The sequence below is a fragment of the Cupressus sempervirens genome, chromosome 11 (assembly GCF_028749045.1).
Source record: "Cupressus sempervirens isolate cs-2001-9-10 chromosome 11, ASM2874904v1, whole genome shotgun sequence".
NCBI lineage: Eukaryota > Viridiplantae > Streptophyta > Pinopsida > Cupressales > Cupressaceae > Cupressus > Cupressus sempervirens.
The window spans coordinates 795,943,486-796,015,574 of NC_143128.1; the positions used below are offsets into that span (position 1 = coordinate 795,943,486).

Sequence of the window (72,089 nt, forward strand, 5' to 3'; positions counted from 1 at the left end):
TACTTCTCCTTACTCATTTAACTTATTTTTGAATATCCATTTTCTACCAATAACATTCTTATCCTTATGTCTAGGTACAAGAGACTAGGTATTATTACTTTTTATTTCCTCAATTTATTAGTTCATTCCCTCTATCCAACCTTCATTTTCTAAATAATCTTTTACAAATCTAGGTTCAAATTCACTAAGCAACCATGTACCTTTAATCTGTTCCTTGTTAGTATGTCATCTATCTCTCCTCTAGTTATTTTTTTAGGTGCATGATGTCTTCAAACATATTTTTCAATTCTTGGTTCTTTCTTTCTTATTTCTAAACTTGGTTCACTTGGTTCTCCATGACCCAAACTCCTCTGTCTGATATAGCTATAAATTGGGTTGCACTATTTGTCACTCGAGTTCCTTTGTCTGATTTGGTTGTAACTTAGGTTGTATTTTCTATGAATTAGGTTCTTTTGACTTATCTAGATGAAACTTAGGTTGTAATGTTTGTGATTTAGGTTTCTTTGTCTAATTTGGTTGCAACTCATGTTGTACTATCTATGACTCAGTAGGTGAATTTTGTTGCTCAACTCCAACTAACTATGAGATAGGTAAATTCTCAAGTTCCTCCTTGTAGTAGAAAAACTTTCTATAGTCCCTAGGTTCATTGTTTCTCTGTTCTTCACTTCTTTCTATAAACTCATCAATATTCACATGTGCACTTTCTATAACTTTGTGAGTAGAAAGATTCAAACATTAATATGCTTTACTCTTATTGGATTAACCTAGGAATATACCTTCATCACTTTAAATTGCATTGAGTTATCCTTTCCTTACATCTTTCAAGATAGAGCATTTTCTTCCAAAGACTTTGAGATAAAAAACATTGGCCTTCTACCCATACCATAATTCATAAGGTGTTTATTTTTCCTTTCTTTAGTTGAACTTGGTTAGTGTATGAACTAATGTGCTGATTTCTTGTCTCTAGTATTTTGGTGCAACATTTTTCTCAATCATTAGCATTCTTTCACATTACATGATGGAGCTATTCCTTCTTTCTCCTATACTATTTTGATTTGGTTTCCTAGGAGCTGATATCTACCTTTTGATTCCTCTTTCATTGCAGAATTCATTGAATTAATTTGAGATGAATTCACCTCCTCTACCTAATCTCTAGTGTTTCACATTCTTTCCTATTTCCTTTTCAATTCTAGCCAAATTCCATTTGAACTTTTGAAAAGCATCAGATTTATCTATTAGAAACATTACAATCATCAACAAATAGAATGAAATACATGTCTCCATAGTAGCTTTCTATACCTATTGGTCCACAAAGATCTGTATGAACTAGTTCCAAAACTTCTTCAGAATTGAAAGACTTACTTTGAAAACTTCTTTTACTCATATTTCCAATTTGACATTGTTTACACATAGCCATCTTAGGTTTCTTCAGATTTGGTATGCCTCTTACTCTTTTGGTCTTGCTTATGGTAACGAAGTTATGAAAGTTGACATGACAAATCCCTTTATGCCATAGAAAAATTCCTCTATTTGAGCTAATAAACATGTATTTTTAGTGAGATCAAGGTAAAAGAAATTACCTTTTGTCTAATTGCCAGTCCCAACTAGGTTTTCTTTTCCATCCAATATCTTAGCTTTGTCATTCATGAATTCTACCTTATATCCTACATTTTTTAGTTGTGCCACACTAAGTAGATATTTTCTTAGTCCTTCAACCCACTAGGCATTTTTCACATTTGATTCCTTCAGTTAATGCTATGAGTCATTTTTCTTTTAAATAATATGGTTCATTATTTCCAAATTTAACACTTCCCACCATCATCATGTTCTAAATGTTCAAACTTAGTTCTATCACTAGTCATGTGATAAGAACAACCACTATCTATGATCCATGTATCATTTTTGTTAACATGAGAAATAAGTGTCATCTTTTCATTTTCATCATTATTAGATTCATCCTTAATAGCAATATAGACTACTTCTTCATTATCAGAATCTTTAGCAATGTAACAAGATTTCTTACCTTTGTCTTTGTAGTCCTTATAGTTCTTAAAGTCTTTCTTTCTTTTGAACCTATCATTTCTTCTTTCATCATTATCTTCTTTGTTTGGATATCTTGTAGTAATATTACTATAAATATTTAGAATAACTAAGAGGGGGTGGTTACTTAGTTACTCAAGGCATATATGTACCACTTGAAAATTAAACATTAAACACATCATTGTTCTTCTTATCCTACATATCCTATTGTCGCTTGGTCTCTACTATAAAATTGTCATAAAATTTGACTTGCATTGCATAATGAAAACATCATCCATTATAAAATATTCATAAGACATTCATCATATTTTGACACTAGGATTTTACATGAAAACCCAATTTGGAAAAAACCACTAGCAACATGTCACTCCTTTTCACTCTTTTGAAATGAGCTCTATTAGGAAACAACTCTATTAAAGGTTACAATACAAATTGTTAAATGTGACCTAGTTAGAGGATTTAATCACCCTGTTAGGAGTGGCCTTGTCAGAGGACTTTGATCATAAAATTTAAGATAATAATGAGAGCCACCAAGGGAAGATACCTGAGCTAGTCCCTATACATTTTTATGCACAAGCTCTAATTTCTCCTTTTTATTTTCCTTCCCAATCTTCACAAAACTCACTCTCTTTTGTTTTCCATACACACAAATTTCACAAAAATCCATATTAACACATTTTAGACTTGGTAGAAATTTTTTTGAATAAAGTTTCATACCTTTTTAACTCATGTGCCCAAGTTTGTTGTGCCACAATGCTGTATCAGAATTTACAATACTTATTTGTTCTCCCTATTCAACTGCAACAATTGGTCCTAAACATTCATTTTCTCTGAAACAATTAAAGTAGAAGGAACAATATGATCTATACAAAGATATAAGGTTCCTACTTTCACACCTTTTTCTACTACAAGGGAACCTTTTGAAACATTCCAATTTTGATCATTAAAAGTAACTAGATAACCCTCATCACCGAGTTGCCCTGCTGAAATTAAATTCCTACTTAGCCTTGGAACATGTCTTTCCTCATGTAGTAGCCAATGATTCCCATTCTACAACTTAATCTTAACTTTTCCCTTCCCAAAAATCTAATAGGGTTCATTATCTCTCAAATAAACAAGCCCAAAATCCCCCTAGACATAATCAATGAAATAACTTCTACGAGGTGTAGCATGAAATGAAGCACAAAAATCTAAAACCCATGAATCATAAATACTTTCTAAAGATAGAAGCAAAGCATCCTCTTTAGATTTGTTACTTATCATATTTTCCTCTTTGTCTCCATCTAGTGTATCTCCTTCATTTTCCTTTTGAGTCCAACAATCTTCCTTTTTATGCCCTGGTTTCCCATAGTACCAATAGTCGTCTGGTCCTCTCATTTGAGACCACCTTCCTTTTGACTTTCCTTTTGATTTCTGACAATTTCTAGAATTATTTCTATTGGTGCAAATAAGTATTTACTTATTACAATTACTTAAGTTTACTTAGGTTAATGCATTATTTAATTATTTTCCATTATTTTATTATTTATTTTAGGTGAGACACTTAGGAGTTTGTGTACTCTCATGAGTTATGCAACTCTAATTATGCACATGGTGTCTACAACATAGGGGTTTGCTTCAATCACTAAGTTGTCATGTTGACAACATGGTTATCCACACTCCTCATTTAGCAACGTTGTCTACACCACTAATTTGCATGCTACACCATTCTAGGCTTATCCTCACATCATCGCACTTAACTCTATGCTTAATGGAGGATAACCCATATTTGGTGGACATGTGCCTGGTTGTATGACTTATCATGATGCTAACTTCTATGCATTCTAGAAGCTCTCTTAAGGCATTTATATACAGGCACTCCTAGTGTACTCTTAAGTTGGCATATTGAATGAATATCACCATTCTGATCATACTCTTTCTATTTTGGTCTACTGTGTGCTTGTGTTGAGTTCTTTAGTTCTTGGGTGACTTTTGGCCTAAGAAAAATTCTCACATGGTATTAGAGCTGAGGGAGATTCTCTACACATATCCATTCAAGACCATTCATGCTTCAACACCTCGACATGAATTTGGAGGATCCACAAAAATTGGGAGTGTTTGGTGCCAGATCTGACCTTGCTATTGCATCCAGAGCATCAATTTGGTGAAGACCAACTATAAATTTACCTATACTGGGTGAAAGTTGATCATGAGGCAGATTTTTTTGCAAATCAGAACCTAGAGGCCCCGATTTTCAGATCGAGTATGGTCATTTTCAAATTTGTTTAATTATTCTTTTGGATCTGATTTAATTATTTCTTTGTAATTCTACTATAATTTTTTGAAATTGTTTTTTGAATCCAAGGATTTAGGCATAGAATTTTTTTTTAGCCAAACTAGGTAGTGACACCCTAGCTTGGCTCTATATTTTTGGTGGATTATTATTTAATCACATGGATTTATCCAAATATGTGCATGGGCCATACTATGCACTCTGTTACAAAATCCACCGAACAAATCTAGCAGCTGGCCCGAGCCCCTAAACCTGTGGACTCTTTCACAATGGTGGGAGGCTTTTGACATTAAGCAAGTGGGAGTTTCTTTTAAAAATAGCATAGTCTACACTTACCCACTACATGTGGGATAATACTTTTACATTCTAGCAAATCATAAATAGGCGGCAACCTATAGTATAAGTTCCAGCAATGGTTATAACATTGGGTCCTACGCATATTGAATTCCAACATCATTACAAGGACAGTCCGGTGTAATAACCCTCTCGCAATAGAATTAGAATATTCTAGCACTGAACAAAATTCCTGGTGTCACTATTAAAAATTGGCATAAAAATCAAAGATGTAGCATCACTGCAACACACCATGCATCATTTTTTCATTCACCCATACTTGTCCTTGTCAAAGCCTACGACAGTGCCTACATGGAAGACAAATCAGTAAATCTATATGCTGAGTCAGTAGGCATGTGGATTATTTGTATGATGCATATAATGATGACATCATCCCATGGCAAGAGGGAATTGATGTCATCAAGTTTGCTAGCCTAAATTTGACACCTTTTTGTACATCATTTTAGGGAAAATTAAAACTGCTACGATGACTATATGACCATCAAATTTAACCCCATCTTTTGCTAGTGTAACCCCTCTTTAGATTGATTTTTCATTTTTTAGTCTGACATCAAGAGGCCATAACTCAAACATTCATACTCCAAATCAAGTGCAAAATTTTTTGTCATTAGGTAGAATTTTTAAAGTTTTTTAGTGGTGTAGCTCTTTTCTAGTTTTGGTGGACAGATTGTTAAAAATTTGCATTTTTTGGTGATTGTACTACATAATCTTACATTTTACAACTTCAAATGCTCCATATGAGCACATTTGGAGTCAAAAATAGGTTCTATTTTTTTTAAAAGTGTGTTATTTTTCATCTACTTTCTAGATCTACTATCATATTATAGTTTTGTGTGGACAAAAGTGTCACTTTCAGTAATAGGGCCTTACTTTACTTTGTAATGCTTCAAAATTGTAGCATATTATAAAGTTCTAGATTTGTAATCCTTATAGAGGTTGTAATAAGAAAAATTAGAAGTCCAAAAAGGAAAAAATTAGCAAGTGGCTCATTGTAATCGCACTACTAATAAAGTGCCCAAAGCATCTATTTTGGGGGGGTTTCTTGATTTAGTGAAAAGGGGGGGTGTTCTTGGTGTTGTGTTCTCTCTTTTATGCACTTTTCTTTCATTTTCTACATTATGGGAAACTTTAAGTTTCCTAAATTAACTCCTCATAACTATGCTTCATGGTCCATCAAAATATGGTATCACTTAATGCATAATAGAGTTTCACAATATGTAGATGGTACTCTTCCTAAACCAGCAGGTGATAATGTATCAGCAAGTGAAATTTCAGCTTGGGTAGCAATGGATAGGAAAGCCCTAGGTGATATATGTTTGGAGGTTGATGATAAGATCATGTATCAAATCAAGAAGTGTTCTACATCTAAGGAAGATTGGGATACCCTCCAAAACCTTTATGGTAAAGTGTCTGAAGAGGATGTGTTCAAAATTAAAGATGAGCTTGTCTCCTTAGATCCTAAGTCATATGATTCAATACAGGATTTCTTCATCAAGGTTAATGAACTAAGGACAAAGCTTGCTAATTGTGGGAGTTCTATCAAAGATGACAGATCGATCTATCTCATACATAACAAGCTAACATTAGAGTATTCCACATTTGTGTCTTCTTTTAACACCTCAAAGACTGTCTTAGGGTCTACCTACAAGAAAGTCACTTTTGATGAATATTCTAAACATTTGAATGATGAAGAAAAGAAGTTTAAATCAATAGGGATTCTAAAATCACCTTAGTCTAAAGCATTGGTGGCAAATAATGAGGGTTCTCAAAATTTAGTTGGATAGTCTTCAAATAAAGGAAAGGGTAAGAAGAAATGGAAAAGAAAATTAGAGGATACAGAAAAGACAACACCACAATCCAATCAACAAGGTAAGTCCTCAAATTCAAATAAGAAGGGGGACAACAATAAGGAGAAAAAGAAGTGTGCTTATTACAACAAATTGGGTCTTGAAGAGCATCAGTGTTATCTTAAAAAGATTGATGAATTGACCAACATCATGAAGAGACATAATGTTCCATTGCCTAATGCTTACAAGGAGATTCAAAAGGCAAAGGGCAATCACTCATGGCAAATTCAAACTCTTCAAAGGAATGGATATTTGACTTAGGTGCCTCATATCACACGAGTTTTTCAAAGGAGGATTTTTCTTCAATGAAGTAATCCAAGGTACCATAGATCTTTATGGGAGATGATAAAAAAATGGAAGTTGAAGGGAAAGGAAATGTGGAGATGGAAAATGGAGAGTTTCAAAATGTTCTCTATGTTCCAAACCTAAGTTTAAATCTCCTATCAATCTACCAAATATCTCACCTTGGAGATGGACATAGAGTTGAGTTCCTTCCAGATTTAGTAAAGGTGCACAGTCTTAAAGATGACTCATTGGTTGCAGTGGGGAATGTGAATCATAACAAAAGGTTATGCTCTTTCTCTCATTTTGTGCCCAAGTATCCTTTAAAGGCATTGTTATCTCAATCAAATTCAAAAATTCAATTATGGCATGAGTGGTATGGTCATCTTGACTTCCACTGCATTCAACAGCTTTGCACATATAGAATGGTCAAAGGTCTACCTCAAATCAACTTTTCTAAGGGTGAATGTTGAACAGATTCAATGGATATGCATCCAGAGAGGAAGTTACAAAGAGGGAAGTCTTCAAGAGTAGCAAGTGTTCTATAGCTAGTTCACATGGTATTACTAGGTCCTTTTGCATTTAGCCAGGGTCACTACATACTTACCTTTTTTGATGACTTTTCAAGATATACTTGGGTCTATTTTCTTCATAATAAGAATGAAGTGTTCAACACATTTCTAGCCTTCAAGACTCATGTAGAATAGAAATCTAGAAAGGCCATCAAAGTACTATGAATGGACAATGGAAGCATGTATGTGAGCAAAAGACTCACAGACCTTTGTAGATATGAGGGCATTGATCTTTAGACTCCACTAGCATTCAGTTTGCATAAGACAGATGTTGTAGCTTTGAGGATCTAAACTCTTAAGTCTATGGCAAGTTGCATGATACAAGCCAAGTCTCTAGATCCATCACTTGAAGTCAAAGCAATCTCCAGTGCCACTCACATTCTTAATTGTTCTCCTCATCCAGCCATAGATGGAAAAAAATCTTTTGAGGCATGGTGTAGAAGAAAACCTATTGTGACACACTTCAAAGTCTTTAGTTGTCTTGCATGGGCAAATAGATCTTCCAGGGGATGCAAGGCACAGTCATCTTGGCCTTGTACTTTCATTGGTTATCAAGATAGTGTGAAGGCATACAAACTTCTAGATCTTGAGACACATCAAATTTTTGTGGAGAAGGATGTATACTTTGAGGAAAGTTCACCCAGCTTGTCCTCTTCTCCTCTCCACACATCATACAATGTGGAAACCAATAGTGACACCAGTAATAGTGCTTTAATAGATTTAGACATGTGGGGTTCTATTGATAATTGTAGTGAGTGGCCACTTCATCAATACAGTTTGCATGCATACATAGCCATAGTGATAGGTCTAGAATAGCAAGGTACATCTAGTTCTCTAGGTACAGGTTCAATGAAAGATTTGGGAGATAATATTGATGATCTGCCTCTTCTTCTTGATGAAGCAACACCTACTTTAGTTGTTATGAGGGCTCCATCTGAACCTCTTGTTCATTCTCTACATGATCGATCGTCACAAGTTGAAGTGATTGTGGATATGATCAGCAATTGTAGCAGGCTTCTTCATCAGTTACAGAGATAGACAATTCTTTGGGATAGGTTCTTCAGCTAGTTAAGTAGGTTTTAGAGACATCACTTTTCTATGGGATTCTTTCCATGCATAATGAAAGTGTCTCATTTGTACCTTTGGCATTATTTCTTCCTAAGGGGAGGAACACCATTCTATAGTCTTGGATCAGCTTCTTCATCAGAGTAGTCACTAGTCGGCATTCTTCTTTTGAGAGGGGGGGGGGGGGGGGGAGCCTATCCTATCTCTTTTCCTCTTCTCATCATTCTCTTATGTATATACTAGATGTATGTCATAATGGGGGGGGTTTTGATTACTCCATCCATCCATGCATCCCTAATTATCTCTCTTTTTGGGGGAGAATTTTTACCATGTGGTTTTCCCTCTTTCTCCACTTTATGAGAGGTAGCATATCAGTCTGTGGGTACCTAACATGGCCTAGTAGCTAGGTCCCATCCTACATATCATCCTAGATTTTGTAAGCTTAAGGGCATTCCCCTAAGTTGCACTTAAGGGGGGGTGTTGGTGTAAATAAATATTTACTTATTAAACTTACTTAAGTCTACTTAGTTTAATGTATTATTTAATTATTTTGCATTATTTTATTATTTATTTTAGGTGAGACACTTAGGAGTTTGTGTACTCTCATGAGTTATGTAACTTTAATTATGCACATGGTGTCTACAACATAGGACTATGCTTCATTCACTGAGTTGTCATGTTGAAAACATAGTTATTTGCACTCCTCATTTAGCACATGTTGTCTATACCACTAATTTGTGCACCATTCTAGGCTTATCCTCACATCATCACACTTAATTTTGTGCTTAATGGAGAATAACCCACATCTAGTGGACATGTGCCTAGTTGTATGACTTATCATGATGCTAACTTCTATGCATTCTAGAAGCTCTCTTGAGGCCTTTATATACAAGCACTCCTAGTGTACTCTAAAGCTGGCATATTGAATGAATATAGTCATTTTGATCATACTCTCTCTATTTTGGTATATTATGTGCTTTTGTTGAGCTTTTTAGTTCTTGGGTGAATTTGGGCCTAAGCCAAATTTTTTACAATTTCCTCTTTTAGTCATTCTTCCTCTGCTTTGTGCATTCAAAGCACTTCCTGGTGTAGATCCACCTAAGGTTTTCCTATGAGTTTCCATAATACTCAAAAAAAAACCAATCACATCATCATATTTTAGGGTACTAGATCTAGGAACAGAATTACTCATAACCATTACCAAGCCATTCCAACTTTCAGGAAAAGAACACAAAATCAAGAGAGCCCTAATTTCTTCATCAAAATTGATAACCATAGAAGATAACTAACTAGTAATGGTATTAAACTCATTTAAATGATCTACAACAAATCCACCTTCTGCCATTTTTATATTAAATAAATGCTTCATGAGAAATACCTTGTTTGAAGCAGAGGGCTTTTTATACAATTTTGCTAGGGTTTGCATCAACTCTTTTGTTATCTTCACTTTTGTAATATTAAATGCCATCAATGGTACTAGGCATAATTGAATGCTTCCAAGTGCCTTTTTTCTAAAAGATCCCAGTCGTCATTTGACATAGATCCCTAATTCTTGGTTTTTCCTTCCAACGACTTCCATAAATCCTTCTGATAAAGATAGTCTTCCATTTGCATCTTCCATAACTGAAAGTTCTACTCATTAAACCTATCAACCCTCAGCTTACCCTCATCTGCCATCACTCCCACTCAATTGTGAGACTTTCCTATAGAGGATAATTGAAAAATAGCCTCGCTCTAATACCACTTGTTAGGATTAAACTACAGATAGAAATAACAATTACATGAAAACATAAACAATATCAAAAAATAATAGATCACACAAAAACGAACATAAGACACCAAGATTTAACATGGTTCACCCAATCCCTAGGCTATATCCACCAAACAACAAGTTTGATATTATTACAATCTAGTGATTACAACCTAATTACAATTTGTAATCCCTTATAGCTCAATACTATAACAAGAACCAATTTTCACATCAACCTTGTTTTGTATGACTTCCTTCACACAAAAACTTGCACACACATTGGTTGGGGTTGGACTAGGCACAAAATGTTTGGTGTTGTATTACCTTAAATAGGTAATCTATGTTTTACTATTTTCTACATCCATTATAGATCTTAGGGTTTACAATTAGATTCAACTCAATTCAATGTATCTGTACATATTCTTGATCATCCTCTACAAACTTCTCTAGAATCCTTATGTTAGGTCTTTACCTAATCATTACCTTGAATTTAAAGATCCAACTCATCAATCTTACCTTCAACATATTTTACATCTCCCAAGAAATCAACTAAGTAAGATTGATCTTACAATTTCTTAGAATTTGGTCTTTTACTATCACTCAAAAATCATTGAATTCTAACACTCTATCAATACTAAAATACTCAATCATTATTTATGCATTCTAGCTCAGGATCAATTGACTTTCTTAGTTGATGTCAATACTTGATCAACACTAGATTTTCTTGGCATTAAATATGGCTTGATTAACACTAGCTTTACTCAATATTCCTTAATATTTTACTCTTTTTCTAGGGTAGGCTTATCTTCCTTGACATAAAAAATTACTTTTCTTTATCAAAGTCTATCTAAACAAATGACCATTGTAACTCCTTTTCATAACCTCAACCTTTACTCTAGGTGCTATAGTTATGAGTAACTTTCAAATCCTCTTCATCAATCAAATAGATATGATATTTAGATTAGGTAGAAATATGTCTCATCCATAGATTTGACATCAATGAAAAAATAACAACTGTTCCAATTATAATTTTCCAACAATGACCAACCTCTTCACATGAGAAACAAATCAATGGAACTTTGCCCATAAATTTACCTTTCCCTTTTGACAATCTTTTTGTAAGTAGGGCTTTGATGACTTCGAGGTCTTCATCTATATCATCTTCTTCTTCACTATCAACCTATTTTCCTTTTGAGTTTCCTCATTTCTACCAAGAGTTAGTTTGGCTTTGAATGCAAATTCAAAGTTGCTAGGATTAGGAGCATAGTTATCAAAATTATTCAATTCAAAATTAGTCAATCTTCCCACAAGTTCATCTAAGGTTATATCATTCTTTGGATTTCATCTCATCTCTTGAATTGTTGAAACTCTAATTACATAAATAGGAAGAAGAGTTCTTAGTACCTTGATGACCATTGTTTCATCAGTTATATCTCCTCTTGCAACTCTGATTGCACTCACAATTTCTTTGAGTCTTTCACTATATTGGACAATGATCTCACCTTCTTTTATTTTCATTTGATCAAAATTGCCTCTCAAGCTTTCTACCTTGGCTCTTTGCACATTTTTATCACCTACATAGACTTTTTGAAGTTTTTCCCACATTTCATATGTTGTTGGACAATCTTTGACTTCATAAAATTTAGAATAGTTAAGAGAGGAAATTATATCAATCAACATTATATTGTGATCCTTTGCCTCTTTCATCGGTTCCACAATAATAGGTATAAGTGGTGACACATATCTATTTTCTAGGTAGAACAAACTATAATCTCCAATTCTTAATAGGTGTAGCTTCATCAATTCTTTCCATGCTGAAAAGTTTTCTCTATTAAACTTGGGAATCTCCCTTCTATATGACATCTTGATCTTTAAATTAGGTCTTTGAAACCTTTTGTAATGCCCAGCCTGGAGATCCTTGGAACAAGGATGAAATACAAGCCAATATTTTCTTTAAAAGTATGAGTTCACATGATAACATCATACATGGATCACATAAATCACAATGGAAGACTTAACCACCATCCCGACAACAAATGAATCTCCAAATGCCACTACTCAAACTAGCATACACACAACTAGAAGATAAAAACCAAATGATAACCAAAAAAAAAAAAAGATCTATTAGAGCATGGCAATTTAAGTAACCCCAAAAGGTACTAGAATCACCAAAAATTGATCCTCGAAAACTAGCAAAGATGCCCCCTATTTTCTGCATGAGGACTGCAGACTAACAGGTTTTCGTGTGAAGATGTGTAGCATGCCCCATGAGGAAGTGCACCATGTAGTGCAATAATGTGCTTGGCTAAATAGCCAAAGAACCTAACACTGGTGTTGGGTTTTGTGCAAGAAAGTTCCAAGCCATGCGAAGGAACCTAATATACCACACAAGACCTTGCATCCTCGTGCAAGGTTGCACGATTTAGCACAAAATCCCAAAACAATACGCCAAAACCAAAAAGGTAATACAACTAAGGGATAAAGTTTCTCCACATCGGGGAGTACCAGATCCACAATTTGAGGCATAAACACTCAAACACACTATTGAAAGATAGAAACAATATCTAACCATCTAATAAGCAGTGAAGAGAAAGTACATAAGGTAACATTGCAGTGCACTTAAAACAACATTGCAATAATTGAAAACAACATTGAAATGTGTAGAACAATCAAACTAAGTATGTGGTTCCTCCCAACCATAATAGCATAATAAGACCATTGTAGGCTCAAGCCATCCCCTGTGCATAACATCCCAAGCTACTGATCAGATCGTTAGTACTATCATATAAGGGATGCCACTATTAAACATGCTGCAACATAAGCATAAGGAAATCTAACATTCTAGAAGTAAAGCATAAGATAATCCTAAAAATATGAGTAACATCAACTGTCATATGCTACTCATCATAAAAAGGAAATGTGACAAAAACTCACATCATCTAAAATGATAGACAAGTATTCCAATGAAAACATACTCTAGAACTTGAAGTGCCAAGTGAAAACATCTAGCAACGGTCACACTAGGACAATAGGACATCTCTATACACTAGTCCCTAGTAGTGTTATAGGTAGCTTGGCCTCCCAACCACGTGGAACCTATAGGCCCACACCCACTATGCTGATGGAGATAATGATCCAACCATAAACACACACAAAGAAACATCCATGGCTAACACACACGCTAGATAGTAATGATGATAGAATCCAAGACCATGCCACAATACAAGTACAATAGGTCCTAGTTTGAAAATCTATGGGTAACTATGTAGAGACTCTAATGGAGAGTTGGTAACTCAAAATTACCCAAGTTGTAGCACACAAACAATCATTCCCCTCGGTACACCCTTGGGAGGCTAACATGCTGAAATAATAACCATTCCTTGGCACCACCCTTGAGAGGCTGACCAAATTTCTTATCTTCTTTAATTATCTATCAATTAATTAAGTTATCACTTATTAGAAACTTCTACATGTACAACATGTCATGGATACCACACAAGTTATGAGAGAAGCCCCTCCACCACCTTACCCTACATACCAATGCTCATCACATGATGAGTGCCCGTAGGCATGGATATTCCTAACTTAATCCCACATGAACTTAACTCAACTAAAATACAATAGGATTTTGGGCCTCGCAAGTCACCCAAAAAATGCACGTGCATGTGCTCGTGTGTGCTGCACCACCATCACGAAGATCAAACATAAGGGCTGGATGAGAACATAAATAGAAAGAACACTCAACTGAATAACAACTCAAGAGGATGGATGTGGCATGTATCCAAATGTAACATCAAAGTGTAATAAAATTCTGATCAATATCTCAACTGATAATCTAGGTCCATGACCAAACTCATGCCAAGAAAACCTGAGAAAATAGGGCAGCACACAAAATGAGGTAAAAACTCCCAAAATTGGAAAACTTCAAAATTAAAACCCATTTGTTCTTTGGGTACAAAAACTCCAAAAATCCAATACTATATGGGTTTAGATGCCATAGGAAAAAATGACTAGCATAATGGTGCAAAACCCCAAAACCCCATCCCAAAAATCAGGAAAAACTTCATAACCGTCCAACTAGGTAGAACCAACAAACAAAAATGAAGGGGAACACTAGTTCTTAGCCTCCTAACAAATTTCTACAAGAAAGAGAAGCTGAAATGAAGCAAAAATAATAAAACAAGAAAGCCCTACCTAACAACAAAAAGGGCAGAAATTGAAATCCGCACAATAAAATAAAACACTTGCCAAAGCTGCCAGAAATCATGACAAAGCACAAACTACCTAAGCTAGATCCAACAAGATCGAACTCACAAAGATCCCATGCTTGTAGCTCTCAGAACAAATAGAAACGTGATCCTCCAAAGAGGATTGTCAAAAAGGCTCTCAAATTTCTATTTTCAAACAGTGAGAAGTGAATAATAAAATCCCTTTTTCAATACTTATTCACTTTTCGAGTGAATAGTTGATTAGGGAAAATAGCTAGTTAGACTGGCTAGACTTTGAATCACCCCAAACAAAAATAGGTTATTCCTCATAATGGGAATTCACCTAAGGAAAAGCTACCAAAAATTAAATTTGAGAAGATTTAAAGCTCGAAAACCTAAAATCATAGAAATCACTAAACAACTTTTGCGACAATGTGAACCTCTAAATGCACAAACATGCTCACTAGTCTAATCACATAATGCAGATGAGTTCAGATTTAATAATCAGCAAAAGCTTTAATTTAAATAGTTGGTTAAGAGCTCAAAGTTGGGTCACAATTTTGCGGAAGTCAAATCCGTAGAATTGGACCTCTTAGAAACGGGTACTCAATTTTCTTAGAATCGGGTACCTATTTCTAAATCACACTTTAGGCACCTGAGCCGTGATTCAAAAATTTGGTACCCAATTTTTGAAAAGAAGATCGGGTGCCCGAACTACATAAAAATTGGGCACCCAATTTTGAACAAATTGGGTGCCTGATTTTTAAAATATTGGGTATCTGATTTCAAAAAATTACAAATACCCCTTTTTTGGCATTTTGAGTGTCATTTTTAACATCTAGAAAATGGAAGCCTGATTTTAAAGCAATACAGGAGCCCAATTTTGACCTCTACTAATTGCCCCCTACTGTTATTTTTTGACATACCAAGTTTTTTTTTTTTGGCTACTATTTTACTGAGTTATTTTTAGTTTTATGTTTTAAATACCATCAATTTATTATTATTATTTTTTTCAGTTTTAATATACATAAAATTGTAAATTTTCATTGTTAATGAGTATTATCTTTAGATTATTGTATCTATTAATTTAAATAATAGTTTCATAGATGTTCATTTAAAAAAAATTATTTTAGATGTTTTGAAATGTATTTAATATGTAAATTACAATGTTGAATTATTAGATTATAGATGTAAATTCATTGTTTAAACATGTAATTACAAATAAATATTGATTTCAATTAACTAGTGATTAATTATAGATTAGTTTGTAAACCATATAATAAAGAAAGTAAAACTAACTATATTCATACGTCTTTAACCTTGACCTAACCATATAACTGTATAATAAAACCCTAAACATATAACTAAGTATTTAATCATGTAACACCCCACAAAGGGATCCAAACACAAAACTTAGTATTTAATGATTTTACTTATTGTATTGTACATTGTTTCATGGATCAAAAATGGATGATGTAAACTATTTTATAAATATATATTATTTCAACCTTTCATACCCTGTGACATGTACAGTGGATGATTGTGCATTCTGAATTAATTTTCCAAGTGGCATTTGGAACAAATGTATATTATTTAAATGGATTGAACTTGTAGTTATTATTTCATGTCTATGTGTTATTTGTTTTACTTCTAGTACTTATAATTATTTAAAAATGAAATGTAAATGTGCTCATTAAGGAATCATTAAGGAATGTAATCTCTTATGTTTTTTATGTAAATTATTGTACATGTTATTGCTTGCTTAGTAAAACTTTAGGTTAGTTCTTTGGATCCCTTGGCTGGGCATTACATAATGTACCCCCTTACTTTACATCAAGGTTATTATTATGGTTAGGGTTAAGGTTCAAGTATTAGGCATAGGATTTACACTAATAGTTTTGGATTAAGGGAAAACATTTAGGAATAACTATAATCTCAATTTTAACCAAAACTCTAATCATAACCCTTACTGTCATCCTAACCATAATCTTAATTTGCTAAAACCTACACCCTAATATAAATAATTAACTAAGTATCCTAAGAACAAGTACTAATTATAAATGTCAAACCATAATCCTAACCTTAAATGATAAACTATTATCCTAAATGCTTAACGCTTATCTTAAATATTAATATTCCTAATCCTAACCCTCTCCCTAAATCCTAACCCTTATATAATCTCTAACTTTTATTAAAATACTAACCCTATGTTGGATACAATTGTTAATTGTGTATTGTCATTGATGGCAACACAACATGTCATAGCAAAAATGAAATTTGAAAACAAGTCTTTCACTTATATGGCAACACAACATGTCAATATAACAATTCTCCCTCTTACAGTAATCTCTTTCTGTGAAGAAATTGCATAGAAAACTCTTTTGAACAAATTTCAGAGAGATATGACAGTAATAAACTCTCCCTCTTTGACAACACATGCCAAAGACAACTCAAACTCAAATGAATTTCAGTGTACCTTTAGTACTAATTCATATGCAATGTTTTCTGATTATGCTGCATCAACTGATAGATCTTCAATTTAGTATGAGTTGATGCATCACTAAAACTTTATTTTAGTGAACTTCAGATAGGGGGGTGACCCCTAACTTACCTCTTAGATACAAGAATGCATCCTTAGGTAATGGTTTTGTGAATATGTCAGCAATTTGGTCCTTTGTATGAATATATTCCAATCTAATCTCCTTATCTTGCACCAATTCTCTGACAAAATGATATTTTATTGCAATATGCTTAGTTTTGAAATGCATCACTGGATTCTTAGATATGTTGATTGCACTTGTATTATCACAGAACATAACAATTGGTTCTTTGATTTCCATCTTCATGCCTTCCAACAACTATTTAAACCAAACAATGTTAGAACAATTTACTGCTGCAACAACATACTTTGCCCCTGCTGTTGATTGACATGTACAATTCTGCTTTTTGCTTGTCCAAGAAACCAACTTTTTTCCAAGAAAGAATGCACCTCCACTTGTACTTTTCCTGTCATCAAGGTTTCCTGCCCAATCAGCATCAGTAAATACTTTTAAATCCAAATTTCGTCCAAACTTATACCATAAACCATACTCTTCAGTTCCTTTCAAATATCTCATTATTCTTTTGATTGCCATCAAGTGGTTTTCTCTTGGTTTTGCTGAAAATCTTGCTACAATACCAACAGCAAGGGCAATATCTAGTCTAGTATGAACTACATACTGCAACTTTTCAATCATAGATCTATACAATGTTTGATCTACTTCTTTTGATTCATCTTCCCTGGTAAGTTTTAATCCAGTACACATAGGAGTCCCAACTGGTTTACAATATTCCATTCCAAATTTTTTCAATATCTCCTTGATGTACTTTGATTGAGTAATGTAGATACCATTTTTATTCTGTTGAATTTGAAGACCAACAAAGAATTTGATCTCACCAAACATAGACATTTCAAATTTCTTGTTCATTTGTTCTAAGAATTCTTTACACAGATCATCATTCCCTATGAAAACAGTATCATCTACAAATATTTCTGCCAAGACAATCTTATTATCTGGTCCTTCTTTAATATACAAGCTACCATTATCATTAGTTCTTTGAAAACCAATCTGAATAAGATATTTATGCAATCTTTCATACCATGCTCTAGGGGCTTGTTTCAGACCGTACAATGCCTTGTGTAATTTGCAGACCATGTTCTTCTTATTTGGAGTAACAAAACCTTCGGGTTGTTCAATGTAAACCTCTTCATCTAGTATACCATTGAGGAATGCTGATTTGACATCCATCTGATAAACTTTGAATCCCTTGTGAGCAACATATGCTAGTAAGGTTCTGACTCCTTCCAATCTTGCAACAAGAGAAAAAGTTTCTCCATAGTCTATTCCTTCTTCTTGAGCATATCATTTGCATACTAGTCTAGCTTTGTTTCTTGATACCTTACCATCTTCATCCAACTTGTTTCTAAATACCCACTTAGTTCCAATCACATTTTTGTCTTTAGGTCTGGGTACAAGAGTCCATGTCTTATTTTTCTCTATTTGCTTTATTTCTTCATTCATAGCTTCAATCTAGCTATCATTTTCCAATGCATCTTTGATATTCTTAAGTTCAAAATCAGCAAGTAAACAAGTACCTTTCAACTTATTTCTTGTCATGGTTCCTTCAGATTTATCTCCAATGATTTGATCTGTTGAATGATGTCTCTTGACATACTTAGCTAATATAGGTTCCTTGCCTTTTGAATGGATTTCATTATTATCTTTTTGCATTTCAACTTTAGGCTCTGTCTATTCTGGCTTGGTAGATATTTGCTCGGTAGATGTTTTCTCGGTAAATACTTGCTTGGTAGATACTGAATTTAACTCGGTTTGTTGTGGCTTGCTTTGAACTTCCTGTAACTCAGTTACAGATGACTTGGGAGTAGAAGTTTCCTGATTCTCTGATGTAACTGGTACTGTATCAGGTTCACTGAAGACAAACCTTTTATAATCTTCTGGTTCCCTTTTTCTTTCTTCTTCAGTCCTTTCTGTAAACTCATCAACTTTCACATGTGCACTTTCTATGACTTTGTGAGTAGACAAGTTCAAACATCTATATGCCTTACTTGTGCATGAGTATCCAAAGAATATACCTTCATCACCTTTTACATCAAATTTTCCTTTTCTAGATTCTTTCAAAATATAACATGTACTTCCAAATACTTTAAGATAACTTACATTAGGTTTATAGCCATACCATAACTCATAGGGGGTTTTGAATGAGTCTTTCTTCAGCTGTACCCGATCCAAGGTATAGATTGTAGTGTTGATTGCTTCCTTCCAGTATTTGATAGCAATGCTCTTTTCAATCACTAAAGTTCTTGCACAATCCATGATGGATCTGTTTCTTCTTTCAGCTATTCCATTTTGCTGGGGTGTTCCAGAGGCTGATACTTGTCTTTTGATTCCTCTTTCAATGTAAAAGTTATTGAATTCATGTGAAATGAATTCTCCACCTCTGTCTAACCTCAAGCATTTTAATCTTTTCCCTGTTTCCTTTTCTACTCTGGCCAAATACCATTTGAACTTTTCAAATGCTTTTGATTTATTTCTTAGATACATGACTACCATCATTCTTGAGTAATCATCAACAAAAAGAATGAAAAAATTTTCTCCAGTATAGCTTTCAATTCCAATGGGTCCACATAAATCAGTATGCATAATTTCTAATATGTCTTCAGACTGATAGTTTTTACTTTTAAAACTAGTCTTTCCCATCTTTCCAATTTGACAATTTTTGCATAGACTGACCTCAGGTTTCTTTATGTTGGGAATGCCTTTTACTTTCCTAAATTTGCTTATCTTTACCAGATTATCAAAGTTTACATGACATGTGTGTAACATCAAAGATAGCCATCAATGCCAAAGAGGGAGATTGTTGGATACAATTGTTAATTGTGTATTGTCTTTGATGTTATACAAATTTCATATCAGCCATTAGATAGAGTCTACCGAGACCAGATGGTTAGCAAAGCAATTTATAGTGACTACCGAGCATTCCTGAACATTACACAATAAGTTAGCTTTTATCGAGCTCACTCAGTAAGCGAAGAAAAGTTAGCTTTTACCGAGCTCACTCAGTAAGCAAAGGAAAGTTAGCTTTTACCAAGCTCACTTGGTAAGCAAAGGAAAGTTAGCTTTTACCGAGCTCACTCGGTAAGAGAAGAAAAATTAGCTTTTACCGAGCTCACTTGGTAAACAAAGGAAGGTCAGTATTTATCGAGTTAACTCGATCTCCGAAGGAAGTTGCAAGGTTTGCAGTGTTTACCAAGCTCCATTTGGTTAACACTGGGGAAACCATTCTGAGCAGTGGTCACCGAGCTGGGTCAGGCAGTGAAATTTTTTATTGTTCTAAAGAATTAAGTTTAATTGTTTTATGTAGCAGATTGATTTATGTTTTTCAGTTGATTGAGCTGACTTGAAAATCTATAAGGTATATATGAAAGGTCAAATAGTGAATTCAAAAAATGCAGAAGTGTGTGGATGCATAAAAGTGTGAATGTATGAATAAGCAAATATATGAGCGAATGTTGAGGAAGAATTAGATATCCCTATGAAGCTGCAAAGTTGCATTCGATCAGTGAGGATCTAGTGAAGCAGAACAAAGATTTGTATTCAGCAAAGATAAGTTGCATATATTTCAGATCACTTCATTGTTGCTTTCTAATCATTGTAACAGTGATTCAAAATCTCTTAACAGAGTTGGTTTGACAGCCATTTTGTAAATCATCTAACAAGGTGACAATTCAATTGAATTGTTTTAAAGACCTCTGACAAGACCACTTCTAACAAGGTGATCAAATCCTCTAACAGGATCACACCTAACAGTGTGTTTTTTAATCTTTAACAGGGTTGGCTTCTAACAGGGCTCACTTCAGAAGAGTGAAAATTGGTAACTAGTTACTTGGTGGTTTTTTCCAAATTGGGTTTCCACGTTAAATCTAGTGTCTCTTGTGTTCATATTATTTCTTTATGCATGCATGTTATCACTTTAAATGCTAAATAAGTAATTAGAACATCTATCAAGTTTCAGATTTATTTGTGAGATTGTTAGCAGCTATATTTTAAGACATCTAAAGATTTGTGGATTTATTTTTGTGGTAACTGATTCACCCCTCCCCTCTTAGTTACTCCATCTCTATTTCCAACACCCTAATCCTAAAAGATTTACATAAATCTAAAGTATTAAATACTAAATATTAGATCCATACCTAAGCAATAACCCTAAGTTATAGTAAATGATAATTTAAAATGAAAAAATCTAAACTCTTCAAATACTAAACTATAGTTGTCAATGATATTATAATCTCATCCCTAATTATAAATGCTAAAATTGTACTTTAAATGGTAAAACATGTGCCTAATACAAAATATTAAACCTTGACATTAAGTTTTAAATTCTAATCTCAAGTCTAACCCTTATCCTAAACCTTTATCATAAATTCTTAACTTGTGGCTTAACTAAGTTATCCTAAATGCTAAACCTTTATCCTAACTTTATCTGTAACTAGATCACACCTTCTTCCAATATTTCCATCCTTCAATGGATATTCAATAGTTTTGAATCTTTTTACATCAACTAATTGTTGTCCAAAAGTAGTCAAAGCATTTTCATGCAAACATTCATCTAACAAAGAAAGATTGTCGCACATATCACATGTACCAAAAACACATGCATTGAAAAGAAAGTATTGATCATTAGGTGGCTTACAAAATAAACTTGATATGGAATCCTTTATTGTTTGAGGTGGTATTTTTTAATCACATTCCTGCAACATTTCTTTACTAGGCATGGTACCACATATAGATCAAAATACATCATAATGGTAATGAAATTGAATATGAGTTTTACAACAACATGTGATTTTTTCCTTGTTCATCCTTACATACCATGGATTACACTTTTCAAAAGATCTTTGATTAATGGTAATATTTAATACCCTACCATCTACAAAATTTCTAAACAATTCAACTTGGGTCATGTCCAAAAGGTGTTTAGGATGTGGATCATGTATTTTTTACCTAATTCTCAATTTAAGAACATCTCTTGAATTAGGTGACACTCTTGTATTATCATGCCAAAAAATTTCAACCAAACTTTTGACTTCACTAGTACATTTTATATCACATCTCGGGAGTCTACCACTAGAAGTCCACAAAATATTTGTTGGATCACATTCAAAGTTAACCCTTCTCTTTATAGCTCTTTCTAAAGTGTTGGATCACATTAAGATATCCACTTATGTTGCTAATCAATCTTTTGTTAGTTGCTGATTTGTTAACTAAAGCTGTTGTTATTGCTCGTCATGCTACATTCTTATCTTTAGATTGATTTCTCTTTCCAATAACATCAAAGGCACTAGCAACAGTGGATACAATCTTTTTTAAAGACTCATTTTTATTCTTGGGTTTTGCATACATTCCCAACCTTCTCATTGCTTTTCACATTTTAGACATTTTAATTAGTTGCAACATCAACTGACATTGAAACACTAATTTCTTATTACAAAAGAAATGTCTATACAATCTATTAGCATATGTCCTAATTTGTCTCCATGAAACCGATCCCTCAAGATTATCTAGCACATCATTAGGAATATATGAAAATTATGTTTAGACACTTTACTATCATTCTGACATGTTTGTTCAGTAGTTGGTGTTTCTATGTCTACATTCATGCAATTTTTATTATCAATTGACATTTCATTTTCACTGTTATTTGAGATTTGAATCTCATTTTAAACTTTTCTTGGTATTTCTTTCAAGGCATGCATTTCCATTGGAGTTTTTTGTGCATGATCATTTGACAATTTATTCTCATGAAGAAAATCTAAATCATTTAAATTGTAATTTGCTTCTAAAAGATCACCAATTTTATCACGAGAAAAAAATTGAGTGTTTGGAAACACACCTATACTGAATGCATGATTAGAATGTGCACCTGAATTTTCTTGTATTGGGTTCTCTTCTTTGACCTCTTCATCCATTGTGATATCCTCAATGTCTTTCTCCTTTGAAACATTGTTCAAGTCTATAATTCTTTGTCTTGTCTCTTGTTGATGTCATGCTTCATTCTTTTTATTTGTTGCAATCTCCTCATCTGTCAAAACTTTTGCTTTCTTTTTTCTTCATTGTTTTGATCCCATGTTTGCACTAGTTTTGAATTTGAATCAATAGCTTGCAAATTGTAGAAGAAGACAAGAAAATAGAATAACTATGATAGAATTCACTGTTGCAGATTGAAACTGTTATTCAATCATTCTAATTATTGAAAGTTGGCTTGTGGGGCAGCTTTTAGGGCCCAACGGGTACATAAGAATTTGGTACCCGATTGTTTAAAAATTGGGTACCCAATTTTCAAAGAATTGGGTACCTAGTTCTTTCAATGGTTAACATGCAATCAGGCACCCAATTTTTGAATTACAAATCAGGTGCCCAATTCTTAAGACATGAGTGGGAATTTGGAATGGCACATGACTTTTGCATAGGGTCTTTCCTTGGGGAAAGGCATGGCATAGTCTTTGTCCCACCAAGCCATGCATTTATGATCTTTTTTTTTTCTAAGACATTTAATCGATAATTTCAGGGATTGTCATAATTTTTATATAGTTGTCCCCATCGAATTTTTTGATGAAACAAAAATCCATTATAGGCTTATTGTTCTGATTCCAAAAATTTAAATTTTATAGTGTTATTAGTTTATTTGCTATTTTTTCATTATTTATTAATCAAAACTATCTCTTAGACATTAAAAAGTGACATTCACTAAAACATTAATAACTTTTTTATTTTTTATTTTTTCTTAAATTAATCTTTATGTCATCAATTTACATACAATTCTTTTGAGGTTTTTTTTTTTTTTGAAAAAAGTGAAATTTTGTTTAAATTATGGTGTCCGTACATGAGAGGTTTTAAAATTTACCTTTATAGCCAATTAATAATTAATAACAATAAATTATAAAATAAAAAATTAAGGAAAAATATTGTCATCAATCTTAGGTGTATTAGGTAACCCCCTTTAAAAGGGTTTATGAAAATTCATTTATTTGTGTCAAATTATGTTGTCCGTACACGAGCGTGGTATGGTCCTAAAATAGGCATTTTGAAAAAGTGGTTTTTAAAGATCCATACCAAAATAATAATCTATCATATGGGTACACAAATAAATTGCATATTCAAAAATTAGATTCCAAACACTAAAAATTTTATTTATGAATTTTTTTTAATATTCAATCTCTAAATGCCCCAAATTTTGACATCAATTGACAAAAAATTTCAAAAACAGGGAACACACTTCCACTTTTTGGCCAAAAGTGAGACCCAACTTCTTGCACTAACCTCGTTAAATAAGGAGACATTGACCATATAGGGATGAAATTGGTAAAATATGAATAGCTAAATCACTAACTCCATATGCCACTACCAGGGATATAATTCCTGCACAATAAAATATACGATCAAGTGCAATTGCATATAATATCATAGCCAAAGCAAAAATGGATTAAATACTTAATTAATCCATGTACATCACTCACATTCACATAAAGTATAAAAGAAAAGAATGACATAATTAACCATAGCATAAAATCCATCACATAACATAAACAAAAATATATCCAAATAACAGATAATCAGATATCATCATAGATCTATTGTCATCTCAAAATGACATCAACTTGCAAATATGATAAACTAAATAGTATAGCAGTAAAGCATCTATGATACTAAATCAAAGTATAACATCCAACCCTCAGGTCATCTCAAAGTACATATAATAAGAGTATCAAATATCTCTCGAATAAAAAATAGACAAGGTACAAATTGCAAACATGAGAGGCACTACACCTCTCTTGCAAACACCATATGCTCTAATATCAGTTGTTGGAAATGAAGAGAGTAACTAAGAGGGAAGGGGTGGATTAGTTACTATAAAAATAATTCCCTTTCTCTAGATATCAAATCAAAATTTTAACTGATAATAAGTTTCTTTGTCCAACTCAATTAAAACTAAGTTATTGTGTTAGCTTGGTCAACAAAGCAATCTTATGAATATTAATATGTTTTATTCTTTAGTAACTTAGTTGTAAAAACATAAAGCATAAAGAAAATAACATGAACACATATGACACTAAGATTTAATGTGGAAACCCAATTTGAGAAAAAACACCATACAACTACTTACAATATTTTTCACTCTTTTGAAGTGAGCCCTATTAGAAGCCAACCCTATTAAATGTTAGAATACATACTATTAAGTATGACCTTGTTAGAGGATTTAGATCACTTTATTAGGAGTGGCCTAGTTAGAGGTCTTCAAACACTTCAAACTTGAAATGTCACATTGTTTAAGGATTTACAATATGACTGTTAAGTCAACTCTATTAAAAAAAAAATTTCATTGCTATAATGGTTTGAAAGTAACAGTAATTTGATGTGATTTATGAAGCAACTTCTTTTGCTGATTCAAATCTCTAGTCTATCTTAACCTATGGATCCTTACTAATTAGAATAATCTTTGAAGCTTATCTAAACCATACTTGCATGTTCTTCTTTTCCCTTGAATCACATCTCCATCTTATTTCACATTTTCCACTTACATGTTTTCCTCACTACTTGACCTTTCCTATATATCATAAGCTTTGTCAAGTCATCTTGAATACCCTTTCAAATAACCATTAAACATCTAAATAGTCAGCCTCAATTAGTTAATTAATAGACAAGTGTATTCTGCTAAAGCTCGATCAATATTGGAAGTCCTTTTATGCCCAGCCACTCAATTAATACTAGAAGCTATATATCCTTCATTTTCTGATTGCTTGGTCAACACTAAATGCCCTTCGTTACCTGACTACTCGGTCAATACTAAATATGCTTGGTTAATTATACTGCAAGTTCTTCATTTCTTGGGTAATACTAACATTTGTGTAACATCAATGACAACATATAATTTGAAGAAATGTATATGTATATGTGTATATGTATGTGTATTTGTATGTGTATTTGTATGTGTATATGTATATGTATATGTATATGTATATGTATGTATATTCATATAGATATACTGGTCAAAGCACAAACCTGTGTCACCCTTTTGTAAATGAAAAGGCTAACAATAGTATAATTGTCCACCTTTAATGATATAAAACTAACTTATTATTATTTATAATTTGAAAATGAAGTAAACTAATGAAATGTGTAAAAATTGATCAAGTTTAGGATTATAATTTTTAACAATTATTTGGAATAACAATTGATATTTTTTTGTAATTTTTATAGATAATTTTTAGTTGCTGATAAATGTTGTAAATCAGGGGTCTAGTTCCCACCACAAAACTATATCAAAATAATCTTATATCCCTATGATCTCAGACTATGCTATAGATAACATATATATATAGAACATTCAAAAATAAAAATTGGATTTAGACCTTTTTTTTTTCACTTTTATAATCATTCAAATTTTAACTCACCTAAAATCAATAGTTTTCATCTACCACTATATTTTGCAAAACAAATCTATTCTAGCCAGAATAAAAATTATACATTCTAAAAGAAGACTCTATCCTCTAGAACACTATATAAGTTTTGAACTTTTTTGATATGATTTAATATTTTTTTCTTTCTCAAAATTGACATTTTTTGAGTGTTAAAATATGTGCTTGTAGAATTTTTTTAATTATAATATACTATATCTAATTAAGACACTGTAAATTCTATATAAGAATATTCTTGACTTTGAGCTCTATAAAATGGTCTTTATAAGTTATTAAAACTATATCATAAAAAAAAGTAAGAGTTATTGAAACATCAGTTTTATGAAATAATTGTATTTCTTTAGTAATTGAATACAAACTAGTATAAAAATGCATTTAATAAAAATTTCCCATTGGAAAAGTGTGACATCATGTATAACTTAGCTAAAATGAATTTATCTAGATCATATATTTGAACAAAATTAATTTTTAGATAGAAATACTCAAATTCTATCATTTTTCAATAAGTTAGCCTAAAAGTTGAGTATTTAGTCTAGGCATAGAGAATTGTCAAAAGAGAAGGTAGCTCAGTATATTTATGGTTTGAGATTCAATATTTAGGATGAGGTTGGTATGTTGAATATTTCTTTAGTTAAGGATGCTTATTAGTATGCATTGAGAGTAGAGGAGAAGCTAAAGAGGAAGAATCGAGGTAGTTCCCGAGGGAAGGTGAAGTAAGATAGTTCAGCATAAGCTAAACCAAAATTAAAAAGTGAACCAAAACATGTTGAACAAAAAAGAAGGACATGTGGAGGTGGGTTCAAAAGTAATTGTTTCAAGTGTAGTCAAAAGTACATAGATCTTTTGAATGTTTGATGGGTAGGATAGTTGCTATTGTGAATGAGGTTGAAGTCTAGGATAGTCAGCCTGAGCAAGGAGAAAGTTTGTTGGCTCAACAAGTACTAGTCGATGAGAGGACATTGGAATCTTGTCAGAGGACTAGTTTGTTCAAGACTTGTTGTAAGTCTGGTGGCAAAATTTACAAGGTGATTTTGGATGGTGGTAGTACTGATAACCTTGTTGTTGAAGAGATGGTTCAAAAACTTGGTTTGAAGAGAGAGAGATAACCTTATCCTTATTAGATTTGTTGATTGCAAGGTGAGAATGCTTTGAAAGTGAGGGAGTAGTGTCTTGTTGATTTCTAGATTGGGTAGTATAAGGATCAAGTGTTGTGTGATATTGTGGATATGAACAATTGTCATGTGTTGCTTGGTAGACCTTGGTAGTATGATTGCAAGGTTGTGTATGATTGTGTTAGGAATGTTTTTAATGTTGAGAAAGGTGGAAGAAAGTTTTCTTTGATTCTTTTACAGAATGAAGAGCTCAGTAAGAGGAACCTGAGTATTGGTAGCTGAGTTGAGTTGGCAGATTCAAAGAAGGTTGGAGATCAACATGGAAAGCAGGCCTATGGAACACATGTGGTGGATGTGAAGAAGAAGAAGAGAAGCAAGGGAACAAGTGTGCAAGTTGAAGACTTGGAGGACATTTATGTGAAGAACCAGTTTGAGATTTATGTGTTGAATCCCAAAAGATGTTCTTCTAGCTACTAGAACATCTTTTCAAACCTGAGGTGTCTAATGCAGGAGCATCCTAGGCTTGCTTGCAATCCTGCATGTTTGGAGGGATTTTGGTTAAGTATTGAGGAGCATCGAGATTAGATTTTGGTGGAGTTATGTTTTCATGGTTAGGGATGTGTTGGAGACACATTGGAGAACTTTTCCTCACGATTTCATAGAAATTGGATGGATTGAGTTGAAGTTTGGAACTGTTTTTACCTTTTTGTTGGAACGACATTTTTCTAGTTTTTGGGTGCATGCTGTAGAGCATGTAACTAATTATCCTTAATAGATGAAAGGTTGTGCACTTTAAGGATTGAAGAGGGCCTAGATTAATTCCTTGTGTCAAGTGTGAAAGTTCTAAATCTTTATAGGTTGGGAGATATGACAATTCTCCTACAGTATTAATTTTTGGCAGACTATGTGATAGGTTTTTGTGGGTAACTTTTAGGATGGATGCACATTTTTTCTTAAGGAATCAACCTTTACATATTTATTGCTTTGTAGAGGACCTATATTTGTACATATGGTTTGAAGCACGAGTTCTAATTCAATCAAAGCTATCAGATATTGCAATTTTACTCAGATATTAATTTTTGGATATAATTGTTGTTGCAGGTTGACTTGTGGCATTTAATTTATGTATTTCTATTTAATTTGTGTCCTAGGCCAACTTGTGGCTTAGATTGGTATAAGTAGGGGTCTTGTAGAGTCTTTTATTCATTAAGTTGAGATGGAATGAAGGATAGATGCGAGTTTGAAGAGTAGAGCCAAGGTTGCAACTAGAAAACAAGGAGATTGCTTAGTAGGCTTGCGAGCACAAGTTTAGATTTCCTTGGTGGTTTTCTTCCAAATTTCTATTATGTTACAGATCTGAGCTAGCTGAGATTGGTTATCTTGCATTATTGTTTCTTTTTGTTGTGTTTCCATTGTGTGGTTATATTGTTGGGGGCTAGGACATCTCTTTTGGGGATTCTCCTGCCCTGCACTATATCAATAACATATATATCTAGAACATTCAAAAATAAAAATTGGGTTTAGACTTATTTTTTCACTTTTATAATCATTCAAATTTTAACTCACTTGAAATTGATAGTTTTCATCTACCATTACATGTTACGAAACAACTTTATTTTAACCAAAATAAAAATTATACATTCTAAAAGAAGACTCTCTTCTCTAGAATGCCATATAACTTTTAATTTTTTTATATGATTCAATATTTTTTTCTCTCTCAAAATTGACATCTTTTTGAGTGTTAAAATACATGCTTGTTTATAATATACTATATCTAATTAAAACACTATAAATTCTATATGAGAATATTCTTGACTTTGAGCTCTATAAAATGGTCTTTATAATTTATTAAAAATATATCATAAAAAATATTAAGAGTTATTGAAATGTCAGTTTTATGAAATAATTATATTTATTTAGTAATTGGATACAAACTAGTGTAAAAATGCATTTAATAAAAAAATCTCATTCGAAAAGTGTGATACCATGTATAACTTAGCTAGAATGAATTTATCTAGATCATATATTTGAACAAAATTGATTTTTAGATAGAAATACTCAAATTCAATCATTTTTCAATAAGTTAGCCTAAAATGTGACATAGCTTTGTACTTTTACCCATACACACTTATCTCTTCCACAAGATTACTTGTGTAAAATTATATGATTATTAACCTTATCATAACACTATAAATGTCATGTACTTATTGAGATGGATTTAAAAGTAAACACTATGTAAATTATCTTCAACATTTAAATGTGTAAAATTGTAAAATGTGGTGGTTTTCTTAACTTAAAATATATATTTGTAAGAAAGTTATACAACAACAATTAATCTACCATTCCTTGATGTTTTATATATTAAAAGTAGCTAAAACAAGGAGGCTTACCTAAAACAACAAAAAGAGGTAGGGCTTCAAAAGCCACAATTACCACACATTGACAACAACCAGAGAGAAGCACAAACAACAAATAATTTTAACCAATCGCTTCCCTTAATATCAAAGACCCTTCCCACCATCTCAAAGAAAACATCATTTAAACAAAAATACTTCCCCACCCATAAACATCATGTAAAACTAGTAGAGTACATGTAAACAACTATCTAACCACATTCTAGTAAGAGTATTAAAAGTTCTAAAGTCATTATGGTTGTATAAAAGAATTCACAAAATACTAAAAAATAGAATAAAATGGCACACATTGCTAGCCTAGAATACCATTGCTTGATGTTGAAAACATTGGGTTCTGAACCAACATGTGACATGATAATCAATTACTATGTGTTTAAATAAAAGCTAGGTAAACTTTTTTAACATAAGTAATATCAATGGCACGACATAGCCTTTGCGTCCATGTGAAATGTTTTTAAAATATAGCTATGAATCAGTATGACCACATATGAGGATCTTGTCCCTATATAACAAAGTTGAGGCTCAAACCCACAACCACATCAGGTCAATAAAGGCACAAACCTACAACCACAATGGCCCAACAGAGGTTTGAACTTGGGTGGTGACAACAACACCGCCAATAACCAACAATTTAAGTGGTGAAGCCCTAGAGCATAAATTACCATAACACTTTACTTACATATATGCTTTCAATTGTCAAAGAAACAATAACAATTTTATACCTTGTCTCTTACATCTAACCTCTATCATGTCCATGAACATAATGTGCCAAATCACATAATATGTCATCTTTCTAAACTTGAAATATTTAGATTCATAGTATGATTATACGATAAAGACTCGTCCATTGCTTGATGGCCGTCACTCTTAATGGTCAAAGAGACAATATAAAGCCTACAGCTCATCTCATACACCTAACCTTCAACAAGTCTGTGAATATAATGTTTCAAATTTCAAAACAACTTGTTGATTTTCTAAACTTTGAATATATATATTCACAACAAAATTTTAACATTAAAATCTACCATTGCTTGATGGTTGTCGTTCTAATACTTTACTTGTATATCACACTTTTCAATAATTGAAAAATCAATAACAATTTTACACCTCACCTCATACAACTAACTTTTAAAAACCTCCATAGATTTTTCCCCAAAACTTTATCTTGTTCCATGAATGTGACCTAAGTTGTGTCCAACCAAGATAATTTGGCAACCCAAAAGACATGGCCTTGCAAAGTCAAGGATGATGAACTTTGCGTGAACATCTAGAAGAGATTCTGCCCGTGAAATGAGGCAGGAAAAGGATAGATTGCAGGCCCCAGGCCCCATTGTTCGTGTGAACTTTTCAGATATTCCCATCAACACAGGCGCCTCACTTTGCCTCAAATTTCCACATCCCCACGGTTTGAAAAACCCATCCATCTTTGTCAGAGAAAATATTGACTGCTCATACGTTGCCATATATCTGGCATTTGGGTGGCCTTTTCATGCCATTATTTTCCTTGTCACGCATACTATTACAAATGTGCAAGCCGCCGGGGTCATCAATGTTGATTTCAAATTCCACGTTCCTTCAAGTCAAAGGAAAAAATATATATAAGCTGTTTTAACACTCAATTCTGTGTGCCAAATGATCTATAAATTCTGAACATTCCTTCTTTGCTCTTCCACGAAGACAGTGAGATTTTGTGGGACGATCTATTCTAACTAAAAGGTGAGACTTGTCATATGTGTTACAACTTGATTGTTTTGAATGTATGAACTCATTTTGTTAATGGCGAACAAGTGTTCATGTGTTTGTAGATGAAGGGCGACGTAAAAGGCTCTGCACCAGCATGTGGTGCATGCAGGATTCAACGTAGGAAATGCTCAGACAAATGCCTGCTTGCTCCCTACTTTCCTCCCACTGATATTAGAAAGTTCGTGATTGTGCAGAGAGTATTTGGGGTCACCAACATTGTCAAGCTACTTCATGTAAGCAAAAATCTCAATCAGAGTTCTGTGTTACAACAGTTGAGAAATCAGAATCATACTCTATGTGTTTTAATATGTATAGACAATTGTTAATCTCATCTTCACATAATATCCTTAAGAAGTAGTTGGATTTATAGTATTTATTAAGATTTGATTTTAGTCAAATTTATTGAATCATATTTAATTTAGTGAGTAATTGTTCATAGGAATTGTATTTTATAAAAATGTTTGTTGTATTTAGATGATTTTCATAGTGGTAAGGCATAAGGATGCCTCAAAAGTCAATATTATTTCAATTCAAGCATGCTAAATACACATGTTTATCTCATCTTTACATAATAAATAGTTGAATTTATGATTTTTTTTGTTAGGATTTGTTTTTATATTATTTTTAGTCAAATTCATTGATATCATATTGTAAGAGTAGTGATTCACATCTCAGTACTTATAGTCCACTTACTTGTTGCATCTAGGTGATTCTTATAATGGTGAAGTATTATGACTTTCCAAAAGATAATCAATCTTGATATTATTCCAAATCAAGCATGCTTTTATCAAGAGTTTTCCTCAAGCAAGCCCACTTAACTAGCTAGCATATTTGTAACACCTTTAACAAGTGTTGTTCTTAATGAAGCAATCGTTATATATCTCTTTTAGCTAAGTAATTGATAAAGAGGTATTTCCTCCAATGTGTCAAGTTATGATATTTCTATCACGATTCGAGTGTGTGGCTTTTGAGTTAAATTTTTGGACTCATATTTCATAAGTAGTAACCTTCACACACACACCCATGAGAATAAATGATCCACTTATCATTCATTGCATCTATAAAGTGCTCATACAGGTGAAGTATTAGGGCTTGTTAGGAGGCCACACATTCACATACTATTCTAACTTAAATGTGCTTAACCAAAGAGTTTCATGGTATCTCATATGCAAAACCTTCAACAAGTGTTGGGACTTCTAAACCTTAGAAATACAATAAGAAGCTCATTAGCATGCCAAAAAAAAAAAATATCACTTCACCAAAGCCAACCCTCTATTGAGACATTGTGGCAACATCAACAACATGCATAAGTGTTGTTATTCATTTATAAATTCTGTATTGAAAAAATATACAACTGGTCTTCAATCAATTAGAAGTTGTATATTCTATTACTTAATATAATTAATTCTACTTTGACTTGCTATATATATATATATATATTTTTTAAGTAATTCCTTCACTTATTTATTTATACATAAAGAATATAAATACAGAAACAAAACACTTTGGTGTGCTTCACTTTGACCATTGATCCCTCCTATTCATAGCCTCTTCTTGTTACCCAAATAAACATATTTTTATTAGTATTGTTATAGATTGAATTTCACATCACTGAGAAATGATTTTAATAATGTTGAATTGTCTTTGAACTCTTTTCCATATAGAATCTCCTACTATGAATTATCCCAATTTTGAAATGAGCATGGGAACAACTAGATTCATATTCATGGACTGTAGAAACCTCATGCTTCTTATTCTTGTTATTAATTGCAACTATGTCATTGATGAACAGGAATTACCAGTAGAGAAGAGAGGTGATGCTGTATCGAGTATGATATACGAAGCAAGCGTGAGAATTGAAGATCCAGTGTATGGTTGTGCGGGTACAATCCGTAGGCTTGAACAACAAGTCTCAGAATTGCAATCTCAGTTGGCAAATATTCAATTGGAGCTTCTCAACGATCGCTTGCAAGCAGCAGGTCTCCCACCGTTCATCACCACAACAAATACAAATAACTCCATCTGTGACACCCCAAATTCAGACGAAATGGATCCAATGGAGTTGTGGGAATATCCATTCCAGACATAATCAAAGGTCCAAATGAAAAATTTGTACAACACAAATAGAAAAAGCTTTACTTATTCACATCAAATCTCAACTTATTCATTCATCACAGACTTCCTTGGATGATATGTTGGCTTTCATGGACTGATATTATAGATATGCAATTTAATGTATGCTTGGATCTGCTCATTTCAGACTAATAGTTAGCTCTATTGCTTGTTTTTAATTTCTTTTCTAATGGCCCTCATGGGATTATTTGAGGCTAGCTTTCAAAGATCAAACCTTATATCTCTTCTAAGAGGATTTTGGCAAATTGAAGGTTGAAACAATCTCAACAAATCACAGTCATAGTGCCCCACTATCAATTAGTGGTATTAATATGTTTTTATTTCTTTTTCTTTTTTTTTTAAAATCAAGGGGTGTATGTGCTGCTTGCCTAGTAGTGGCGTCAATATGCTTGTGAGTAGTGTCAATATGCTTGTGAGTGGTACTCCTTAATGTAGGATGGGAATTTTGTTTATTAAATTTGTGGACATGTTTTTTTATTTTTCTATTCAAATTAGACATTTTAATGAATACTATTGATTTTTTTTGTTACACATAATTTAGTTAATTCTGCTGTCTTTGTTGAATTTTGAATTGAATATGTTGACACATGAAATATTTCACTTCAAAATTGATTTAGTTTATACAATTGATTTTAAAGTTGATAATTCTAAAGTATGACTATTATTTATCAATATGCACTCTAAAATTTTCAAATCACTTCTTGTATATTTAAAGACACCTTCAAAAAGGCTTTAAAAGATTAAAAGATACTTGAACATCAATATGAAAATTGATAGGAAAAGGTTTTTGAAATTTGTATTTCTATTGTATATTACTATTATAATTGTTTGTATAAATGGTCTATATTTATTTATCATTTTTTGCCCATATAAAGAGTACAACATCTTTTTTGGGACGACACTCTTAACCACCTATCATTCATCTTGAAATGTGTTTAAAAGATGGTAGGAGAATCCAAATTATATGCCATTTTGATATTATAAGTCATACTTTTGGTACTCTTATGACATTGATGCAGTACAAGGCAGGTGTACTTCCAAAGGAGATGACAAAGCCTCGAACAAATACAACACTATGGAATACAACAAGATACAATTTCCAATAACACACTTATAAATAAGAGATCTTCATATACAACACTGAATACTAATTGATAAGACAACTCACATTACAAAATGATAAGCAACATATCGAGTTGCAAGGTCTTCCTAGTTAGGGCCATTTACTTTCCAAATTATAGACCAAACACATTATTCCAAGCTTCCTCAAGTATCTTCTCAATTACCACTTACATAATACTCCTTGACTCAAGGAGACTACATGGGTGAGTGCACCAAGATGGTGTACAAAAAGGGGGGTATAAGTGGACACCTTTTTCCTGAAAAAAATAACAAGATGTATAAAACATATAAATTGTAGTACTCTAAATCTAATTTCTAAACTACTAGAGTTTTTTAAAAATAGATAAGATTAAGTGTGTCAAACTCTGTGCACACGAAAAATAGTATCTAATTTTTTAGAAAACATAACATAGTTGTTTTCGTGTGTAGCACAAAAGGCCAACTTATATTTAGTATCTTGCATATCCCTTTGGTAAGATGATAGTTAAGAGTCATATCTAGAAGTTGTGTATTTTTTTGTAATTTTATGATGAGTATTTTTATTATTATGAATTATTAAACTGACTACATCTTGAAATTTTGGTACATGTTCGTGTGCTAAGCATAACTTGCATCAAAATAATCAAAAATGAATTTTTAATTTTCTTCAAAGTGTATAGAATCAAGTGTAGAACAATAATGTATAATTTATTTTGAATTTGGTTAAGTATATTTTTTTTAAAAAATGGTAAACATATATCAATGAGGAATGTCATTGAGGCATTAGTAAAAGTAATTAAAGTTTTCATTGTTAACATTGTCCAAAAATAAAAAAATTTACACATTAGAAAGCAAAGAAGACATGTGATATTATGGTAGTAGTTTTAGAGATACCCACTTCACCATTAGAAAACCTAATGAAGGTAAAGATAAGAATTCATCTTAGAAGACTAAAAAATGTTTGAAGGAAATTTTTTTTTGGAGGGAAAATAGTCTCCCAAGCCTTTGGGTCATTTTCCTATGCTATCACCAAGCTATAACCCAATCATGTTTCTAGGATTCAAATAACCCAATTGGGTTATGAAATGAAAAAGTGCATTCAAAATCTAATTTAGTTATTCAAAACCCATTAGTTTGTGGAGAACTAAAAGTAGGCTTTACTCTGAAGGCCATAACTTTCACATATAGAGTCCAATTGACTTTGTTCAAAATGCGTTGGAAAGATATTGAAGAGATCTACAACATGATGTAGATAAATCAATCATATTTTATCAAAATTATACTTTCCATCAATTTGAATTAAGATTATCTAAAAAAGGTAGTCATTAATTTCTAAATGCAAAATCAATAGGTAAAGATGAATGCTAACATAGTGTTCATTCTCTCTCTCTCAAAAGAATATACACAAAATCACTCACTAACTAAATAAATCCTAAGATATATCTTTTACTTTTCATAACCTCTCACATTCTTTAACTAAATCCTAACTATTGGAATTACAATAGGAAAGATAAACTTTTGAGAGGGGAGGAGGGGGGAGGGGGTGAATCAGTGCTTTAATCTTTGACTCATAAAACATTCACCACACATCCATCTCATACATTCAATAAGTAAATTGAAATACCATGTAAAGCATGTATGTCTAAATCATGTAAATAAGTAAGCATTCATACATATATGACACCAAATATGATTACCCAAAACCCTCTAATGAGAAGGTAAAACTATGGTGGGAATGACACCCGCAAATTTTCACTATTGCAATAATAAAGTGTATCCAATAAAGGTTATAATGTTTGATCATGAGACAAGATCTACCCTATGAAAGGTTTTCCCTATTAAAGGCTTACAAAGACTATTAAGTCTTACCCTGTTAAAGGATTTGGACACCCTATTAAAAGTGTGCCTTGTTAAAGGACTTTAACTCACACTAAAATAAGAACCATGTTAGAGGATTTCAATACAACCTATTAGGACTACTCTATTAAGAGATTTAACTAATTCACCTATTAGAATGTCTCAACATTGATTATACATCTAGCACTTTGTTGCTTGATGATAGATCACCTCTAAATTGATGTATTCTTGATCCTTTCTTGATCAAATGTCTTTCTGTTGTTTTCTATTTCCTTCCTCTATTCTCCTTTAACTGATTCTACAATGCAATTTCAGAACATTATACCTTGGTCACCATGAATGTGTTGTTTGCACATGCAAAACTCTCCTTGATCATTCATTCATTCCCTTTCACACTCATGAGAAGTTTAGGGTTTGTCTTCCTTAAGGAGACCTAGGTGACTTAGGGTTAGGTATGAATCAACAACTATTATTCATATATTTTTTACTTAAACCTTTCCTTTACCTGATTGGATGGATGTAATGCATATGAATTTTCAAATTAAGATTCATCTTTATCACCAAAATATTATAATTCAATCTGTAAGTCAGCTAAAAAATGGTTTACATAGTAGTTTGTGCCAATACAGACAACTATGACAAAATTGTGTTACTTGACATCTGAAGTCTTTGATGCTTGGCATAAACTAATTTCAATACTATGAATCAACATCTAAATGACTCAATATGCACTACTTGCTCAGCTCCTAAATCACTTGACATTAACTATCTGCTTTGTACTTCATTGACTCGGCACATGAGTGGCTTGACACTCACTATTGACTCAACATGCTCTATCTTAGACATGTTGTGCTCGACATATACTACTTGTTTGACATTAACTAAGTAAATGACTTAAGTGTATAGATACTCACTAGTCAAAATCAATATGAAATAAACAATCTCCCCCTTTGAAATGAGTGTCAAAAACACTTGGTCATGCATTAATACTTTTATTCTTACAAGCATAACATATCTCTTATTCACATTTTGTACAAAATTTTAAAATATCAAAATTTTGCAACAACTTATACCTCAAAATCTTATAACTCTCCCCAAGTTGTTAGATTTGGTTTTGTACTCAAAATGTTACTCCTATTGATTACATGTGCCTCAACTAATACTCTTTTACTTGCTTGTTGTGCTTGTTGTTCTTTTCTTGCTCCCCCATGCTCTTACTCTGTCTTAGCTTAGCTCTCTTTCTCTCCCTTTGCTTTAGCTAACTTTCTCCCCTTTTTTGACACTAATGTCAATGGGCTATAGACTAATAATGTGTTTGTCCAAGAAAGATTTATGGACCTCAAGGATAATCTTAAGAGCGACATCCCAGTTGTCACAAGTTACCTCTAAAGACTTAATTTGGATGGCCAGCTCGACAGCAAGGTGAACTAGTCCACCTAATATAGAAAGATTGAGGTCTTTCTTCATAAGAGTTTTTGCATAGCCTAACTCCTTGTGCAAAATCTCCATGTGAGGAGTCATTGTAGTTTGGATGCTTATCAGTTTAGCCCTTATATTGATTTCATCTGCAAATAGTACTACTAACTGTAGAACAAGATTTAGTATGCAAAGAACATTAACAAATAAAGTAAACATTCACAAACCAAAAACTAAATTCACATATATGCTTAGACAAAAAAAGCAAACCAGAAGTGCAAACCTCACAAGAGAAAACACTCCATGCTTTCTTGATTCTGTAGATGTGTCCTTTTGCTGTGGATGTATGCTCAAGATGCTCAAAAGCTAATTCAATGGAGATGGGTAATGGCAAATTGGTATCTTTGTGAGCTCTCAATTTGGCATTATAAGGGTATGGGTATGGATTTTGGCTCTCAAAAGGGCATGGTAACTTTAGCTCAAATATTGTTGATGAAATGGCTTGGGATGGGATTCAATTTATAGGCTAAGGGGTAGAGGGATGGAGGGCTTAGATGCAAGGATGGATGAAGGCTTAAGGAGGGCTAGGATGCACTCAAAGGAGAGCACATGGATTGTGCTTGTTTAGCACCAATGGGAAGGTGACACTTGTCACAAGGAGGATGAGTGTGAGAGGGTAGGGTAAAGGGTTGGTTAAAGGCATGATGAGTGGGGTTGAGTATGTAAGAGGGATGTAAGAGGAATGAGTGTGGAAGAGGGAAGAGTGTGGAAGATGGGTGTAAGAGTCATGAGTGGGCTTGTAAGAGTCTTTTATGTTTTGTAAGAGCACTCATGACTTAGTGGTTGGGTTTTTTGAGGGGAGACTTTGGTTTGGATTAGGAAAGTCTTAAACTTGTTTAAGGAATGTGACAACATTAGGGGGTGGATTAGGCTTGGGTTTAGGATTAGATTAGGAGTGTTAGAGATGTGCAAGTGGATGGCATTAATGAGGGTGGGTGAGTTAGTGGCTAAGCTTGGTTAGTATGGGTGGATGGGGTGGATTAGGCTAAATGGAGGATTAGAGATAGGTTAGGGGTTTTTGAATTTGAGGATTTCATTTATCAAATAGATTTATTTAATAAATGGAGATTTTTGGAATTAGATAGGAGAAAAGGATTTAATTGATAAATAATAGATTATTTGATTTATCAATTAGGACTATAGATGATTATTTAAATTAATCAACTAGGGATGGCAAAGGATTAATTAAATAAGAATTTAATTAATGATGCCTTTAGAGATGGCTAAATTAGATTACCAAAGCAGTGTAATCAAATTTAGGTGTCTACATTTTGCCCCTCTTTGACATAGTGTTGAAACAACACTATTTCAAAGAAGTTCGAATGAAGATGACACGAGGAAGATGTTTTAGCAATAAGGTTGCCCCAATCTCAGATAAGAAGAGGAGAGACTAGACTTAGATGATGCCCCCTCAAGAAGGCGGCGGGAAGAGAAATGAGGCTCGACGACTTCTTGAAAAGTACAAGAAATTGAGATGAGCTGAGACGTAGGTTGGCGAAGAGAAGGGGCTGAATTAGCTCAAACTCTCACTACGGGAGAATGATAAAGGGAAATCAGAGGCACAATAGTAAAGCAAGCTTAAGACTTTCCAGGATTGGGAGGGGAAGATGGAGGAGCAGAGCGCTATAAAAGGAATCCATGGTAGGGAGATGGATGATAGAATGATAAAGTTGATGCAATAGGATTTCAAAGAGTCAGACTGGCGGAAGATGGGTTTCGGAGATCCCTAGGACTAGGATTGTGGATCTCAAAAGATAAGGCTTGGTGGATTGATTTGATTGGTGGATCCCTAAGACTAGGATTGTGGATCTCTAAAGCTAAGCGTGAGGAGTGATTCAAAGAGATACTGATGCATAAGCTGGGGTAGGAGCGACAGCTGTAGGATATGGATGAGGGATAATGGAGATGAAGGGAATCCATTGAAGCTTTTTGAGCGGGGGGATACTTCAAAGAGAAGTACCACCATGTAGTTGAGCACTAGATTTGCTATAGGACTATTGGTTAATTGCCAAGGTTACCAAGAACATCAAGTCTTTTTCACCAACCGTCCAAAGGACTGAAGAACTGACTCAAAACAAACACACAAGGATTGCCCCAGTATCACACATGAATCCTAGAGGAAGCAGCGTGGAAAAGACACTAGGTAACCCACAAGCAGAAAAAGAAAACAAGCAAAAGACCTGATCAAGACCTTACACTCTAATTGCCCCATTCGCAGCATACCATGATATGGAAGATCGTGGCAACCTTGAGGAGGGAACAAGGAGATTTCTTGGAAAAGATATTTCAAGACCCAAAAGGGAAGATCCCAAATCAAAAGAAAGCGAAAATCCAAAAGAGAACTGTTTGCCAACGAGATGGATAGGACGAGGTACTAACGGACCAAGATCAGACATGAGGAAAGCTATATCCTGCAAGGATCTATCAGAGAGCACCTAAGCTGATGGATCTGGATGAGTGATGCGTCTGGCAAGTTGAACTAAGAAGGATAACACTTTGGTGATAGGAGATCTAGCTAAAGGATGCATTAGAATATCTAACCAAAGTGTGCGATGTGTGCAAGATGTTGACCAAGGATGAACTAACACGAAAGCCGGATAGATACAATGATACTAAGCTAAAGAGGATGTACAAGCTGACAGACCAAGATATGTTACAAATGTACAAGTTTGTTCATGTTTTGGTTTTTTGTGAGATGGAAATGTTTGTGAAGGATGGGATGTCTATAATAGTTGATAGGTGGATAGGTAGATGGTTTGTGAAAAGCTTAAGGAAAATGGGATTCTGTGTGTGCATGTGATAAGATACAGGCTAGGATACAAGATTATTTACAAGCTGGAATATGGTACAAGCTTTGGACAAGATTCAAATATATACAAGGTATGGTACAAGATTTACAAGGTATAATACAAGCTTTGGTACAAGATTTACAAGCTGTACAGGAGGTATTGACAAGCTCCATCAGATTTTGGATATTTGATTGGAACACCAAGGGAACAAGTAGGTGTTTTATGGGATGGTGGGTGGATGGATGAGGGATAGGATAGTGATAGATAATGGATTAGTCTTTAGCACACAAGGTGCCTGAATTACCAGGTTTTCACCAAGGTACCTATCCAAGGCGCTTGAATTGCCAAGTTTTCACCATTGGATGCTTATTTCTCTTTACTATTTTTTTTTTTTTTTTTTTGTATTTTTCAAAAGCTGGGTATACCAAGGATCTTCAAGCATAGAACTTCTTCAGATGAATGATGTTATTGGGATCATTCAAGAGTTCTCCTTCTGGTGTAGATAATTGATAGGCTCCGGAGCCAAAGGAGGCAGTAACCACATAGGGACCAAGCCATGTAGGTTCAAACTTGCCTTTCTTTTCTCGATCTGCTTGGACTTTCATATTTTCTTTGAGGACCATGTCACCTGGCTGAAAGTGTCGTGGGAGCACCTTCTTGTTGAAATTCCTTTTGAGATGAGTTTGATAGATTGTGAGATGGTCATAGGCTTGTTGTCTCTTCTCGTCTAAGAGATCTAGCTGGGTGAGTCGAGCTACTCTGTATTCTTCATCTGAGATTTGCCCTCGCAAAGATATGCATAGTGAGGGAAGTTCAAATTCTATAGGTAATACCGCTTCGACACCATAGACTAGGGAGTATGGAGTTGTGCCTGTGGATGTACGAAAGGAAGTTCGATAGGCCCATAGAGCCGAATTTATTTGAAGGTGCCAATCACGGCCGGAATCATTGCTAACTTTCTTTAGGATTTTGAGGAGGGTTTTATTAGTTGCCTCTGCCTGGCCGTTACCTTGTGGGAAATATGGGCTAGAAAAGCAGTGATGGATGCGGAGGGAAGTGCATAATTCTTCCATGTTGAGATTTTCAAAGTTACCTCCGTGGTCAGTGAAGATGGTGGATGAGATGCCGAAGCGGCAAACAATGTGGTACAAGATGAACTTGGAGACTTGAACTCCTGTAGCTGAGACTAGGGGGACTGCTTCCACCCACTTAGTGAAATAGTCTGTAGCTGTTATTATCCATTTATGTCCATCAGATGAGAGAGGTGTGATAGTTCCAACTAGATCAAGGCCCCAACAAGCAAAAGGCCAAGGTGGTGCAATAGGTTGTAGATCCTGTGTTGGAGCGTGCACAAGATTTGCATGCTGCTGACATGGGAGACACTTTTTGAAAAAGTCACAAGAGTCTTCTTCAATGGTAGGCCAATAGTAGCCTGCTCTAAGGATTTGTTGTGCTAGGACAATACCACTCGTGTGGGCACTGCAAAGTCTGGAATGTACTTCTTTTAATGCCATCGCGGCCTCATTTTCATCTAAACATCGAGAGAGAGTATCGTGATAACCCCAACGATATAGGGTATTGGCTATGATAACATAGCGAGATGATTTTTGAATAAGGTTCTGGCGTTGGGTGCGTGTGAGGTGAGGGGATATGATATCATCGTTAAGGTAAGCGTGAATTTCATGGTACCAAGGGGATTGGGGACCAACCAAGATACAAACACGGTTTGAATCCTCATTCGCATAAGCGGGCGTGAGGAGCTGCTCAACTAAAAATTTATACTGCGTAGCTTCTTGGGGAATTTCCAAGAGCGAGCCGATAGTGGCCATGGCATCTGCTACCTTATTCTGCATTCGAGGCACTTGTGTAAACTGAAGCTTTGTAAAATGCTGGGTCAGCTGATCAACTAGCTCTTTGTAGGGTAACAACTTTTCATCTTTGGTTTGATATTCATTTAAGACTTTTTTGATGATGAGTTGGGAATCACCAAAGACTTGTAACTCAGTGATATTCCATTCTGCAGCTATCTTTAATCCTGCTATAAGAGCTTCATATTCTGCTATATTGTTGGTGCTAGGGAATTGTAGCTTGAAGGCTTTTGGAATGTAATCTCCTTTAGGTGTAACTAATAATATTCCTGCCCCTGATCCATGAGAGGTGTATGAGCCATCAAAATAAAGCTTCCATGGGGGCTATTCTTCAATTAGGCAGATATGCTCATCTAGAAATTCTATGAGCAAAGGATATGCATCTACTAGAGGTGCATCAGCTAGGTGATCTGCTATAGCTTTCCCTTTGATTGCCTTTCTGTCCACATACTGGATGTCAAACTCACTTAGTAGCATAACCCATTTGGCCAAACGGCCTATAAGTGCTATTCTGGAGAGCATATACTTGAGAGGGTCAATCTTGGAGACTAGTTGGATGGTATGACTTAACATGTAGTGGCAAAGCTTTTGAGTTGAGAAAACAACTGCCAAACAAGCTTTTTCCATAGGAGTGTAATTGAGTTCATAACCAACTAGGGTCCTACTGATATAGTAGATAGCTCTCTCTTTGCTATAATCATCATGTTGTGCTAGAAGTGCCCCTAGAGCAGTAGGTGTTGCTGATATATACAAGATCAAGGGACGACCAGGATTTGGTGGAACCAAGATAGGGGGATTGGTGAGATATTGCTTGAGCTAATCGAAGTTGCACTGACATAAAAGATCCCACTTGAAGTTCTCATTCTTCTTTAGCAAGTGTGAAAATGGTGTACACTTATCTGCAAGTTGGGAGATGAAGCGCCAGACATATTGAAGTTTTCCCTGAAGAGAGCGAAGCTGTCACAGTGTCTGGGGAGGAGGCATGTCTAAGATAGCCTTGACCTTTTTGGGGTCGATCTCTATACCTCGTTTAGAAACTATGAAGCCTAGAAGCTTGCCAGATGTGACCCCAAAGACACACTTCTTGGGACTTAGCATGAGATGATATTGGGCCAACCTATCAAAGACTTTTTCCAGGTTAGCAAGATGATCCATGAAGGTGTGAGACTTGACTAGGATATCGTCCACATAATCTTCCAAAATGCTATGGATAAGATCATGGAAAATGGCTGTCATAGCTCTTTGATAGGTAGCCCCAACATTCTTTAGGCCAAAAGGCATCATGGTGTAGCAAAAGGTCCCCCAAGGGGTAGTGAATGCTGTCTTATGCTAGTCCTCTTCTGCAATCTTGATCTAATTATACCCGAAAAATCCATCCATAAGGGACAAAATTTCATGTCTAGCTATAAGATCTACAATCATATCTATGTTGGGCAAGGGAAAATCATCCTTTGGAAAAGCTTTGTTAAGATCTCTAAAATCAGTGCAGATTCTGATGTCACCGGAAGGCTTAGTGACAGGGACCATGTTGGAGATCCATTCTGAGTAGTCGATAGGTCGGATAACCTTAGCAGCTAACATTCTTTCTAGTTCAACTTTGACTAGTAATGCCACCTTGGGGTGCATTTTTCTAAGCTTTTGTCTGACGGGCTTGATCTTTGGATCGACTGCAAGATGATGAACTACAAGCTTTGGATCAAGTCCTGGCATGTCCTGATATGACCATGCAAATCAGCCAATGTTCTCTCGTAAAACCTCAAAGAGGAGGTCAGCTTGGTCTTGTGATAGGGATGCAGCAATGTGAACAATTCTAAGGATCTCTGAAGAACCAATGTTGACTTCTCTAGTATCCTCTATTAGAATAGAAGATACCTCTGGTCGATCATCTTGAGGAGGCAATACTAAATCCTCATATTCTGCTTGTGGCTCTGGATTTTCTTGCTGAGGGGTTCTCTTTGCTGCCTTAGCTAGTCCCAGATTTACCTTAGTTTCAGTTTTGGGTGTATTGAAACTGGGTTGGGGATTTTCTCCAAAATACCCCTTAGGATCTAGTTTGTAGATGTAGGCAGAATCTGGCTTTGTCTTCTTATGAGGAGTTTCGGCTCCCATAAATCTTAGAAGTGCTTCTTCTGATGTGAACTCATCAATATGTATGACACTTGATTGGTCCCAATCTATGAGTTGTGGATGAGTGAGTGGTAGGTGAATGAGATGGATGGATAGTTCTCGGAGAACAGAGTCTCCTAGGAAGATTTGGTCTAGGATATCGTTGTAGGCTCTCTTTTCAACTTCCTCGGGAATGTCTTCGATTTCGACAAGGTTGCGGTGAATGTTCGAAAAAGCGTGACCGTTCTCGTTGGTGCCCCCAGTTGTGGGTATGCTAAAGCCAAGACCTGACTTCATTTCCCAATTATGTGCTTCGATGGGACATTGCATGCCCCTTTCTTCTGGTCCTAGTCCACCTCCTTGATAGTTCCATTTTTTAGTGATGAGCTTATGTTGTTGGGGATACTTCTGGCTGAAGTGATCAAGGCGTGCTTGATTTCTTGGAGGTGCATCCTTATGTAACCAATTGTTGATATCTGGAGTGAGCTCCTCATGAAGAGGGGTTTTTGAGGACACAAAGGTGGTTGGGCCAAACTGTTTGTATCGAGGAGGTGGAATCTCCTTAGCTTTGTGATATGTTGGCCGTCCATGGGTATGTGGATCAAGTGGGATTGCTCCAACAACAAATGCATCTGATAGACTATATTCTCCACAACCTTTGTTGTTGATCTTTACAGTAGATAGGGTGGAGGCAAGGATGGTTTCTGCATCATTACAAGTGTGGGATGAGCTGGCGATGGCTGTGCCAATGTCTATTCCAGGGCAATGGTTTGTATATGAAGCTTCAACCACATTGCAGTAAGCAAAGGGTTCTGGATCGGCATGGATGGTTACCTCAGTGCCCTGATGCAGAAATTTGATGCACTGATGGTAGGTGGATGGAACGGGCTTCATAGCATGAATCCATGGGTGACTGAGGAGGATGTTAAATGGTAGGTTTAGATCAACAACATGGAAAATTGTCTCTTGAATGACCGACCCAACCTTGATTGGTAGCAAAATAGTCCCTTCTATGGTCCTTTCCAAGTTGTCATAAGCTTTGATGGTGATAACCTCACTGATCATATCTGCCTCAGTATACCCAGCTTTTTTTATGAATTTTAGGGTGCAAATGTTCAAGGCTGATCCATTATCTATCATTACTCTTTTCACGAAAAAATTGGATACCATGATGGCTATGCGAAGCGAAAGGGTGTGATCTAGCTCAACCGCGGGTATGTCGGTGGGTTTAAAAGATAGGGCACATGAGGATGAAAGGTGTCCAACAAGATTACAAAAATCAGTAGCATTGATATCGAAAGGGACACGGGATTTTATGAGAGCACTGTCAAGGATGTCTTTGTACACAGGACTAGTTCGGAGAAGGTCTAAAATGGATATTTGGGCTGGCATGTTCCCAAGGTGTTCCAAGATATTGTACCGGCTTTTTGATGGAGCTGATGGTGCTGATGAAACTGGTGGGCCTGCGATGTTAAATTGCGCTCTTCGAGTGGTGACCGCACACTCATTGTCTGGTCCTCGGATATTGATAACATTGACAGAAGGCTCTTTCTCAAATATACAACCTATAAGGCTACCATAGTCTATATAGGATGAAGTGTGGTCATTGTTCTTCCCATGCTGTTGGTTTGGCTGGCGGTTGTTGGTGTTGTTTTGGATAGGTGCTTTTCCAGGATTTTGGTTGTTGTGTGGAGGAAAAGCATTTTGATAAATCTGTAAGCCTGCATTGGGAGAGGTTTGGGCACCAACAATGATTTCCTTCCGATCAATGAGGTCCTGCACATAGTCTTTCAATTTCATGCATCTGAGGGTGGTGTGACCATTTACCCTATGGAACTTGCAATACTCATTGTCCTTGTACCATGCAGCTTTGGATTGGCTTGGATCAATTTGCTGGGTAGGAGGAAATTTGATGAGGTTTTCCTTAGCCAATTTCTCAAAAATAACATCCAATGGCTCACCAAGGGGTGTATAGTTTCTAGGTGCAGGTTGGAATCTGGGCTTTTGCCCTGCAGCTACATTGATGGTATTAGCTTGATTGTTAGAACCTTGAAAGTTGGGTCTTGTATTGTGGTTTTGATAGCTTTGGTTATTTCATTGTTGGTAATTGATAGCTTGTTGGTTGTTTGTTTGATATGGTGGGTTAGACTGGTTTTGAGAAGGACCAATGATATTCACATGTTTGGTGTCAGTAACCCCATCTGTTGCAACATGCTTGTTTTTGTTCCAATACCTAGACTTGTCATTGGAATGTGATTGATTTTGGTTGGCCTCTTTGTAAATCTTTACCACACCATCTTTGATGAGTCCTTGCTCAAGGATCATTCCTTTCTCTTTGATATCCTTATAGGTCTGCAAACAGTTCATGGTCATGTGGTGAGCCAAGCTGGGATGTGCATTATCAATAAACATTTTCACCACATGGCGTTCTGGCAACGTGCAGGATATGCAGGTGGTAAGGGTTTGCCATCTTTGCAGGTATTCAGCAAGGCTTTCTCCACCTTTTTGCTTGATGTGGACAAGATCAACTATTGATAGCTCTATTTCAACAAGATGGGCATATTGGGCTACAAATGCCTCAGATAATTCAGCAAAGTTTTTAATTGTGCCATAGGGGATTCTATAAAACCATTCAAGAGCTGGTCCAGCCAAGCTTTTGGGAAAAAGGCTCAAGAGGAAGACATCATTGTATGCCACGTCCTGGCAATGCATGTAAAATTCTTTGATATGTGTCACAGGGTCTCCTTTTCCTCTGAATTTGTCAAATTTAGGTACCTCAAAGTGTTTGGGAAATGGTGTCGTGGTAATGGCTCTGTCAAATGGGTAAGGACACACATTCTCAAACTTGAATGTCTTTGGATCATTCCCTTCTTGGATGGCTTTCAAAGCTGTCTTCATTTGCTCCCACTCTGAATTGATAGGTGATGGTTGGGGTGCCCCTAATGTAGGAGTGCCTTGAGGTAGGTATGTGTTGGATGGGGCCACTGAATATGGATGGATGTGAGATATTTGCTGATAGGGATTGTACATTGTTTGGGCAGCTGCATGGTGGATGACGGGTTGTTGAGGGGGAGGTGGCGCATATTGCTGCATGTGCTACGAGGCTTGTTGTTGATATGGGATTTGAGGTTGGGATTGAGGAACATAAGCTGGCTGTGGGATAAATGGATTGCTTTGTGGAGGTAAGGTATAAGATGGTTGTGAGGCTTGGGGAAAGGATCGGAGGGCTTGTGGGGTTTGACCAATATATGTGGGTTGTGCCCCCATTTGGGATGGTATCTGCAAATAATTGGTGGTTGGCTGGGGTGGTGGATTACCTCCTAGAAGTGGCATTGAAAAGTAGTTGGTAATTGGATGTAATGGATTAGTTGGTGGTGGAGGTGGTGGGAATTGAAATCTTGGGAATGGAACTAATGGGGTTTAATAGCTTTGTGGCTAGATTTGGAAGCTTGGTAGAGTGGTGGTGGGAGCTGGGGTCACTTGGGAGCTTGGTAGAAGATTGGCAGTAGCTTGTGGGTTTTGATATCTTTGTGGAGTGAAGGTAGTAGCTTGTGGATTTGTGGCTGGTGGTATTGAGCTCCCAAGACTTAATGGAAATGATGGGATTGTACTTTGGGCTATGGTGAACAAGCTGGGGGTGATGAAAGGTTGATTACTTGGCCCCATGGGTGGCATCCCTGTTGTATATTGCTGAGGTTGGCCAAAGATGCTAGCACTGATTTGGGAGATGGGTGGATTTGGAAGGCTGGGTTGGGGAGCAACAACAATAGTGAAGGGGGTGAACGGTGAGGTGTTTTGAGTAAAGAGGGTTTGGAGCGAAGAGGTATGAACCAAGGATGGAGTGGCGGTGGCTGGGTTGGCTTGCGGCATGGAGATTTCAACTTGGGTGGATGATGGTATGTTTGGGTCTGTTGGGTCATATGGATTGGCTGGAGGCTCTTCTTTTGGAATATATTGAGGATAATTTGGATCATAAGAGCCTATGGGTGGTGGCAGCTTCCCAAACAATGGGTGAGATGGATTTGATAATGGAGGGGGTCTTCCAAAGTTAAAGGTTCCTACATTGTCCCTTCGAAAATTAGCCATGATTGTCTCTTTGTTTTTGTCTATAATGGCATTTACCAATACTGCATTTCTTGGTTGGTTCATGAAAGCTTCAATGTTAGTAGGTGATGACATAGCTTTCTCTGGGCTAAAGGATGGCTGAGTGGTCAAGGGGGGTGAGGTTGTTCGATCCAAATGATAGGGCTCCATTGTTTCTTTCTTCTTGGCTAAGCGAGTGACGGGTGGCATGAAAAATGCTCCTAGGGATGAGATGCAATAATGCTGATGGATGCAAAAGGGGGAAGGCTTTTCTATGCAAATGATTTCCTAGGTTGAGGCAAATCTATATGACAAAACCTAAGGAGGATTGGGTTGGGGATTCTAACTTCAAAGATATGTTGTCAAAGCACAAAAGGTCTGCTTTCCTATGTGCAAGCTTGGTGGTGATTGTGTTCACTTAAGGATAGATTGATGATCCTTTAGGAAGAACACGAGATTGACCACTTGCAAATCCCAACCTTTAGCTCAAGGTGATGAGGGATAACAAGTGACAAAGCTAGATTACCCTAGAAAAAGCTTTGTCAAAGGGATAACCTTGGTGAGATTGGTGGATTTGGAAGATTTTAGGAATGGCAAACTTTTAGCAAGGTGACAACAATTTTGAAAGCTTAGATGTGCAGATTTTCGATTACTAGCTAGATGGTATGATTCTAAATGAGATGGATGAGCTAATAATGCTTAAGGGGATAACCTAAGATGGCTGGCTTTTCTACAAATATGACTCTAAAGTGAAGCTTATCCAAGAAGATGTGGAGAAACAAGGGTGTCTAATCATAGAAATCATGCCTAGTTGGTAAGGCATAAGTAGGATTAACTCCTGGATGTTGGCTAAATTTGATGGTGTGCTCTAACCAGGCCTCTTGAAGTGCTTCGTCGGTAGCTTTGTCCTCTGCTTTGTGGAGTTTGGCAATTCGTGGGCTTGGTGTTATTTCTTTTCTCTTGGCTGAAAGTTCTTGGTATGCTAGAGATGGCTTGAGTTTGACCTTGTGAAACTTCTGCTTGGGTTTGGGTTGTTCTGACATAAATTCTTGAATTTGCTTGGCTTTGGGAAAAATCTCAGTTGTTTTGCTTCAACTTCCAAAATAGGCAGTGACTACGCTAAGTGTTCCTTAAGCTAGGATTGACCAAGTTTGGCAAACATTCATTCGACAAGTAAAATAAAAACAAGCAATAGATATGAACACCCAGATAGAAGTTTGTGGTTCTCAGAATGTGATACTTGCGCCAAGGAGTGTGTATGTTCTACAAATGTTTCGATCAGTCACTCCAAATACATTAACATCCTAGATGGTTTTCTGCAAGGCTGACAATTGGTTTAGCTAGGGAGTCCTCGATATACACAAGGTACGTGAGGCCCAAATCCGTAGATGAGACCAAAAGGATGTCACACAGCCGAGAGGAGCGGTAACCCACTTCTCCTCTTTCACTTCTCAAGGGTATAAAGTTCCTTGAGGCTTAGCCCGAATGACAAAATCTTGATCCCAAGAGAGGTGTCTTTCGATTCACCTCCCAATTTTTATACTCTGTCGGAACGCTAGAGTTGAGGTCGTCCAAGGGGTGATGAAATCTCCATGCAGGCCTCCTAAAAAGAAACAAGGTTTTGGATCCTAATCTTATGCACCCAAGATGGCCTCGAAAGACGACAAGGGGAGAGAAGACTTGGATGACCTTGGGCTAAAAAACACGCTTGTTCTTTTACCAACTGACTCTTATGTGTGCTAATCTAGACTTTGCAAGCACTCATGTTTAAGAGACAATGTTCAATTCCAACTTGAAGTGCCAACAAAAGTAAATCGATCGAAGAATGCAAACAATAAGAAGAGTTAGGGTCAACAAAAGCAAACTCGCGCGTCCGGAGGCCCTCCACGTCAAGTATCGATTAATTTTCTTTAAGGCATTCAAGATTGAGTGTGAGTTTGTTTTAAGCCCAAAACAAAAGTGCGTGAGATTCGATTTCAAGCGCGCGCCCGGAGGCTCTCCGCGTCAGTTGTTGTTCAATTTTAGTGCCCAAACTTGAAGTGTGATCGATTTAATCTAGAGTTTTGGCCATTTAAGAATTTTGATAAAGTTAAAGCAAACGTTCAAAGACCAAGTGAGTGAGTTAGATTGTGGAACATTTAACACCTTTTTCAAGTAGACCCATCCCCATAAATGGCGCCGAGATTGCAACCAATGGTTAATATTTGATGGGTGATTAGAAAAGAGGTGAGTCCAAGGAACTACTCAAATTGATTTTTTTAAATTTGTATTTTAACTTAACAAAGTTTCTTAAATGTCCAAAAATCAAACTTTACCTAGATTGCATGTGGAAAAGAGATTTGTTTTGTTCAATTTTAGAAGCTCCAAATGAAGTGTTTGATATTGCAATGGTTAATTGATCCTTGGCATTCAAGATTGGATTTGTTGTTTTAAGCATGCATTCCAAGGAAAGTTGATTTTAATCCATGACATTCAAGAGTGTGTTTTGAGCAACATTCATTCAATGGAAAATGTGTTTAACCATTCAAGTTCATTTTTTTAGCAACATGCATTCAAAGACAAATGGTTAAACATTCAAGTTCATTTTTTAGCAACATGAAAACCTGCAATATGAAAACCTGCAAGAAACATGGTTAGTGGTTCCATATGTGCTCCAACCTGCAATGAGACAAAAAAAAAGTAATTTAGTTAGTTAGCCAAAATCTTCAAAAATGAGAGCTTAACTATGGAAAAATTTTTAAAACTTTTTTTGCTGTTTTTTCTATGCATAAAAATGCTTAAAATGGTCTAATTCCTACGGAACCACTAAAAGTCAAATTTTGATTTATACTCTTTTTAAATTATTATTTTTTTTTTTAGCTACAAAGTGCAAAAATAAAGATACGCTAGTGTTCGAAGACGACAGAACAGATTTTGCAGCACAAAAAACAAGTGACAAGCAGAGAAGCCGATTTGCGTAGATGTGGATTTTCGCAGATGTCAATTTGGATTGGCAGTGGCGGAGACGTCGATTTGCGCAGACGCAGATTTTCGCAGACGTCGATTTGCGCAGACACAGATTTTTGCAGACGTCGATTTGCGCAAACGCGGATTTTCCCAGACGTCGATTTGCGTAGACGCAGATTTTCATAGACAGAACAGGTTGCAGACCAAAACTGCGCCAAAAAAGTTGAAAAATGTGAATTTTTTTTTTAGATGGTATTTCTTCTTCCTAAGTGCGTTCTTTAACCTGCAAAAACAAGCAAAAGACCCTCACAACATACTCAAACAACAACAAACATTAGATGGTTAGAAAAATGACATATAGATGAAAATAGATGATTAAATGACCCATAGTGGGGTCCCACCGAGCGTGCCAAAATGTAGAACAAGATTTAGTATGCAAAGAACATTAACAAATAAAGTAAACATTCACAAACCAAAAACTAAATTCACATATATGCTTAGACAAAGAAAGCAAACAAGAAGTGCAAACCTCACAAAAGAAAACACTCCATGCTTTCTTGATTCTGTAGATGTGTCCTTTTGCTGTGGATGTATGCTCAAGATGCTCAAAAGTTGCTTCAATGGAGATGGGTAATGGAAAATTGGTAGCTTTGTGAGCTCTTAATTTGGCATTATAAGGGTATGGGTATGGCTTTTGGCTCTCAAAAGGGCATGGTAACTTTAGCTCAAAGATTGTTGATGAAATGGCTTGGGATGGGATTCAATTTATAGGCTAAGGGGTAGAGGGATGGAGGGCTTAGATGCAAGGATGGATGAAGGCTTAAGGAGGGCTAGGATGCACTCAAAGGAGAGCACATGGATTGTGCTTGTTTAGCACCAATGGGAAGGTGACACTTGTCACAAGGAGGATGAGTGTGAGAGGGTAGGGTAAAGGGTTGGTTAAAGGCATGATGAGTGGGGTTGAGTATGTAAGAGGGATGTAAGAGGAATGAGTGTGGAAGATGGGGGTAAGAGTCATGAGTGGGCTTGTAAGAGTCTTTTATGTTTTGTAAGAGCACTCATGACTTAGCGGTTGGGTTTTTTGAGGGGAGACTTTGGTTTGGATTAGGAAAGTCTTAAAACTTGTTTAAGGAATGTGACAACATTAGGGGGTGGATTAGGCTTGGGTTTAGGATTAGATTAGGAGTGTTAGAGATGGGGTGAGTTAGTGGCTAAGCTTGGTTAGTATGGGTGGATGGGGTGGATTAGGCTAAATGGAGGATTAGAGATAAGTTAGGGGTTTTTGAATTTGAGGATTTCATTTATCAAATAGATTTATTTAATAAATGGGGATTTTTGGAATTAGATAGGAGAAAAGGATTTAATTGATAAATAATAGATTATTTGATTTATCAATTAGGACTATAGATGATTAATTAAATTAATCAACTAGGGATGGCAAAGGATTAATTAAATAAGAATTTAATTAATAATGCCTTTAGAGATGGCTAAATTAGATTACCAAAGCAGTGTAATCAAATTTAGGTGTCTACACTAACTGACTCTAGGTTTGTAATAAAGTTTTGAAATGTTTCTCACTTTGAGCTAGAGTCATGGGAAATTTTTCACTTGATGAATTTATTTGACATTCCAAGCTCAGAATGTGATTCCTTGTCTCTTGTGTAAAGAGTGTAGGATTACACAGTTTGGTGTAAAAAGGGAAAACATTTTCAAGTACCTTCTTCACATGTTCTATCTTAGTTGTCAATGCAACTTGTGTAAGTGCTATATCATTGTATATTTTCTCATTCATTTTACTTTGAAATTTCTTTTCAAACCATTCTAATAATTTTGTAATAGTATCAAGGTCTACATCACTTACCTTTTCTACTATGTTTATCAATTGTTCAGTAAGTGGCTTTGTTTCATCTGGAGTGGGCAGGCTAAATACATCTAAGAGGATTTCTTTAATATCAAGCAAAGCTTGCTTCTGCCTATGCTACCTTCTGAGTAGTTCTTGATGTTTCTTTCTAGCTAGGGCTTCTTGAAGTATACCCATCTACTCTATTATCATTGTGGAATAATTTGTTGGAAATATAAGAGGAGTAACTAAGGGGGGGGGGGGGGGTGAATAAGTTACCACTAAAATATTTCCCAAATCCCTTAGATGTCAATTAAAATTCAAACTAGTAAAATTGATTACTGTTGATACTCAATAAACACACATAAATTGTTGTAATTTGTTAAATTCAAAGTGTGAATTACTTTACCAGATCTTAAGATGTTATTAGTAATTACTTGCAAGCATGAAAGAAATAACATGAACACATGAGACACCAGGATTCAACATGGAAACTCAATAAGGGGAAAAGCACCAATGTAACTACTTACTATTTTCACTCTTCTAAAGTGAGCCTTGTTAGGAGCCAACCCTGTTAAAGGTTACAAAACAAACTATTAGGTGTAACCCTGTTAAAGGATTTAATCACCCTGTTAGGAGTGGCCTTGAAAAAGGTCTTAAAACAACTCAATGGAATTGTCACCTTGTTAGAGGATTTACGAATGGCTGTTAAGCCAAATCTGTTAAGAGATTTTAGTTCACTACTACAATGGTTAGAGAGTAACAATGAAATGACCTGATTGTGATGCAACTAAATTTTTGATTTTAGATCTCTGCTTTGGTTATAATTGATCCTTCTTGATCAAATAACACTTTTCAGCTCCTCAAGGATATCTTCTTATCCGTCAAGTTCTCTTCCTCTTCTTATCTCTTTCAACTCATTCAACTTGCATCTCACACACTTTGAAATCACAACTTGACCTTTTATTTATACCTTTCATATTGTTAATTCAGCTCCAATAAAATTAGAATAATCAATATTCATCACCTCAGTCAGCTAGAAACAATAGGTAAAATAATTAAGCTTTACATGCCAAAATAAGAAGATCCTTTAGTAGCTGACCTAGCTCAGTAGAAACTAATACTGAAGCAATTTCATGTGTTAACCAGTAGAAGCTCAGTTAACACTATAAACTTACAAAATTTCTTTGGTGACTAAGTGAGCTTGGTTAACAATAACTCTGCTCAACTTTCCCTTCTTTAACTGAGTGAGCTTGGTTAACACTCTTCTCTTCTTAACTTCCTTCGATGCTTGAGTGAGCTTGGTAGAAACTGCCTTCTACATAGAGTAAACTCAGGAATGCTTGGTAGACTAGAAAAACTATCTTCACTAACCAAATGAGCTTGGTATGCACTGTCTACCAACTAATATGACATTTGTGTTGTTGGTGTTCTAAATGGTACTAAAACTACTAAGCAAAAAAAATCTTAATACCAGAATGGCAGTACATACACAATCTAAAGACTAGCCTATTCTTATCAACAATTGCATATGTAAGGTATTTGGACCCAACTTCAACAAAACCACAAATGATTTTCTACTCTTTTGGCTCTGTACAACCAGGGTGGGTATACCCAGGGATGGTTCAAATCTGAAATGATTGTATGAGGATTATTCTTAGTTTCATTCTGATTCTCATTTCAAAATCCTTAAATATATACATAATTCTTACTAACTTGCTAAACACATCCCATAAACAGATATGGCCAAGAAGTCTTCTATAGATCTGCAGATGTTTTCAACAATAATGGCTAACTGAAGCTAAAAAGATTTCATGCAAACAAGTGCTAGCCAACTTTGAAGATCTACAAGAAATAAAAGTAAAATTTGATTTGATGATGCATTTGAAAAATCATTTGTAAGATATTTCTCCTTCAGCTGAAACAACTTGATCAATGCCTAATCCATTGGGGGTTCAGAGTCTACAACAAAATCTAAGATCTAATTTGTTACCTTACAACAAATTTTATTAGCAATTCTTGTCAGAATTTGTCATTCAAAATCCTTTTCAATACTTAAGGAATCTTATCACATTCATCAAAGCTTTTATTTAATCCATTGAATTAACAGCAATGATAGATGGATATACAACCTACTTAGATTGCATTCAATTGTACAGGCTTTTACTCATACAACATCAAGGTAACTAAGTATTGAGAAGGAGACAAAATTCAGAAAGAACTGATATGGGGACAGTTCATAGTTTGTATTCATTTCCTTTGAAAATGGTACATCTTTTACAATAAACTCAGAATAGCCTTCAGAAAGAAACACAGTTCATTCTATCTTCATGTATTTTCAAAAAATTTGACAGAAAAATACATTACAAACTTGCCTTCAAAATTTGGACCAAAAACTAGAGTAAGCACAATACTTAGAAGAAAAAGAATTCAGACCCTTCTTTAGCCTTGGGATATCACTTAAATAGTGTGAGATGCAACAAGCTTTAGGCTAAAAACAAATGACATGTGTCCCTTTAAAGACAAGGACAAAATAACAGAAAGGCTAATTACAACAAACATTCCTTCGTGGGTCCCTTTCTATTATGCTTCTCATTTGTTGAGACAAGAAAATATGATCCGATCTTACAATCACTCTTCATCTTCGGAGTACATAGCCATGAGGCCTGAAAATGATGTATCATCTTCAGTTACTTGCAAACTCACTTTAATCTGGGGATCTTCCATGTCTTCATTACCAATTACAAGGGTAATTGTTAGTTTCGCATCTTCCTCCTCATTGTCTCCTGACATCTGTTCCATAAACTGATTTTTCCATTTATTAAAAATGTCATCATCTGGCCAATCAAAACTTAGAGCTTCCCTTTGTATCTTTATTAAAGAATTTGCAGTTTCTTCTAAATCATCAAATTCTTTTCTCATAGCAGTATAAAACAATTGTATTTTTACTAGCTCTTCATTTGTCTTTGCCCAGAACCAGTGGCCACTTTATTCTTTCATTGAATAATTCATCCATTTCCCTTTTCCACTTTTCCTTTTCCTTTACTGTATCAACAAATTCTAAAGCACAAGAAAATAGGGTGAATTTTTCAGTAATATATTTGAAAAAATAGAGTGTTAATCTTCTCTATAAAGAATCTCTTTCATCACCAAAATTTTGTAGCTTATTTAACAAATCAAAAATCTTCTCAACTTGATGATAAGGCATTTGGACTATAGATATACATATGATTGTAATATCATTATTTCTCTCCCTCCATTTCTGTGCAAGAGGAGTCAGTCTATCCTTTTCTTTATTCAACTCATCCATGAGGGTTATAATTCTAGTCAAATAATCATAAAAAGTTGACCATTGTATTTTATCCCTCAAATATACCACACCCTACTTCAATTTTTCTTCCTATTGATTTCTAAATTCTATCTGCAACTCATGTAATTTGATTTTTTCTACTTCAAAGTCCTCTGCAGTATAGAATTGGGGCCTTTCAGGGGTGTCAGGTATTTCAATGATAGGGGTAGATCCAACAAATTACTGTGAAGGGTACATAATTCTAAGTGTACTAGATTCTCCCACCTTTCTTTTCCCAAGTATCTTCTCCAATTAAGATACCCTGTTTTCCAGCTCAATTCTCTTTTTAACTTCTTGATTGTAGGCATCCACCACTATTTCATACTTACTCTACAAATCAATCATTTCCTTTTCTTCTCTTTCTGCAGTGGCCAAGGAAAATTTAGAATAGTCCACATTCATGTAGGCTGCCTATACATTTGAAGTATCAGTGACCCTCCTCACAATGATATTCCTTGTTAGTCCTGAATCATCAGGCTGTAATGGAGTAGTCCTGGATCCTCTTCTTAGTGACCACATAACAAGGGCAGCTTGATCATTACTGAATGCTATTCCCAAGAATTCCTTCTTATCTGGATCCTATAATCCTAAATTATTTGACATAGAATTAAAAATTAAGGCATCAGCAATATCCCAATTGGGCAATAATAAAATATTTGCATTTTTCACCATCTGTCTACCCTCGTCAAGGGTTATATTTTGGAATTATTGTATCATTTGTTCTTTTATTTGATTTTGAATGGAGGCTTCATCCATTTCTGGATGCTCTGCTTTCATATTCCTACACCTTTGTTAAAAAATGTGCATGTTTGCCCTCCATGCAAACTGATGGAAAGCCCTAGATTTTACAAAATTGTTATCAGACAAAAATTTCTGACTGGCTTGTTCCAAAACAAGGTCTAATTCCCTTCCTCTGAAATCTGCTACAGTTAATTCAAAACTTGGCACAAGAAGCTCCTGGGGGTTCCCTTCATCAATTTCTGCTTGAGTAACAAAAACTCCTCCTTGCGACCCCATTTGTTCAATTTTCTCATTGGTGAGCTGCTCTTCCTCAATTCTCATTGGAGTTTGGGAAGGTGAGTAACCTTCATCATGGGATTCCTCTTCCCTTATTATTTTTCTTCTTTTGGGAGAAGGTTCAAGGGGTCTTTCTTCAAGGGCAGTATTAGTAGATTCAATTACCTATTTTTCTTTGTTTACAATGGGCATCTGCTCCTGAATAACAGTATATCCTGTCCTCTTTCGGACAACCAGTGGACCTATCCTGTGTTAGGAGTGAAACCCAATTTCCTCATAAATTCTCTGGCTTTATCTAGAAAAGAATCAATAAAATGTTGTTTCTTTTCATTCATTACCTCCATTATTTCTAAGAATGTACTCATGAGCTTATTTATCCTATCTGCATTAGTTGCAGCATTACTAAGAGGACTGTAATCTTTGTCAAAACAATTAATAAACTCCAAAACTTTTGAATAGACTCTCCATTTTTTTGTCTTTGTTTCTTGCTCCTAGAGAGAATATTCATTCCTTATTATATCTTTAGGGAAGTAGAATTCATGCTAACTTGGACGAAGCTTGATCCTATATCTAAGAGAAGAATTAAAGAAGTCTTCTGTGTCACAAAAACGAGAATTAGATACTGCCATCTTATACAGATCCATAAATTTGTAGAGGAAGATCCACCCTTCTTTAGTTATCACAAACTGGTGAGCTACCATGCAAGTAGGAAAAATTGATCCTGTTCCCCTTTTGTGCAAAAAGGTCTCCTCCACTCCTCCCAACTGCCATAAAAATTCAGCTACCCCTACCTTTAAAGGTACCTGATAGGGTAGTACATGGGGTGTCCCTTTGAACCCATAGAACCTAATGACAGTTGAGACTGGATATGGGATGATATCTCCCCAATTATGTAAAACTTTTAAACTATGGGGTCTGTTCATAGGCCCAACAAGATGCATTAGTGCCTTAGGAATTTTGGGATTGTCACTTAATATGAGGCATCTTAGTTTAGAAGCAAAGTGCCTATCAAATCTAACAAAACTAGCATTTTTTGCTTCCCAAGTCATGTCTGCACTCCATAATTGAATTGGTAGTGCCTCCCCTTCTTGTTCCCTATTTAAAACCATTTTTTTACCGAAATATGTAACCCCTTTAAAAAGAAACATATGCATCAATAGGGAGTACTGACCCCAAACCTTTTCCACCTTGCCCTTTGCAATCCCCACCAATCCATTGTGAATCTCATTAGCTAGGTAAGATGCAAAATCAAAAAATATTTCTACATCGAAAGAAGAGATTTCGGTGATCATATAGATGAAGCTCACCGGAATAAAGTCTTCTTCACCCTCTCCGAAGACTCTGCATAGGGTCCTGTATATTTCTACTGCACTGACATTAAAGCATGATTTCTTGAAAGGTTCTTTAGAAGATGATTTTATTGCTGGTAGGTTTCCAATTCTGCCTATGTGGGCTTTCAATGCACCTTGTCTAACTACATCCCTTTTGGACATATATTCTTTTTCTAACTCTATCAAATTAATGGGCACATGATACATGGTGAGAGGTGCCAGACTGAAAACCTTCCTAATTTCTTCTGGACTGATGGTAATTAAAACCTCACCATCCATTCTTCTCACTACCTTAGTGGCTTGATCATAACTTTTAGCTATAGTTTCAAGCAAGTCATAATCCATAAACACACTGGGAACAAAAAGCTTTCCAAGATCAAAATTCCATATATTGACATGAGGGGCATATAATTTCCTTTCTGCGAACCATTTTTTGAACAAACTCAAACCAGTTTGCGAAGTCATAGCATCCTGAACCCAATTACCCTTATCATACAATCCATCAGCTATCCTTAGCCTAGGGTTCAATGAGGTTAACCTTTTAACTTGTACTGTCTCTACAGTAGACTTAGGAAGCAACTCAAGCAAATCATCATGCACATTCCTATCCAAATAATTTATAGCACCTAAAAATCCCTTCTTCAGAGGCATCTTGGACTTATTTTTTACAGAACTGAAAAGCCTACGAGGATTATGGTAATACTACTTACTTGAATTTTGTCTTTATTTTCCTCTGTATTTCTGCAAACTTTCTGCGAACAGACAACTTCACAATTTCTACCAGGCTTTGGCACACTTTCCTTCAGTATTTGCTTCTGCACAAGAACAACTGGGAGTTGTATTTGACATGTCAGTCAATTTACCCAATGAGAACTTACCACGTATATAATTCTTTCCTTGATGGCGCTTGTATGTGGACCCACTAACAACTGAGGACACATGTCAGCATGTCGCTACTTCGTTATGCATAAAAAATGAGCACCTTGCCATAGCGAAGCAGCGACAATCGTCGATCTGATCCAAAATTGATCAAATGATATGTTACTGGGTTTGCTCAGAAAGAAGGCAGTGGGCCCTATTCGCTATGTTGCTATAATTATCTCCCTCGTAACTCTTCATAGTGAGAAGACGACAGTCATTGATCATATACTCAATCAAGGGTGAGGAAACTGCACAGGGTCTTTTGATTCATATTCGCTATGTCGCATGGCTTAAAAAGCATGCAAGTTTGCATAGCGAGGTAGCAAGGACCATTGATTCCGTTCCAATCTGACGTTCAGGATCTCTTTGTACATTCGGTCAGAAGGGCATTAATGAAAAAAGGATCTCTGCATAGTTGGCACCTTACAAAAATTTACTATAGTCCTAATTATCACTCCACGTCACCAAGGTCCTGCCGACCTCCAAATTTTACGGGGCCTTGCTACTTCGCTAACGATGAAGTATTTGGTTTTTTTGATAGCGAGGTAGTGAGCTCTGGCACTTTAATGAATTTTGGACCATAAAATGCAAGGGGCAGTAGATAATTATTTCTATTATTGAAACTGCTTCTGACAACAAGATTTATTACTTGGCATGCCACCTGGTGTAGTCATGGTACCGGCAAAATGCAATGTCACCGCCTCTTGATTTCACGGGGCCTCGCTACTTTGCTAACGACGAAGTGTCTAATTTTTTTGATAGCGAGGTGGCGAAGCATCGGAAAAATCATTATTCTGGCTCTTATTTCAAATATTCTACTGGGTCCCCTCTCCTATTTGGACGGTAGTTGCAACGTGTACCTGCACAATAAATCATTCAAAAAATAAAGCTTCAACCGTCGTATCTTCACTTTGCAGTCTCGCCTCGTAAAATACTCAGCATTCGCTACCTTGCCATACTTAGAAAGCATGCAATTTTGCATAGCGAGGTAACGATAGCGGTAGATCTACTTGGATATGATGGCTGGAAAAAATGAGAAAAAGGGGATCTCAGGGGAACAGAAAATAAAAAGGGACAGAATATTCGTCTCACTTGAAAATTCAAAAGTTTCGCGTTCGAAAACTTATGAATAGAGAGAACATAGGGTTTTCATGAGTTTTTTCTTTATGGATGGATTATCCAAAAACCCTACGTTTCACTTAGAAATAAAAAATCTGACTTTTCTACAATTGAACAAAAACTTTTGTTACACAAAAAGTCAGACCAACAGTGGCTCTGTCTGGGGATGATAGACTACTTGAGTCTATGCAAGAATTCAAAATCTATAGGAGAGCAGACCACACATTTGGCAAGATGACAACTTCTTCAGAGAGCACAAAGCAACACACAAAAACAAGGAACCAGACTGTAGAAGGATATTTACAAGGATTTACAGAAAAAACAAACGACAGGAAATCCTAAAACTACTGTTCATGGAAGAAAATAAGTATTTCTTAAGAAAAATACCTCTTCAAGAACTGTCCATGAATTGGCAATTCAAGAATATTGTCAGATATATCTTTGATTATATAAGAATCTTCACCCCAAGTATTCTCAATGAGATATGGGCCTAACCAGATAGGATCAAATTTGCCATGTTTTCCTTTATCTTCAGTTCTGGCATTTCACATCAAGACTAGATCTCCATTTTCAAATTTTTTGCTTACAGTTCTTTTATCATAGAGTGTCTTGACTTACAATTGCAACTTTTGGTTCCTTAAAGATGCTTCTCTTCTGGTTTTGGTCAATCCTACCAATTCATCCATTCTTTCTTGCATTTCATCTGTAGTATCTTCATCATATAACTGGATGTAATTGTATAGTCCCATCAAGTTGTTCTAAGGCATCCTAGCTTGAATTCCGTACACTAAATCAAATGGAGCTACACCAATTGCTTTCTTTACAGTTACTCTGTCAGCCCATATTGCCAACTGTAACTTGGAATCCCATGCCTTTTTATTATCATCCAAGGTTCTCTTAATGACCTTCAATAGGCTCTTATTTGTGGACTCAGCTTGTCCATTCTCTTGTGGATGATATGGAGCAGATGATGATCTTGTCATTCCATATTTATCACAAAATTTAATGAACTCCTCAGGTCTGAAACACATAGCATTATCTGTGACAATTCTCTATGGACATTCAAATCTAGAAATAATATTATTCAACAGGAAATTATTTACCACTTTACTTGTTGCATTTCTTGTGGGGATAGCCTCTATCCATTTTGTAAAGTAGTCAGTAGCAACCAGAATCCAAGAATAGCCAGTGCTAGACTTGGGGAAAATCTCTCCTATGAAGTCCAGACCCCATTGTTGAAAAGGTGTTTGAGTCTCAATTGGCTTTAATGGAGTATTTCCTAAGAATTTTAGCTTTCCAGCAAACCTTTAACAAGGATCGCATTTTTTAACCATAACTTGAGCATCCTTGAACAGAGAAGGCCACCAGAATCCATCCCTCATTATCTTATGTGTAGTAGTTTTGGGCATGTAGTGTCCTCCACATACTCCAGCATGCATTTCTTTCAAAATCTCTTCTGCGTTTTCTTTATCAACACACTTCAACAGAATTCCCTCAAAATTTCTCCACCATAGGTTATTTTGGACAATTACATACCTAATGGCTTGCAATTTAGTATTTTTTTTTTCATTATCAGGCAGATGGGGAGGAGCTTCCATATGTTGCAAATAATGTATGACATTGGTGTACCAATCACATTGGTCCATGTCACATAAGTCAGTTCTGAGATCATCATTTACCAGATTTATCTGATTTTCCTCTAGATCGGTTTCAGCCATGAGTTTGGCCAAACCTTGACCTCTTACTAATTTTTTTATTTGTATATCAATGTTAAATTCCTGGATTCTATTGATCCACCTACACCTCCTGCCTGAAACTTCCTGCTGAGAGAATATATCCTTGATTGCAGCACTAGGTACAAAAGCAATAATAGTAGCACCTACCAAGTAACTTCTGAAAGCTTTTACAGCCTTTATCAAAGCATATTCTTGCTTTTCATTTATCTCATACTTCAGTTCAGCAGGCTGTAGTGATTTGCTGAAAAAGGCAATGGACTGTTCATACCCTTCTTGATTCTTCTACAATAAGACTGCTGCTACATTATGGAATGATGCAAAAGAGAAAATATGCATGGCCTTTGCATAATCTGGGGTCCTTAATACTAGAGCATTCTTTATTGAAATTTTTATATCTTGGAATGCTTGTGAGGGTTCACCATTCCAATCTATAACGGCTCCTTTCTTGAGCATCTTTGAGATGGGTCTACTGATTTCAGCAAAATTGGTAACAAATCTCCTCAGAAAATTGACCTGGCCAAAAAAGGACTGAATTCCTTTCACATTTTTTAGTTTGGGGACTTTGTCAATAGCTACTACCCTTTTAGGATCTATTTTTACCCCATCCTTAGACACTATGTGTCCTAATAATTTTCCTTCTGTGACCCTGAATGTGCATTTCTTTGGGTTTAAGGATACTCCATATTCCAAGGCTTTTATAAAGATTTTTTCCAAATGTTTGCAATGATCTTCAGCCTTATTAGAATATGCTATGAGATCATCCTGATACACAACCATAAATTTGTCAATATACTCATGAAATGCTACGTCCATAGCTCTTTGGAAGGTAGCTCTTGCATTAATCAAGCCAAAAGGCATCCTCACATACACATATGTTCCCCAAGGGGTTGTGAAGGCTGTCTTGAACTATTCACTTTCTTTTACTAGAACTTGATTATATCCAGAAAAACCATCCATCATTGACATCAATTCAGAGCCAGTCACTTGTTGTAACATGGCTTCCATATTAGGTAAGCCATAATTGCCTTTCAGAGATGCAATGTTTAAATTTCTAAAATCAACACAAAGCCTAATATCTCCATTCTTCTTCCTAATAGGAACCAGTTTGAAACCCAGGTGGAATGCCTGATTGGTTTGATTATTCCACCATCTCTCAGTTTTGTCAGTTCTTCTTGCATTTTTGGGGCAAGGGTAGGATTGATTGGTCTCTGTTTTTGCCTAAAAGGTCTTACATTTTCCTTCAATGGTATGACATGCTGGAAAAGATCCTTCCTGTAAGCCTTAAGGTCATCATATGACCAAGCAAAAACATGTCTTTATTTTCTAAGTAGGTTAATCAAGGTTTTCCTGATTTCAATAGGTAGATGTTGGCCAATATAAACCCTTTTAGGAACTTCATCAGTACCCAAGTTTATTTCTTCTAACTCCTGGGGTTTGGGGTCATTTACTCTGGATTTTACTCTGTCTTGATTATCAAAAATATTTTCCAACACTACTAACCCCTTTGGCATCTTATTTGTTTTCAATTGCATTATTTCTTGACCAAAAATGGTTTCCTTCCCATTTATGGTTTCAATCAGTCCACTACAATCCATCTCCTGACTATGATACTTGTCTTCATTTAACAAAAAAATTGTAATATCTTTGTCATCTTCAAAAATATGCCAATTTTCAATGTTGTCAGGTATGGAAGGCCTGTTTTGCACCTCAATCTGGGAGATTCCTACAAATGATATTTCTTTTGGCTTGATTGCTACATTTTCCAAAAGATCAGCCATCTTATTTTGGGTCCTATCTCTCCATGAGGTCCTAAATGCATCAAAGAGTTCTATTTGATCCCAGACTGCATTTCTATATTGTTTCAATCTCCTATTCTTGGATGAGTAGGTTCTTTTGATCTGAGAGATAATTAGTTCAGAATCCCCTATGACACATAATTTTTTAATTTTATGATGTATGGAAACTTTGAGTCCTAGCAGCAGTGCTTCATATTCTACAATATTATTAGTGCAGGCAAACTTCAAGGTGAATGAATACCTAAAAGTGTTATTTTTTAGGGGAAACAAAGACTACACCTGCCCCTGCACCCTCTTTAGAACTAGCCCCATCAAAGAACATTGTCCATAATTTTGGTGAATTCATACAACATTCAACCTCATTTTCGATGGTAGTAGGTAAATTTTCAACTTCCTAAATAATTAATTCAGCCCTGAAAGCATTAATCCCAGTATCAAGGAAACAAGTGGTATCTTTGTCAATTTCTTCACCTAAGATGTGGTTAACCCTTGGTTCCCTATTTACCCTGATAGCTTTGTCCCCTATATGAAAAGTGGCATAAGTAAGATCACATTGTAGGCTTCCCCCCATGGCAGCACTCCATTTTCTGGAGAGTAACATTCCGTAATGTGGAGGTATATCTACCACAAGGACAGACATGGTTAATTCTACTTCAATATATGCAGCCAATTTGAATGGTAGGGCATTTATAGTACCTATGACTGGGACTTCTCTAGCATCCATCCCTCTGCATCTTCCTTGCTTGGTATCTACCTTCAATCCTAAGGCTTCCATTACCTTTAAAGGCATTATAGTGTTGGAATCTCCTGAGTCTATCATGCAATTTTTTAGGGTCTTCCCTTTTATGATTAGATTGAGGAAAAAAGAATCAATATCTTCTATGAATGCCACTGAGGAATCATCTAGAAACATTTGAGGAATATGGGATATGATACCACTGTCCTCTATTACTAATGGGGTCTATTGGGGCATAGTTTGGTCAGCAATAATATTATTGTTTGCTATTCCACCCAACCATGACAAAGCCTTATTCTTATGTTCTTCAATTCTAAAAAGTTTAGACAGGGGAACTTTTACAGTAATTTGAGATAACATGGATATCATATCAACAGGTTCAACCATAGTAGGTTTTACAATAGTACCTGGAGTCGGAGTCTTTTGAATAGTAGGCACCACATTTTGCTTTACAACATCCGGTTCTGATTTCTTTGGTTGCACCACTGGTTTTGTTGCTTCACTTATCTAAAATTGAACCTTCTTCTTTGGTTCCCATTTCTTACCCTTGTTCTCCTTGATTTTAGGCACATCTACATGGAATTTCTTGTCTTTATCATTTATCTTATGAGTGATGTCCTTGATGAAGACACTAGATGACTTTCCTGCATCATTTTTTATTGCTCTATTTCTCAAATTATAATTGCTATGGACTTGTGAAATCATTTCAGCTGTAATTCTATCAATTTCCTCCTTGGAGGGCATTCTTAGACTTGTGAGACCTACATCAAAAAATGTACTACAGACCTTATCTGCATCATACCCTTCATCATCTGAGAGTACTTGCTGATGATGTAGCTGGTAAGCAATTCTTTGGCAAGTAACATCATTTTCAGGCTCTTCTGAATCAGAATCTATCAAATCATCACACATGCTCACCATATTGCAGCTTATATCGTCATGGTTTTTCTCTTCAGTTTCTTCTTCAGCTTGCACTCCTTGGGCTTGGGAAAATGACTGAGCAACAACACAATAATCAGCAGAATGAGGTGATTGGCATATAATGCACCATGGTACATCATCATTCATATTTAAAATGTTCCTTTGTAGGGGGTCCGGAGTACCCTTATCCTTCACATTTTGGGTCTTGTTGGGAACTGGTTTACCATCTTTCCACTGAGTGGTATAAGGGTAATTCTGCATCCTATGCTATCTATTGAAGTTGTTGTTATTCACAGGGGGTCTTTCAGCAACACTTGGCCTATTGAAACTAGTGGGATTCATCTTCTTGAGAATTTCTAAAACCTGGCCTATAGTAGGTTCTTTGGGCTTTTTTCCTATAGGGGTTTTGTCACCCTCCCTTTTATTATTGTTCTTAGAATTAAAAAGTTTAGGAACATCCCTCCTACCTAGTTTTCCAGATGCCTTTCTATTATTCTCTATATTTACTGCAACTCTATAGGCATCTCTCAAAGTTTTAGGATCTTTATCCCTCAATTGATAAGCCATTTTGCTATCAAAAGCATTGAAATAGGTTGTGAGACAGATGTCTTCATTTAACCTCATGAATTGAAAAAGTTTGTACATACCTTTTTGGAATCTCACATTGAAATCAAATGTGGACTCATTTGGATTCTTCTTGATATTGTTGAACTCGTTCAACATGAATCCTGCATTGGTATTGTCCCCATACTGCTCTTTAAACAACTTTTCCATATCACTCCATGATGTAATACTGTCATCAGGCAACCTCCTGAACCAATCCCTTGCATCCTCTATTAATGAATGCACAAACAATTTCATTACCATGTCTTCGTGTTCAACTTCATAATCATTCAACATGTCAATGAAAGTCCTCAAATGTTCTTCACCAGTAACAGCGTTATTTCCAGAAAAATTAACCACTTTATCCCTTAAATCAAAAGATATGGGATGGGGGGCACCAGGAATACTAGAAAATGATATCTGTCTATATTTTTCCAGGTATATAGGTTTCTTCTGGAAACTAGGAACATTTGAGGTACTAGCTATATTAGCTTGACTCAGTGGAGCGGCTTGGGACTGTTGTGGTGGGACAAATGGGACTTGGGTGCCAATATTTGAGGATGAGGTAGGGGCAGATTGGGGTATTCCCTGAGTTGAAATTGTGGGAGCACTAACTGGTGCAGGATTTGCAGGTGGGATAGACAAATTGGGCCATGAAGCCAATGCAGAATTATACTTTATGAATTGGATTTTCCTTCTAGTTTCTGCAGCTTGAGCTTCATTTTCAACCTTCTCAAGTTCTTTTGCAAGATCTTCCCTCTCTTTTTGAGCCTTCTCAAGATCTAGATCTAACTTCGACATGGAGGGTTGTATAGGTTTTCTTGGTATAGCTTGAGGCTCATTTATTTGGATTCCTATAGCCTTGCCTTTCCCTTTATCTGGAGCTTTTGTAGTGGGCTCTATAGGATCAATTTGAATAGGTTTATAGGCTTGAACTTGAGCAATAACTGGTTCTTGCCTTCGATTTAGGTGTTTCTCCTGTTCTTGCACTTTATATCTCAGATTATCAACATCTCCAAAAATATCCTTATGGAGAGTTGTGGTATTCTCTTCTAATTTTTTATTTTTCTCTTTCAAAGTAGCCATCCTTCTTAACAGAGCATCTCTTTCTATTATGGCATCTAAGGTGGCTTGCTCCTTCTCTTTTTCAAGATGAATGCATTTAGCTTCTTCCTCAGCAATCCATTTCTTCAAAAATTCTATCTCAGAGTGCACTTCTTTAGGATCTGCAGAAGTTGCCTTGGAATCAGCAGGGTCATCCAGATCTATAAGGTTTGGTTCTACATATGGGGCTACTCTGAGATTAAAAAGATTATCAGATGAACTCCTAAATCCTAGCCTATAATTTATATCAGCTCTAGGATCTGGTCTTAATGAAGCAACTCCCATAGTAGACACGTCCTTATCTTGAAAAAATCTCTCATCTGGTAATGGGGTATTGAAAATGCCTCCTAAGAGTCTTGTAGTTTTGGATTCAGAGCTAAGCGAAGAAGACTCTCTTCCTATTACTGGTTGATAACGAGAATTGACGGATGCATTACCTCTAGGTTTTCAAGTAGGATTTGGATATGTCTTTTTCTTATTTTGGTTCTTCCTACCACCTTGGGGTAAATCAGTATACATTGATACATCAGGATTGGCTCTCATGTAAGCTCTTGTGTTTTTTCTCTTGTCAGCCATATTCACCTTTTGTTACAATAAGCACTAGCTTCAAAACCTTGACTGAGTCGCCACCCTATTTTGGGAAAATATACAATGAAACTTTTAGCTGATCAAAAGAAATTGATACACAAGTAGGAACAAAAATAAATGGCACAGATAGGCCAATCACTGATGTCGTAAGACTGCAACTCTTGCTTGTTTAGATAAGACACTTGGATAGGCTGGATACGTTAGTGTGTAGAAATGGTACTTGGGCTCTATCTTTTTTTTAAATTCTCAAGGTTTGACACTAAAATATTCCCTTATAACCACGGGCAAGACATAGATCACATGACACACACGTACACATCAGGACCAAAGAAACTGCAGTACTTTTCACAGAGGTGTTAGACAAGTCCCCAACAAAGTCGCCATTTTGTTGGTGTTTTAAATGGTACTGAAACTACTAAGTGACAAAAAGCTTAATACCAGAATGATAGTACATACACAATCTAAAGACTAGCCTATTCTTATCAACAATTGCATATGTAAGGTATTTGGACCTAACTTCAACAAAACCACAAATGGTTTTCTACTCTTTGGCTCTGCACAACCAGGGTGGGTATACCCAGGGATGGTTCAAATCTGAAATGACTGTATGAGGATTATTCTTAGTTTCATTCTGATTCTCATTTCAAAATCCTCAAATATATACATAATTCTTACTAACTTTCTAAACACATCCCATAAACAGATATGGCCAAGAAGTCTTCTATAGATCTGCAGACATTTTCAACAACAATGGCTAACTGAAGCTAAAAAGATTTCATGCAGACAAGTGCTGGCCAACTTTGAAGATCTACAAGAAATAAAAGTAAAATTTGATTTGATGATGCATTTGAAAAACCATTTGTAAGATATTTCTCCTTCAGCTGAAACAACTTGATCAGTGCCTAATCCATTGGGGGTTCAGAGTCTACAGCAAAATCTAAGATCTAATTTGTTGCCTTACAACAAATTTTATCAGCAATTCTTGTCAGAATTTGTCATTCAAAATCCTTTTCAATACTTAAGGAATCTTATCACATTCATCAAAGCTTTTGTTTAATCCATTGAATTAACAACAATGATAGATGGATATACAACCTACTTAGATTGCATTCAATTGTACAGGCTTTTACTCATACAACATCAAGGTAACTAAGTATTGAGAAGGAGACAAAATTTAGAAAGAACAAATGTGGGGATAGTTCATAGTTTGTATTCATTTCCTATGAAAATGGTACATCTTTTACAATAAACTTAGAATAGCCTTCAGAAAGAGACATAGTTCATTCTATCTTCATGTATTTTTAGAAAATTTGACAGAAAAATACATTACAAACTTGCCTTCAAAATTTGGACCAAAAACTAGACTAAGCACAATACTTAGAAGAAAAATAATTTGGATCCTTCTTTAGCCTTGGGATCTCACTTAAATAGTGTGAGATGCAACAAGATTCTGGATAAAAACAAATGACAGGTGTCCCTTTAAAGACAAGAACAAAATAACAAAAAGGCTAATTACAACAAACATTCCTTGGTGGGTCCCTTTCTATTATGCTTCTCATTTGTTGAGACAAGAAAATATGATCTGATCTTACAATCACTCTTCATCTTCGGAGTACATAGCCATGAGGTCTGAAAGTGATGTATCATCTTCAGTTACCTGCAAACTCACTTTAATCTGGGGATCTTCCATGTCTTCATTACCAATTACAAGGGTAACTGTTAGTTTCGCATCTTCCTCCTCATTGTCTCCTGACATCTGTTCCATAAACTGATTTTTCCATTTATTAAAAATGTCATCGTCTGTCCAATCAAAACTTAGAGATCCCTTTGTATCTTTATTAAAGAATTTGCACTTTCTTCTAAATCATCAAATTCTTTTCTCATAGCAGTATAAAACAATTGTATTTTTACTAGCTCTCCATTTGTCTTTGCCTAGAACTATTGGCCAGTCTCACTCATGATGTTTATTATTCTTTCATTGAATAATTCATCCATTTCCCTTTTCCACTTTTCCTTTTTCTTTACTGTATCAACAAATTCTAAAGCACAAGAAAATAGGGTGAATTTTTCAGCAATATATTTGGAAAAATAGAGTGTTAATCTTCTCTGTAAAGAATCTCTTTCATCACCAAAATTTTGTAGCTTATTTAACAAATCAAAAATCTTCTCAACTTGATGATAAGGCATTTGGACTATAGATATACATATGATTGTAATATCATTATTTCTCTCCCTCCATTTCTGCGCAAGAGGAGTCAGTCTATCCTTTTATTTATTCAACTCATCCATGAGGGTTATAATTCTAGTCAACTGATCATAAAAAGTTGACCATTGTATTTTATCCCTCAAATATACCATACCCTGCTTCAATTTTTCTTCCTGTTGATTTCTAAATTCTATCTGCAACTCATGTAATTTGATTTTTTCTGCTTCAAAGTCCTCTGCAGTATAGAATTGGGGCCTTTCAGGGGTGTCAGGTATTTCAATGATAGGGGTTGATCCAACAAATAATTGTGAAGGGTATGCAATTCTAAGTGTACTAGATTCTCCCACCTTTCTTTTCCCAAGTATCTTCTCCAAGTGAGATACCCTTTTTTCTAGCTCAATTCTCTTTTTTACTTCTTGATTGTTGGCATCCACCACTATTTCATACTTACTCTGCAAATCAGTCATTTCCTTTTCTTCTCTTTCTGTAGTGGCCAAGGAAAATTTAGAATAGTCCACATTCATGTAGGCTGCCTATACATCTGAAGTATCAGCGACCCTCCTCCCAATGATATTCCCTGTTAGTCCTGAATCATAAGGCTGTAATGGAGTAGTCCTGGATCCTCTTCTTAGTGACCACCTAACAAGGGCAGCTTGATCATTACTGAATGTTGTTCCCAAGAATTCCTTCTTATCTAGATCCTGTAATCCTAAATTATTTGACACAGAGTTAAAAATTAAGGCATCATCAATATCCCAATTGGGCAATAA

The 72,089-nt window shown here is 35.4% G+C and overlaps 1 protein-coding gene across 1 annotated transcript; it reads left to right on the forward strand.

Moving 5' to 3' along the window:
- The first annotated feature begins 31,586 nt into the window (after positions 1–31,586).
- LOC149531983 (LOB domain-containing protein 11-like) lies at positions 31,587–33,947 on the forward strand. Its single transcript, XM_089809519.1, has 3 exons — positions 31,587–31,666; positions 31,756–31,926; positions 33,486–33,947. The coding sequence occupies exons 2-3, from the start codon at positions 31,756–31,758 to the stop codon at positions 33,780–33,782; spliced, it is 468 nt and encodes a 155-aa protein (XP_089665645.1). The 5' UTR covers positions 31,587–31,666; the 3' UTR covers positions 33,783–33,947.
- Positions 33,948–72,089: the final 38,142 nt, after the last annotated feature.

Bases quoted from the DNA above. Each gene is read 5' to 3' on its own strand.
- LOC149531983 (XM_089809519.1), top strand. From the start codon at position 31,756: ATGAAGGGCGACGTAAAAGGCTCTGCACCAGCATGTGGTGCATGCAGG. The intron at 31,927-33,485 runs GTAAGCAAAAAT...ATTGATGAACAG, and splicing joins ACATTGTCAAGCTACTTCAT to GAATTACCAGTAGAGAAGAG.